Consider the following 72089-nt stretch of genomic DNA (forward strand, 5'->3'; position numbering starts at 1 on the left):
TTGTGTCCGACTCTTCGTGACCCCATGGACTAGAGCACGCCAGGCACTTCTGTCTTCCATTGCCATTTTCAGCTTTTCTTTGTTCCTTATTTTTCCATTCTTAAGTTGAGTCCTTCACATTTCCACATCAATTTGTGACTTATTTTTAAAAAAGGAAACAAGTCCTCAACCAGATTCAGCAACAGTTTCCTGACAGTTCCTCCATACATCGTCATTTGCCCAACATACACATTTTGAGTCAATTTCCCCTTATATTTTGCCTTTTGTGTGCTTTTTTCACTAATACCTGCATTTTGATGCATATTTGACCTTGGTATACATTTGTGAGCACATTATCTGCCACAGAACTGCATCGCAAAATTTGGAGAAGTGCAAATTTCAAAGGATGGCTGTGCTTCAGTTCACATATTTAGAAACTCTGAATTAGGTAGATTCACCTACAAATGTAGAGTGAATCGAATTTCTTTCCCATCCCTACATGTGTTAGCCATGAAACACATAAGCAACCCATTCATATGGGACCATCCATTCACTTCTGCAAACTGGAAAAAACACAACTTTGATCACTTGGTTCAGAGACCTTATCATTGTACTCGGCTTATTACATTCCACACTTATTTCTTGGCACAGCAATTTGAAGGATTATTCTCTTATTGAATAATTGCAAAAACCATGAAACCAAATGAACTTACTACACCTAACATTAAACCATGCAGTCATCTGGTTAATTCCAAATTGTGTTGCATATTTTCATGAGATTTCCCCATCAAAATAAAGCATATAGACACCATCTTTTGTAACAATATCCTGGTATAAACAGGATTGTAGTGGTTTAGAAATACATTTTTTTGGCCCGGTTTGCCTGGATTGTGCAGACTTCATTTAAATCAGCCATGACATTTTGATGTATTTTTTGGAATTGGATATAGAAAATTGGCAGAAATGTAGGCAGTGAGAATGGCAAAATGCTACCAACAAAGGCCTGCCAGGCTCCTTTGCATCTTTGTGACATATAAACAACAGCAGGCTTTAAATGTGAAATGTACTCTACAGACGCTTCACCTATGTGTTGCAGTCTTGGAATTTTAATATTAAGACTGGTGGGGGAAGGGGGGTGGGGATCCACCAGCATTTCTGATTTCACAAGGCAACAAGTATGTTTGAAAGCACATAGAACGTAGTGCATACCAGCCTGAATAAAGTTTTTGCATACTTGTGGGACTAAACCACTTAGAGGAATAATGCAACATTAGGTAACTTAATTCCGGCAAGGCAAAGAGAAAGCACGACAACATTGGCAGGGTAAGATGGCACCATAAATGTCTGAACTAGTAATGTGCTACATATGATCACACTTTAAATGCCATTGTGGGGCACTCAGCAAAGGCACACACACACACTGGTGCTTCATAGACCTCACACTGTGCATCACAGGAACATGCCATAAATTGGTTGGAGAATGAAAATTAGGGAAGATATGTTTATATTAAAAATATATATGTCCATAAACATACTTTTTAATACAACAAACATTGAGAACATGTTTTCTAAAACACACACACACACACAAAATGCAATTGGTCCAGTTGTTGGATATGTGTAGTGGCTGTTTCTCATTGATGTGATCAGCCTGAAACTGGATGTTTGGGAGAGGATAATAGTCATAGGAAAATGGCTTGCACTAGTTCTGATTATTTCTCCATTGACACCAGAATTTTCTACATTGATTGACAGAGGCTCTCCAAAGGTTCAAGAGGAGATGTTTCCTACCAGCTGCCATCTGACCCTGACTATGCCAAAACAAGTGTGTGATCTGAAATGTGGGGTTGGGTCTCTGGCTGCTGTAAGAGGAACCTGATTAGAACCATGGCACTAAGAAAACAGGCTAACCCATCCCCCTGTGCCATTTTCCCAGTGAAAGTTGCAGATTGTGCCTGTGCATATGGTAATCACAAAGCAAGCAGCAGCTTGAATGAGGGGGATGAGGAAAGAGATTGTTATGGGGAAAATAGCATGGAGGAAACAGCTAAACCTGCTTACCCCAGCACTGCAAAAGCAAGAGGTATGTGAAAAGCTTTCCCCCATTTTGGGGGACCAAAGTACACTTGACGCTCAATTGTTCCTAGTTTCCCCTCCAATGTTTCCAATAATTACAGGATTTTCAGACTTATAACAAAAAAACAAAAACCTGGAGGGACCATACTTTTAACAATCCCTTGCCATACATGTTGAATAATGTTCAACAAGAAATAGCTATTCTTTGGAGTCAAGCTTGCGCATTCAGGTTTTCTTCTCTACAAATCTGAGTAAGTGGTTGGAAACCTGCTTCTTTGACCTCTCTCTCCAGCTAATACATTTGGTTTTCTGTTGGGGGTGGTTCACTTTAATTGCTTGTGGGGGTTGATGGAGACTTTGGGGAGATGAGGTCAGGATATTCTGCCTGGGCTTGCTTAGGCTTTGGATATATAGGGACTGTTTTGTTCTGCAATGAATGAATATAACAGACACCCCAAAGACCCTCTTTTAAAGATAGCTTCCCCATTGAGAAATGGCAGATGTTCTTTGCGATTTATGTGTCAGATTAGAGGTGTCTTTAATATTGTGAAATGTATTTTAGAGCTGGCTCGGGCAGGTTATATAATCTTCTGCAAAAGAAACACTCATTGATTTCTCATATCCTTGCAAACACACCCAAAGCTGTGGAAAAAACCCCGCTGTTCTCAGCACTTGCTCTGCTGAAACATATCCAGACCTCACAAGCTCTTGGACTTTCTACAGTGCCCAGATTTAGGAAAATATGTGCTTCCACCCCCTCTGAATCACACACCTTACTAGAAGTGTTTACACTGGTGTGTGTGGGAAGAAATCCTAATAAGTATTGAAAATGGAAATCAACTACTCTCCCAAGCTGCAGTGGCTGGATCTGGCAATTGAAGCATCCTAGCATCTTTGGAACAGATCCAGGCAAATCGATGTAATTCAGAACATTTGGGCATCTCTCCACGGTTGTATACGCTTTGGCTAAACAAACATTTCTCTTCCTCCTCCCTACCCCACCTCAGACACTTCCTTTGTCTTCCTCTCCTTTGTGCCATAAAAAGACAAAAGCCAGAGATACAATCATATCTATTCCATCTGTCCTTCCAGTAAACATCCTGCTATAGGAACCTGCTCTTTTTGGTTATACGGCACAGAGGATAGCAAATCAGCTGTACAGTTGCATTATTATTTAGAGCAAGGCTAGACAAAAGCTTTGAAGACAATGCTGTACTATGGGAAGCAATTCTGTGCAGACAAAGGGGAATGTGAATGCACTATCCAAACTCATATTTTCCATCTAGAATTGCTTTTACCCCACACACAAAAAAGACTTATATTAAAAGCTTTTTTCAAAAAAGGCTAAACAACTACCCACCCACTAGACTAGGCTGATTTTATATTTCAGACTGAAACAACAAGCATTTATTGCTTTTTACAACTCGAGAATTACAAATGCTTCAGAAATAGGGCTTGGCTGGGATGACACCCCCCCCCCAAATAGTTCCACCTCTGAATGTGCCATATATCTTCATCCTAGAGCTGAATTTTAAAAATTTAGGATACTTTTTTCTAAGAATATCTCTGAGATTTTTCTTTGCAGAATTTTCTTTGAATATTGTGCACTATTTTGGGTCAGTTGCCACCCCCTACCTGCCCCTATGCACACATCGTGCCCCAGGTAAGGCATTGTGGAGGATGAAAAAATGGCAGCCAGACTGGAGGGCTTTAGTTCACTGGTGCAGCATCAGCTTTGCATGTGGAAGGTTCTCAGTTCAGTCTCCAGGCAGGGATGGGAATACCCCGGTCTGAAGCCTTGGGAAAGCCACTGCGAGTCAGTGTAGAGCAAAATGGACCAAGGGTATGAATTGATGTAAGGCAGCTTCCTAGTGTTATAGGTTTGGCGGGCTGGTTTGGACGATACCCATGGGTACCCTCCAAACCTGTGATACTGCGTAGGTAAGGGTTGCTACCTTTGTTCTGGCAAAATACAGGACAGGATGGCAAATTGCATCAGCTCCAGCCAACATGGCCAGTGGTCAAGGGTTATTGGAGTTGTAGTCAAGCAACAGGGACGCAGGTGGCGCTGTGGGTTAAACCACAGAGCCTAGGACTTGTCGGTGGTTGGCGGTTCAAATCCCCGCAATGGGGTGAGCTCCCATTGCTCGGTCCCTGCTCCTGCCAACCTAGCAGTTCGAAAGCACGTCAAAGTGCAAGTAGATAAATAGGTACCGCTCTGGTGGGAAGGTAAAGGGCGTTTCCGTGCGCTGCTCTGGTTCACCAGAAGCGGCTTAGTCATGCTGGCCACATGACCCGGAAGCTGTCTATGGACAAACACCGGCTCCCTTGGCCAATAAAGCAAGATGAGCGCTGCAACCCCAGAGTCGGTCACGACTGGACCTAATGGTCAGGGGTCCCTTTACCTTTATCTTTACTCAAGCAACATTGGAGGGACACAGGTTTCCCATTCCTGGTGTAGAGGATCATACTTCACAAAGCACTCGATTTGTTCCTGGAAAACGCCCAAGACTTAAATTTAAAGGTGTCTCAATAGCCCTGTCAGGCATTCAATCCCTCACACAATGAGGCAGAATGGGGATGAGTGCATTAACTCTGTCCCTTCCATGACACCATAATTTTCCCCTGAGTTGGAGGGATGACTGGTGGATCATGAGTCTTTTCTGCTTGTGAAGGCTCCCTGTGTGATTTAGAACCCTAAACAAAGCTGGCTCCCTGTTGCAGACATTTGCTTCCAACTCATTGAAGGGTGACAAGTAAAGCAGTGAGAGATGGGATTAGAATGCCCAAACAGGGAAAGTAGAGTTACCATATGCATGCAATGAACTCTGTTGAAACTTCAAAAGCAGCAGCTTCCACCCTCATATTATTATATACAAAATCTCCTATTCTGTGCATGTCCAGGCTGCCTGAAAGGTATTTTTAAAATACACATGCAGTCAACAGCCAACATCATATAACACAAAAGCTGCAGAAACACAACACAAATGAAAGTATAGCTCCCAGAAAATAATGGACAAGAGGCATGAGAGAACGGCACGTTATCGGAGAACTCATTCCTGCTTTTGCAACTTACATGTGTAAAAGCTATTCTACTTGCTAACAGGAACAGAAAGGGATTGGGGTAGATAAGGATCAATGAATAACATCCTGATACATGAGCACCTATGCAGGAAGGGAGGGAAATTCATGAATACACTTTGTGCAACCAAATCATCCATTCTGAAGGTAACTTGCTTCACATTAAAACTGAATCAGCAGCCAGGTTGAGTTTGCAAAAGAAAAAGAGGGAGATAAAATCCCATTTCTCTTGCAAATGCAATGTTATCTAAAGGTTGAGAATAATGATTCAGAAACATCTAGCCTGCCTGATCATCTGTCCACATTCAAAAACTGAAATCCTGGGTGGAACTAATGGCTCTAGTTATGCATACAGACATTTCCCCCAAGGGAATGAGGTGTGAACACAGTGATATTAAAAGTGTCCTTAGCAGAGCCTGATCTAATCCTGCAGCTGACATTGCTTAGGGTTACTGTTTTATGATGGGCGGCTGTTAGAGAAATGCTAGCGGAAGTGATCTATAGGAAAGAGGAGAGCAAACAGAAAGGAAAGACAAAGAACAGCCTCAGTGTGCCATAAACTTTTTTCCCCCCAAAACTAAACCTACTAAAACTTACTGTCTGCATGTCCTGTAGCACTAAATGTATCTTTGGGAAGTGGATAATCTTGTCTTGTAAAAGTATCAATGCACCTTTCAACAAACAATAAATAACACACTCACAAAACACACACAGCAACTTTGCACAAGTCTGGGTTTCTGGCTGAAAGGTGTAGGGATGGGATTTTCTGAACATCTTGGTGTTCAGCTAATTTGCACAGATTTCTTTTAATACCTGCCTGTTTCTTTAATTTTGACACAAATCTTTAATCTTGACACAAGGCAAGGTAGTTTTTTAAAAAAAAAAATCTGCCAAAAATATAAACAATTATCTCATATTAATTATATGCATTATTATATTATGATATTATACACATATTGTGTGTGTGTTTGTGTGTGTATACTTGTGTATTAATATTTTTAATTGTGCTTCAGAAATATAGTAGGGTATTGCTTGAGATGACTCCCTCTACATTATATGCATATGTTTCTATATATTTAATTGGGCTTTTTTAAAAAAACACAAGGCCCAGTCACTGATGCAGGCAAAGCTTGATTGAGTCAACACTACCAGATTCTGTGTTTAAACCTGTTTGAAATGGATTCCTCCTCCATCCTCAGAGAGAGAGAGATCATGATGGTTTCTGAATGGCCACAGCTCATTAATTTTCAGGAACTTCATCTTTGGGACTGTGAGGGTACTATAAGAAGTAAGCCAGGGCACAAATTAAAGTTTCTCTGGGAGACAAAACAAAGGAAAACCAGGTAATGAATTATTGTTATTTTTAACCTTTCACATCCCACTCCCGAAGTGCAAATAAAAAAGTCTGTTTACACTTAATGAAAACAAGTCCAGACATATTCTGATGCCATGGAAATCAACACTTTTATGAATCCTGGTTTTTCTTAGCACCTAACATGTTCCAGTGCTTGAAAATTGGAGTTAGATAACAACAACTTCTTTGTACAGTTTCTTACTAAGGTTGCCAATCAGCCCGGTGACCCTCGTTTTAATTGCATATGCTTTGTTTCAGCGTAATCTCAATTCACAGTACAAAAAGGTTCATATCAATTTACACCACTTTTCAGGCAGTCTGTAAAATATACAGACTAAGAGTTTTAAATGGCTTTAGCTTTGAAATTTTGATCCATCAAGACTAACCAATAGTGGTTCATAATATAAGTTAACTGAAGGAAGTTCAGAGAGGGAAGGTTTCCTGCCCCCTTCTAGAAACATTTGAACCTCCAACGCCCCAGATCCTCTGTTGATTCATATATGGAATCAAGTGGGCTGCATTGCAGGGTGATATCGGGGTGAGGGTGGGAGTGGAGAGACTTTCTTTCCATGATCTAACTCACCTAAGGATCCAGTCCCAATTATGGATGATTTCCCAACCACCCCTGGAGGACTTCTGTTACTCACACATATCCTCCAACATTTCTCTGATGGAAAAAGGGGCATTCTATTGCTGAAGAAGGTCCCATATTCCTCCAGAAAGACTTTGTGGGGGTCACAGGTGGCTGAAGTGGGATAGGAGAAGATGAGACACTTGCCTTCCATGAGCTTCTGTAACTTATCTTAGTCTCCAAGCCATTGACTTTGAAGTTCTTGAGTGAGGCAGTACAAAAGTGGTCACTTCTGTGCTACCTTTCACATTTTGATATTGTTTTATTGCTCTGGGTTAGGAGTTGTTATACACCCCCATTCTTGAGTTTTAAAAAAAATAGATTGTAGACTGTTTTTGTAATCTTGATAATGAGCCACCTTGGGGAAAGCTTTTTTTTTAAAGACACTGTACAAATCATTTCACTAATAATAAGAACATAAGGTGAGCTTTGTTGGAGCAAGTGAAAGGTCTTTCTTTCACCACCACTGCTTTGAGTTGCAAAGCTCCAGTAACTTCATGACGTTTCCAGCTTCCTCAGTTATTTAAGGATCAAAATCAGTTGGAGGATCAGGTAAATTTATTCACTGAATTTACTTAGTCCCACATTTTCCCTCCCCTTTCCCTGTTGTCTTTCTGCCCCATCTCCTCCGCTCCCTTCACCAAAATAAATATTTATGCAGGCAAAGGGAGCAGAACCAGTCCATCTGTTCAGGTATGTTTAGGTAACACTCATGCAGATGGCCGGGTCTTGGGAACCAGTCAAGCACAAGGAGGGTCCCCAGGCAAAGTGTGGACACCCTGAAACTGGTGCCAGAAGCATTCTGAATGTACTGCAGATTAGAGAGGCCTCTAAAGGAGGTTGCAACAGTCGAGACAAGCCAAAGTCTGCAGAGTAGGAAAGCAACTGCCCTATCTGGCAGAGTTTGACATGATACTCTGCCAAGAAAATTTTGTTTGTGTTTGGTCTGCGTGAAAGGTTGGTGCTGAGTCCCTCAGCATTCAGTAATAGCTTGCAAGCAGCATGGAGCTTGTCTTAAAAATGGGGTATCCAACAGCTCTGTGCATATGGACCTTTCCATGTGGTTAATATGCTGGAATATTGTGCTGTGTGTACACATGTGCATTATTAAAAATACATTGAATTTTCCATAAGGCTCACCATTGTTATCTAGTGTCAAATTATATATTGCACTAAAAACAGACTTAACACACACTTAAAATGTTTTATTTGCAGCTTTATAGCTGAGTCCATGATTAGAAACAGTTTATGAATTAAATATCTATCATCTATCTATCTATCTATCTATCTATCTATCTATCTATATCTATCTATCTACTATCCTCTACTCTTCCCCCAAGGGCAGACATTCATAAACTTCAAAATCAAAAGTAAAAATAAAAGTAAAAACCGCATGAAGCAACAAAAATATAAATTCAAAGCACATGTTTAAAGACAGTGGTGGTGGCTAAAACATGAATCCCCAATACACCTCATCGATTCCCCAGAGCCTAGGCAAAAGGTTCTGTCTGCAATGAAAACAATGTGGTGGTAAGATGCATCTGAGAAGGGAGGTCATTCCAAAGGCATGAAAGCCCATCCACTTTATTCTTTTTTCATATTTTAATTCGCTCCTGGACATATTACTCTTTAAGGCACCAGAACATATCACCCTTTAAAAGGATCAGATCTGGGTTCCAAGATGCCAGTCTCCAGTAACTTAATTCCTGCACCAGACTGGTAGATGGAGATCTGGGAATCAAGGCTGCCATGCAGGTTCCAGTAGCAGTCAGCTGACCCTTAAGGGCAGTGGTGGACCTACATTTTGGGGACCCTGAAGCTGGAACTCTCTTAGTCTCTTGCTGGTCTTCTGTTACTTTCTATCAGTTAGTAGCATGCTCACTAGATTCATTCCTATAAACAATAAAAAGACTACATCAACAGTGCTGTACATCAGCTGCTCAGATTACCAAGCCTGGGAAATTGTGAATGAATCTACAGAATGGAAAGTGAATACATGGAAGCAGTTGAAACTGCAGGCTGCAATTAAATGCCCCATTGTGAGTGTGCATACATTCCATTGATTTCAATAGGGCTGGAGCATCCTTAACTGCCCAGTGGACTATAGTACTTGAGCTACATAGGCCTAATGCTATCCATATGGGCAAAGGGAACAGATGCACTTACCTAATTAATATAGATTGGCTGCTGAGCAAAAACTCAACGAAAGTGCTGTTAGAGAAGCTAAGGAAATGCTCAGGTAGTATTCCCACAATTTCTTTGTCTCCCTTCCTTCTCCCACACACATCCTTTGTTTATTTTAAACAGTGAGTCTTTTTGACAAAGAATCATCTTTTTTTGTGCATATACAGAACCCACAGATCAAAGGTAGCTAAGATGGGGAAGATGCTCAAATCTTTCCTCTCTGGGTATCCCTTTCTTGCAGTGGGGATGCGGGGGAAAGGGTTAAGGCAAACCCCTCTCAAATATTTAAGGAATTGGTGTGTGATTGTGTTGCAGGGCTATGTAGGCCAGCCCTGCCCTAGTTGCCACATCCTCCACTATCCATGCATTCAATGTTTGAGAGAAGTGGCTTTATTTACCTAGTGGCATCAACAAGAGATCTTGCAGGCGTTCTCTATGCATGAATGTTGTAAGTGTTTAGAAGTCATTCTCATGCACACCAAATGAGGTGGAGGTAGAGCCATGCAGCTGGGACAGGACCAGCCCACATGGCCCTCACATATGCCTTTAATGTGTGGGAGACTCATTTGTTTCCTCCTGCCCTAAGCAAAAGCCAGAATCCAGAGTGACCAGCAGATAGCACTACCAATAGCTCACTTTGGAATTTGTTTTATTGACTGACAGTGACAAGCCAAATGCATCCTCCATGTCTCCAGGCTCAGAGGTCCCAGACCATGATAGGATGTGAGCCAGGAAAAGAGGATTACTTTTCACACACAAATACTTACAGGGAAATGATGTGCTTAGACCAGGAATAGGGAATCTTTTTCTTACTGAGGGCCATACTCCCATTGGGAAAACCTTCATCAGGGGGTGGGGCACATGCCAGTGGGTGGGACCAGATGTAAAAGAACAACACATGCAATTTTTACCTTTATAAAGTAAGTTGGTTTCTACACCCACCCATTCAGGCAGGCAAGCAAGAGTCACTATCAGAGTTTAAGGATACGTTCCACTCAGTGTATGAAGCAGGGGTATGCCCTGGGGAGAGAGGGGTGGCTGATCGAGGGTGGTCTAGGGTGAGGCCCAAAGGCTAAATAGAGAGCACAATTGACCTCTGAGCTTGAGGTTCTTCACCCTGTTTCAGAATGTGCTTTCCCTTATCTGGATCCTTGTACAGTGGTACCTCGGGTTACATACACTTCAGGTTACAGACTCCGCTAACCCAGAAATATTACCTCGGGTTAAGACCTTTGCTTCAGGATGAGAACAGAAATCGCGCGGCGGTGCAGCAGCAGCAGCAGCGGGAGGCCCCATTAGCTAAAGTGGTGCTTCAGGATAAGAACAGTTTCAGGTTAAGAACGGACCTCCGGAATGAATTAAGTATGTAACCAGAGGTACCACTGTAGTGACTTTTCACCTGTGCTTCTGGTAGTTTCTGTTGACGCAAGCTCCTCCACCTGATGCATGTACAGTTTCCTGGAAAATTCTTCTTTAAGCAGAACTCTAATTCTTTGCTTCCTTGTTCTTCCTTCGCAGAGTCTGAATTTCAGAACTAGGGCAGTCAAAGCAAAGCAAGTTCCCCATCTTGTTGCCTGCAACCCAACCCTCACATTATGTTGGGGCAGATTTTGGACGTGTGGATAATAAATTTGCCCTGCTTCTCTATCCAGGCTCACAGATGTCACCTGCATGTCTTTCAAGTCGCCAGGACTTGTTCGAAATCACAGATGAAATCAAAGGTGGCATCAACACACTACCAGTTCACATGTTTACATTGTTCTCATGAATAAAAGATGTGGGAACAGCAGCCATCTGAGCAAAACCTGCCCAAAGGTAACACGAGAACCCCGAAAACAGGAAGGTACGAGAAAATATGTGAAAAATGCTCATACCGGAATCTGTTTGTTTATGCTGGCGTGGGATTCTATGAATTCCCAAGGAACCACAGCCATTTACCCAAGTCCCTGCCTTGTCTGGTGATGTCTGACTCTGAAAAGGGAGTCGGACAAATGAAAGGAAGGAAATAGTTGAAATGTTCATTTTCCACTGGAACAAGGTTGAATAGCCTTGAGCTGACAGATGTAGAAATACAATTGTTTAACAACTTCCTCCCAGCCAAGAGGCAATATTACATACCTTTGTAAAATACAATACCATGCACATCGTACAATACAAGTACATTTTGTAAACTGGATACTTCACAATAGAAAACTTTAAAACTTGGCCAAAAATTTTTGGCTTTACCTTTCAAACAGAAAGGAAGTTATTATGTACACTGAGCTGGAGACCTTTGCTTCACATTACTCCCCCCCACCTTCATATTAGTTCTTGCTATGTCTCCAAGTAAGCCGAGTACTCTTAATGGTGTCACAGAATAGCTTTGCTTAATAATTAAAAACACACCAACCTGTTTATTTTTAATGCTAAAAGCCACTCCTGTCCCACTTAGAGCATCGGTTTTAAGATAACATATTTTATCAAGTAAAACAGAAAGCCATCCTCCAGAACAAAAATAAGCAGAAAAGTTTGTCAGTGTATTGCATGGAGGAGGTGCACCAGAGCATAGGACCCCTGCAATTTGTTAGCAAGTTTGTTTTAAATCTCTTTTTGTTGTAAGATGGCCTAGGGGTTCATTGAACGGATGGGCAGGATATTAGATCCCTCAAATATATACATAATTCTTTAAGATGAAAACATCACTCTCTATGAGTTCCAATACTATCTAGTTTATATAATCAAATGGACAGTCTTCTATATGGAATAATGAAAGTAAACCAAGGAACACTTTGTGCTTACTAAGGTAACAATTGCTATGCTGGATCTTTCCAACTTCCAAGTCTCCTTCTAGTAAGGATGGGAGAGAAAGTCAGTTTGGTTAACATTTTAATGTAAATTCAATTTAATTCACACAATACAAGACAGTATGTAAACCAAAACACAGCTATCTTTTGAAATTCACACTTCTCCAGAAAACTGTGATGTAGTTCCCCAACCAAACCAGGTGTACTTAATGCTGTAATTAAGGAACATTGCTGACAAAATGTGTATGTGTAGGTGAGACAAATCTACAAACAATATATATATTAGGAGATATTTGCACCAATGCTGACACATTTTCATGGGAACTTTTTTTAAAAAAAAAATCTAGCACAAATTTAGTGCTCATTTTGTAGAATGTTCTCCATAGGGAGGTTAGATTGATGCCTTCATTATGCACCTTTAGGTGCCAGGCAAAAACGTTTCTCTTCAATCAGACTTTTGGCTGATTGACATCCAATGCCTTTTTAGGTGTGCTGTGGGAGGAAGGATTATTGGGTGTTGTTACTATTACTGTTACATATTTTATGGTTTTTATATTGTAATTTTATGTTGTGAACCACCCTGAGTTCTACAAATGAAGGATACACAATGTAGTAGTAGTAGTAGTAGTAGTAGTAGTAGTAGTAGTAGTATAGTTTGGCATTTTGCATAGGCTTTTTGCACAGGCATATTATTGCATTTTGCATAGGCAACAGTTTTCTGATTCAGATGCATGAAACTCACACAGTGAATGGCTTTTTTTCTGGGGGGAAAAGAGTGTTACCTTTCTCAGTGGCTCTTCAGATAGGAAGACATGCACATAACCTTTCTCTCACAACTCAAATCAGACAGAGGCACACACATTATCCACACCTAGCAGGCAAAGGTTTGAGCTATGGTACCTGCAATAATGGGATGCTGGATGAGTGCAACCCAAACACCATTTTGTTTCCTATTTCCACACAATGAGCTTCTTCTGACCTCTCCTCTTTTGTCATTGGCTGTTATTCCAAGATGGAGACAGACTTAATTGTTTTGGGTTGAGTACATTTTACCAATCAGACACATACCCATGGGGGCTATATGCACCCATTGTTGGAAAAACATTAGTTTATGATCTTTTAGATGAAGAGCTCTCTGCTGAATATATGGAGCGTAACACATCAGCCTCCAGGGAAGCAAAAATAAAGAATGAAGAGATTTATGTGAAGATATTCACATTTGTAATTCATACTGCATTTATTATATATGATTCCACAACATTTAATGTAGGATTTCAGGAACAAAACAAATGAAGGGTACTGTGATAGAGATATTTCTACTCCCATTATCCAGAGCAAGAAGCAATACAACTAGGCCTTGGCCTTGGCTAGGCCTTCAGCCAAATTCTGCCTCATAGCTTGGGCATAAACACAACAGGCCAACATTATGGTTTTTCTGTTGAGGCAGAGCAGAGCAGAGAGGGAATATGGAAAATAAATGTTAATAATTGCCTAGCAATTGCTGCTCCTGGATCATCCATTATTTGTTTATATAAAGGTATCAACATCTTTGGTCTCTGATAGCTGTAGTCTCTAAATGTATTCACTATGACTTCCATCCCTTAAGCTATGTATTATCATGCCACTGCCACAGTTAATGAACCAATTTCCACAGCGAAGAGTTTGTAACCAGAGTTTTCCTGTCAGTAAACTCTGAAGAGATTAACACGACGACTGGCATACCCTCACCAACAGAAGCGAGTGCTGTAAAATGGCATCTCAGCCTCCCATATCCTATTCTTTAATGGCAAGCGGGCAGGGACTTTCTATGAGAGATAACCATAGGGAGCTGTTACTATAGTGTGTGCGCAAAAGGGATCTCTTGAGAGCAAAACAGTGGGGGACATTTGCCAGGCGATGTTAACTGCAAGTAGCACTGTAGTACCAAATTTGATTTGGTCTGAGAGGAGCTGTGGGCTCAGCTGCAATTTTAACAGATCCCAGTATTCTGTCCTCCATCTGTGGCGTCAGCTGGTGTGCAACTCCTCCAATTTGGCCCTTGCTTTTGGCACTTTTCTTCACTTAGGAGAGTAAACCTGGTCCAACAGTCTGATACACTCTTGGTACATTGTGCTAATAAACATAGTTCTTAAGCAACACTACTGGTCAGATTGTAGCTGATAATGCAACACACTACAAGAACACTGTGGTTTACATTGCCTCCCCCTTGCCAAAAGCTTTGTGGGGTTGCCAGACCTTAAGGTAGCTGGGCTTCCTGGGAATCCTGCCCCCTGATCCCTGCTGTATGGGAACTGGGTGTGGTTGGTCACTCTGTATTGTGAGAAGTCGCTTTAGATGCTGTTACGTATAGCCCAGCTCTGGGAGCAGAAATGGTGTTTCAGCACTTACACAGGTTTGGTCGCCTTTGAAATGAAGTCCCCAGAGGCTTGCTGGCATTTTTTTACATACAGGATCATCATAAGAAGAGATACAGCATTAGATATCGCAACAGATCCCCCCCGCAAAGTTCACTGCACCCAGATCAGGTCTTCAAGGGGAACCACCAACATATTCAAAGCACCAACAGTCCCAGATTTGTCCCCTTTTCAGCCTGCTATTTTTTAAAAACAACAACAACAACAACCACCTGCCAGTTTATTATCTTATTTCAACTCCAACTCCATACAGATGCAGTTATCTTTGCACTGTTACGTTGTCAGCATCCATCTGTCTTGGAAGACGACTGAAGAGTGCTCCTTTGGGGGTGAAGTCAAACTGTTGGAAGGTTGCAGTACCTGCTGTGGCTGAAGAGACCAATATGGGAGAGACGTGTTTTCTTGCAGCTGGAGCAAATGAAAGAGTCTGGTTGTACTGCTGCAGATGCACCATGGTGTTTCTTCTCTCTGTGCTCCTCCCAGCAGTCATTCTTCACATTTACACTTTGGTGGTCACAAAATGGCTGCTGTAGGGGTGTGGCATATCACAAAATGGCTGCTGCGGTGCATATCATAACATTAAATGGCTGCTGTGGCTTGACATAAAGGAACTGAACAGGAAGAGCAAGCATTGTGGATTTTTGAGGGGATATTTACAGAGTGTCATAGGAGGTACTGCTGGGCACATTGATGCCCATGGGCATCATGTTGGAAATGCCTGTGTTACTTCACTTGGAGGGGTGGTTTTTAAAAATCCAGATAAGGGTGGAAGTTGGCAGGCAGAGTTGAAGCTCTCTATGTGGTAGGAATATATCCTCTATTTCTCATAGCTCTTTCAGTATTTTCATTTCACATTTCTGCCCCAGCAAAAGGCTGAAGGACACACAAATTTATGCCAGCATTTTAAATCATCACAAAAGACTCTCCACTAATGTGTCGCTTGAAAAGTTTGAAAAAAGGACTCCAGGAAAGCAATTCCAGTTAACAAAATGCCTAGACAGGAAAATGTATGAGAAGGGTACAGAAAGAAATGAGTCTATTAAAGGGATGCTCTTAATGTGAATCACATTATTAAAAAGAAGCTCAAATGACATTTCCCCCCCATTTAGAGAGTTTAATCATCTTCTAGGATCTCAGCCGCCTAAACTGAGTATTAGACCCTGGCTATCTAGTTTCCGTACCCCTTACCTGTCTCTTTGTACTAGTTTATCTACTGCAGAGATGAAACAGAAGAGTTCTATTTGCCATTCACTTTAGATTAGCCTACAGCTTCCAGAGTCTGACAAAATAAGTTGAGGGGGGAGGAGAAGCATCCTGCATTTTATCTGGGATTGAGCTGTGATTGCCCCTTCCAGATGGGTTGCTTCCAGCAACTGATTCTCTTACTGACTCCTGTCTGTTCTTCAAACTGTCACTCCTTAGAAAATTATTTTGAAATGCCAGACTGGACCTGAGAATCCTACCAGCTCAGACTGGAATAACTGGAGCATCATGATTGCATTCTCTCCCAGGAGGCAGGGCTGGATGAGCTAAAAGATATCTGGTTGCACAACCAGAACTGATCCCGCTGCCCAGAATGGAGGAATGTTCTGCTCCTTTATGGTGTTCTCTGTGGCCATGTAGCTCTCCATTTCCTCCATCAAGCAAGGAGCCAGAAGAGGGGCAGAAGGTAGATCAGGATCTGCTGGCAGATCTCTGGGTGATTTGCAGTACATCAGCGAGAGTTTCCAAACCCCAACTGCTTTAACGATGGGAACAGCAAAACTAGGCTGCCAAAATGAAGAAAGTTACCAGGCGTGAGTTTGGGTGAAAATACAGTTAGCTCAGTTTAGCTCTGGTACTGGAAACAAATTCCTAAGCTCACCATGTGCTCAGAGGAACATGCTTGATACTGAACTGTATGGCTTTTGGACTGGACTCTCTTTGGTCTATCTGACAAGGCTGAAGATGATTTAGTTGTTACTTTTTCGCAGGCCCATCCAACCAAGTAAGACAATTAGATGTGATATGGAAGTGGACCTCCCTAGATTGTTAACAGAAGCCATAAAGTTGCCTGTATAGCTCACAGCAGATGACTCGAATATTAATGAGCAAAGGGAAAGGGTTTAAAATCCCTCCCCCTGTGAAGTGTTTCTATTCCAAATCAAGAAACCCAGAAGCTGCTAGTATTATCCTTTTTAAAAAAATTAAAAGTGGGCAGCCCCAGTCACAAATTCTATGCATCATGTCTGTTTTGCTCCTCATTCAGTCCCTGCCTAGCTCTGGGTTTTCAGATTTATTTATTTTTTAAGTTATTTTTATTAAAGCTTGGAAAAAAAAACAAAGAAAAATCAATACACAGAAGTCAACATCAAATATCAAGCAATTTTTAACATAAAAACTAAAAGAAAGAAAAGAAAGAAGAAAAGAAAAAGAAAAGACTTCTGATTCTCTGTCTATCAGCTTTAAAAAACCTATGCAAGACTCTTACTCCATAATAACACCTAACTCTTCTACTTTCCACAAACCAACCTTTTTTCCTGTATTCAAAACTTTGAGTTTTCAGATTTGGCAAGTTGTGCACATGTTACCAGCTTATGCAATACTGTATAGTTTCCTATGTATGCAGATATAGGAATGATTCCCCCCTCTTAAAAATAATATTTGAAAATTCCCTTGCAGTTTTTGTTGTTAAAAAATTCATTCATAATTGTAGCAACATTCACCATGTGTGTACATAGCTGTGTGCATAGGATTCTGAGTTCAGATGATACCACAGCATATACCCAATAATGACCAGTCTGAACCTTCTGTCAATCTAGATTTGAACTTCCAAGAAGTTGCCTGCAGCCTCTGTGCCAGTTCCATGCCCTAAAGGATCATGGTAAGTAAAAGCTTACTTGCATTTTATAAGTTGGTAAAGAATCACCTGAAATGAATACCTTATGATCATTCTTTTAGCATTTCCAGAGATCACAAATCACTTGAAGGAGGTTTCTTTCTGCACACCTGAGTCAGAACATCAGCACGAGTAGTCCTATGAATTGCTTGTGAACTTTCCCTTCAGAGTTATAAAGGGGGAAATCATGAAGCATAAAGGGTGTTCATTGCCATAATGCTGCTGTGAGAGTCTCTAGGGAATTGGTTACTCATCTCCATTATTCAGCGCAGAGACTGTGTGTGGAAAGAGGTGTATGAGGGGAATATCTCATGATAGTGCCATCTATACACTAAATTTGAACTGCACTGACAAAATCTGATGTGATGATTTATCTGAGAGAAAAGTAATCTAGTCACAGATATAGAAGTCAACCTCATTAAGATGTAGATGCATATGATGTCCTTGAGGCAGGCAAATACAGAATTTAAAATGGATCTAGCAGAACGAACGTCAAGCCATGTATGAAGGGAGCCAAAAGAAGAGGCTATTGAAAAGCACTTTGGCGGAATAGAAAAACTCAATATCATGACCCTTGAGGATGAGGGGTATTAAAATATCGTTTCCCTGTGATAGCATACCCCAAGGGCTTAAATCAATTCACTAGAGAGGCTGAGCAGTGCATTCATTCCATGGAGATTTGTGGGGATTTTTGAAGCTGCATTAGGCTGCCTACATTTGTTGGCATTCCAAGCAAATAGATTCTGAGCTCAATTCCAGGTGCTTGCATTGGTGTTTAAGGCCCTAAATGACTTACCGTAAGGCCCAAATATATGAAGAATCACCTCCTTCCCCATAGACCCTCTTGGTAATTCTGATGGCCTCCAAAGCATGAGGGATGATAGCCCAGGAGAAAAGGGCATTCTCTGTAGCAACCCCCAAAATATGAGATGCAACAAGCAGCTTCATTTCAAAGTCTCTGTTGTCTCTCAAAATGCGCCCCTTTTTCCTGGCCTTCAGCAACTAAGGTTTTCTGATGCAAATTCTTTGCTTTGATAAATTGCATTGTTGAATTTTAATATTGAATGATTATATGGTTGTAAACCCACCCTGGGGCCTTGTGGTGAAAGGCAGGTAAGAAATAGCCAATAACTAACTAACCAACTTAATAGCTAAATGGCTGATATTGGGAAAGGGGAGACAGAGACCTACGGGTATAGGACGGCATACAAATCAAATCAAATCAATACATACATACATATGTACATACGTACATACATACATACATAATTGTCCAGTAGCACCTTAGAGACCAGCTAAGTTTGTTCTGGGTATAAGCTTTCGTGTGCATGCACACTAAGAAGTATCTGAAGAAGTGTGCATGCACACGAAAGCTTATACCCAGAACAAACTTAGTTGGTTTCGGACAATTTTTTAATTTTTTAATTTTGACTATGTCAGACCAACATAGCTATCTACCTGAATCTAGATACATACATACATACATACATACATACATACATACATACATACATACAACCACCCACTCTGAGTCTTTATAATGAAGTCACTCCATCCCTATTGATGCTGTAGCTTTGGTTTCTGAATCTGCATCCCTATAATTCTTTACGGGGCAAACTCAATATTTTGTAAATGTAACAGTTTGAGTGGACTATTGGGGGTCATTTTTAAAATGCAAGCCAGCAAAAGTCTGAGCAATTTATTCATATCTGTAAATGGTGGTGGTTTAAAAATGGCCATCAAATGTATCCTTTGGTCTTAAAAAACATTCCCCACCCCTAGTGTAGTACCATGTAATACCAAGGTCAGGCACAGACAAAAACGATGTCAGTTTATGCTCATTGTATTGTAAAGTTATTCTGTGCAACCTTATTAGAATGAGAGCAGCCAAGTGCTTTCAGTACCCGCTAAGGAAGGAAGTTGCTGGGCTCCCCTGCCTGACATTTTAAAAATACATTTTAAAAGCTGTCCAGCACAGAAACCATGACATTTTTGTCTGTACTTTGCCACAGTTTATCCACTGGTGGAGGTGGGGGAGGGGCTATGCCTGCAAATTTCACCCAATTCTCTCCAACAGAGAAAAAAGTTGTAGCCACTTTTAAATTTTCATCTTAATAGGGAAGCTACAAAGCTTCATTTTCCCAAATCATATGGATTCAGAACTAAATCAGGTAGCCTTTAAAGTGTTTAAGATCAAAGTGCTGAATTGGGGTTAGAACTGGATCTTGTGGTCAGAATTTTGTATACGGAAGATCCCAGGTTCAATTCCTGGCAACCCAGTTTAAAAAGTATCTGGTAGGAGATTGTACAAAATAAATCTCCCTGGGACCAGGAGAGCTGTCATCAGTGGGAATAGATAGCATTAGAGTAGATGGGGAAATGGTTTGGCTTGGTATACGGCACCCTTCTAGGAAATCTTTGGATGGGGCAATTTGCCTTTAATGATAAATTATTTGTCCGTGTTATATAATCAAGACAAAAAGCTCTCGATCAATACATGCTGCAATCAAGAGGAACTATCAAGCTGTCATTTGTGTAGGCATCAAGTGGTATTTATTTTAATGGGTTAAATTAATCAACCAACCCATTAAAATCCAGTTGCTTGAGAGATTAAACAAAAGAAACCCCTTTATAAGTGGACTTAGTAAGAGCCCATCAGGGGTTAAAATATTAGAACAATAGTTGATTAAATTGAGCCCTGCCAAGTCGCTGGCAAACAGAAAATGAATGATGGGCACTGACCTTTTGATATTTGTCTGATTTGATGTTGTTTGCTGTTACTTATTATTTAGTACGTATTGATTAGAAGACGAAGAAATGGTTGGTTGCTATTCAAAATGAGCAGACAATCATAGGCTTGACTTGGTTGGAAGTTAGCTGGAGATTAGAGCAAATGTTAGGCAAACATTACTTGATTTTCATGTCAGAGTCTTTCTGGAAATGGCACAACTTAAAATGGAACAGATAGCGTATTGTTTAAGAAATAAATTTCCTGTTTTTGAAGCGCGGTCACTACTACAGGATGTTTGCTATTGGGGGTGGGAATCTTTGGGGATCCAAATCATGCTGGATGCAGAACAGACTGTGACAGCTATAATAAAGTGAACAATACAACAGCTCAGGGAGGGTGGTGGAGGAAATGCTATGGAGAGAAAACTTCCAGCACTGGATATTCTTTGCATGGATTCACATTGAAATATGACCTTGAATAATTATAAGAGCTTGAAGTCCCCCCCCCACCTCATTTCCATACGTTTCCCCTCGTCTTCCTAAATCAAAAGGCACAAAGGCATTCGTTTTTTAATTCATTGCACTTTATTTATTTATTTTCCAATATGCATAATACTGAAAAAGTTATATATTAACTATTGCCAGAAAGTCAAACAATGGAAATATGAGAGGATATGGCAGAACATAAACTATTTGTGGCACTGTGTATTATTAATGGACTCTTGCTACAAACACCCTGAAAACTTATTAAATCAAAGGGGTGGTGGTATTTAAATGGTTTTATGAAATAACTAAACTATAAGCACCCTGGGTGCGACTGGGCAGACTTGCGCTAGACCCAGCTCAATCCACACACTTGAATTGAGCTCAGCCTTTGCTGAACCACTATGAAGCAGAGGCTGCCCTCTTGAAAACAGTCACGAAGGTGATAAGTGGATCGTGTTAGGAAGAGAGCTTCAGGCAGTCTAGAACAGGTTTAGTCAATGTGGTGACCTCCAGATGTTCTTGGACTACAACTTCCATCATCCGAGGCCATGCTAACTTGGGCTGATGGGACTTGGAGCCCAGCAACATGTGGAGTGCAGCCATGCTAACTATTCCTTGTCTAGAGCCACGCATCACCCTTTGTATCTTCAGACATACGGTTTACTATAGCTGAGCTATTGCCACTGAATTTGCTGAGGAAAGAGCCCCGGACCCTTTTGTCTTTCTCAGCTCCCACAGGTCAGAACAAATCACCATGGATACCTTCAATGGAGATCCAGTATGGTTTGATATTTGACACATGAGGAGAACCTCTGACATAGTGTTCCATGCGTTATGAGCATTTGTTAACCTCCCTGGTGCCCTGCACAAATCTTTAGAGTATACAGTGGTGCCTCGCGAGACGAAAAACTCGCAAGATGAAAGGTTTTTTCGTTTTCGAGTTGCTTCGCAAGACGAATTTCCCTATGGGCTTGCTTCGCAAAACGAAGTTTGCCTTCGCACCCCGGACCTCTTTTGAACCAAGGGGCGGCAACGGGGAGAAGCGATTCTCCCCACTGCCCCTTCCCTTGCTTTAAAACAGGTCCAGGGACACATTGATTGATTTTCAATGCATTCCTATGGGAAACCGTGCTACGCAAGAAGAAAAAACTTGCAAGAAGAAAAAACTTGCGGAACGAATTAATTTCATCTTGCGAGGCACCACTGTACATTATACAGTGGTACCTCGGATTAAGAACTTAATTCGTTCTGCAGGTCCTTTCTTAACCTGAAACTGTTCTTAACCTGAGCTACCACCTGAGCTAATGGGGCCTCCCACTGCTGCCGTGCCGCCGGCGCGCAATTTCTGTTCTTAACCTGAAGCAAAGTTCTTAACCCGAGGAACTATTTCTTGGTTAGCGGAGTCTGTAACCTGAAGTGTCTGTAACCCGAGGCACCACTGTACTACTTTAACAGTCATCACTTCCCCCAAAGGATCCTGGGAAATGTAGTTCCATTAAGAATTCTGAGAGTTGTTAGGAGGCCACTATTCCCTTCCCAAACTATAGTTCCCAGGATTCTATGGGAGGAACCATGGTTTTTAAAGTGGTATGTTAGTGTTTTAAATACATAATCCTGAAGTGACCCAAGTAGGCATTTATTTTTTCACTCCCAGAAACCAGCCTAAGTGGCAACTCCCTGCATCAGAAATAATGAAAAGCTGTCTTGACTTCGTCCTCACAGATTGCCACCTGTTCCCACTCAGGCTTCGCAGATATTTGCACCCATATGTGAACTGGGAATTAAATGTTTCTCCCACTTAAAGTAGGGGGGGTGGAGAACCCATTTGGCTACTGCATGGCTGACAGCCATTGCACCTGTGAGCTCCTCTTGTAGGTCAAAAGCAGCTGGTCCGCCTCCAACCAGCAAAATACAGAATAACGTTCAAGGGGAGAGTGGAACACAAAAGAATCTGAACCATTTAATTTTCATTTTGAAAAATAAAACACTATTTATTTTGCTTCAATTATAGAGCAATCATGCTCCTCTGAATGGGCCTCACAGACATTCACTACAACTTTTCCTCTTAATTAGATGTTTGTGAATTTAAAGGTTCCTACCGTGACTTGGGGAGCAAACAAAAACACCATTTCTATGTTAATTGAATTCTCTTATTTCCACCCATTTCTCACAATCAAGGCCCCTTGATATATTTAATTCTTTTGCAATGGTTCCCATGGCAACTCTTCTAGGTTATGGTGTAGCCAAAGACTACAATGATCATGCAGCCCAGCCTTGCCAAGAGATACATTTTTCTCCTTCTCTCGCTCGCTTGCTCTCTGTCACACACATATATGCTTCCCCCACCTTCCTTTTTCACTGGGGGAATTGTCCCTCATAACAGCCCCCAAACACTCCTTGCTCCTTGGGGTCCTGTGTGACGAGAGGAAGGGTTCGGTTAAATGTTACATGTGCATTACAACATTCCTGTTCACTGTAAAACAGTGTCTGAAAGGAATGAGTTGGAGCAGAGAAGTGTTGAGAAGTTGTTACACTTCCTGCTCTCTGCTCTTTCCCTTCTTCATCCTGCCCCACACCAAAAAGAAACCTGATCCCCCCCCCCCCGTTCTGTGGAGTTCCAGGATAATTTTTCCAAGGTAAGCAAGCAGCTGGTACCCTCTCAGTGAGAGCCCAAAGGCTCTTCCTACACCACATTCCCTTAGCATACAGATTCATAGCATTACTTACGATATTTTCTAAACCTCCAATCTGGAACGATATAAAATAAACTGCACTGTACCTAGGAGTGGAGAGATCAGTTATTTCCTGTTCTGTGTCAGTTTCGTTCCACCCCATTTCCACACTAATCTGCAAGTTATTTATTTTTCTTTAAAAAAATGTAAAAGTCCATATGAAAATTCACATTTAAATACATTTTTTTTAAAAAAAATTCAGTGTATGTATTTCTAAATGTATGTTATCCAAAAATACAGCTTTTTATACAATTTGGTACTTTTTCTTCTTCTTGGCAATCCTATCGCAAAATTCAAAGATGTGCAAAATCTGAAGGTTAGCTATATTTTTATCAGTGTATTTATTTGAAAGGCGCAAATTAGGTCAGTTTGCTTAAAAATGTGGGGCAAACTAAATTCTTCAAACTGAACTGAGCTGTTAAGTTTGTTATACACTTCGCCAGTATGATGTAGGGCTTAGAGTGTAAGGCAAGGGCAGAGGAGACCCAGGCTTAAATCTTCACCCAGTCATGAAGCTTACTGGCTAACATCGACCCAATCATCATCTCCCTACCTGGAGTTGCCAAGGATTGTACTTGGGACCATCTGCATGCAATGGGATTTGTTCTCCAGCCTTCCTCAATCTGGTGCCTTCCATAGATTTTGGACTTCAGCTCCCATCAGTGCTAGCCAGCACTGACCAAAGGGTTACCGTTAGCAATAGGATGGTAGAGGTGGAAGTTGCATAGCCTTCAAAATCTGGAGAGCAGCAGGTTGGGGAAAGCTGCCTTTACCTAACTTGCCCCACAGGATAGCTATGGTAATATATACAAAGGAATTACAAACAACAGTTAGAGTAGCAAGCTAAGAATACAGTTTTTCTAGTCTAACCCGTGATGATCCGTTTGGATTCCAACTCCCATTATCCCCAGGCAGCTTTGCCAATGATCACAAGAGCCAGTGTGGTGTAGTGGTTAAGAGCGGTCGACTCGTAATCTGGTGAACCGGGTTCGTGTCTCTGCTCCTCCACATGCAGCTGCTGGGTGACCTTGGGCTAGTCACACTTCTCTGAAGTCTCTCAGCCTCACTCACCTATTGTGAGGGAGGAAGGGAAAGGAGAATGTTAGCCGCTTTGAGACTCCTTCGGGTAGTGATAAAGCGGGATATCAAATACAAACTCTTCTTCTTCTTCTTCATGGATTATAGGCAAACAATGTATGAAGGGCCTGTGGTTAGACACCTCTGCTCTAGTCTAGTCTTTAGTTTAAATGCTGAATGTGCTTCTTTGGAGGACTAGAATATCTTCTTCACTGTCTTTCGATGGCTAGTAGAGGTAGGAATTGGGGCACATCCCACCTACTTGAGTAGGGGTTGGAGAAGGGAGTTCCAGACTTGGAATATACTCAACTCAGAAGCCATTTTTGCTGCTGTCTGGGGGACTTGAAGGAGATGCTATTTGTTTTGGATCAGTGAGGATAGAATAGATGCTGTTTGAAATACATGCATTGCTGGTGTGCTTTTAGTGTGGCTGCCCCTCTTCTGTGGAATAGCATTCCTATTGAGATATGACAGATACCCACTGTTTGCACTTTCTGCATATAGTTGAAGATATTTTTATTCCCACAGGCTTTCCCAGCTGGTCTTTACCTCAAGGGTCCACTTGTTAGGGTTTCAGTTTTGTTTTAAGTGTACTTAATTTTTGTGTGTGTGTTTAGTGTTGCCTTATGCGTAAATCACCTTGAGGGGGGCAGTTTAGAAGGCAATTAATAAATTAATTGTAAAAGTCATGCTCGGCTTAAATATTCAGAAACAAACAGGCATCAACACACACACGCCATAAGACTACCATATTCTCTCACAAGGAAAATATAGTCTCCGGAATTTCTTATTGTTTTGAGTGGTGTGGAATATTAAGCTTTAGCTTTTCGAAATGCTATTGAAACAATAAATAGTATTTACTGTTGCATTCCATTGTAATGTAAGCCACAGAAATTGCCGCATGACCATTTTCTTTCCCTTGCTCTCTTCCCAAAACCAGGGCTGCTGGCAATTGAGATGAGCCCAGAATTCTATTCACATACAGCTGCCTATCACAAAGGCCATCACAGCAAATATATTTTTCCCCCACTGCAGCAATCTCAGATAGTTCCATCCCCAAATCCCTGTGGACTTACCACTTCAGCGTCTCTCTTCTGGGAGTGAGCCTAGCCTATTAACTAATTTATCAACATTTACATTACAAACATTAACTAATTAAGCAACATTGCTTCTTCATAGGTTCCATGTGCTTCGTTAGGAAAACTTTTGAATGGGGGGGGGCGTGTAGAAATCTCAAGGGTACAAAGACAGCTAGCCTCTCAGTCAATCATTTCAACTGTGCATACATTTGTCTCTCGCTGCCCTACAAATGCATCAAAAATTATAAGTGGCAACTCAGTGTGTTTGGCAATTGATTCTGTAATCCCCTCAAGCTTTGGATGCTTATTGCAGCACTTATAAGATAGTTACTATCTAAATGTTGCTAATGAATTTCCACCTTGTGCCTCTTCTAACATTGCCCTCCTTCCATTCTTTCTCCCATCTTAATTTGCAGACATGCTCATTTCCTAGGATTTGACTGTAGCTGATGTGGTAATATAATGCAACTCACACGGGGTTAATAAATACTAGATGATTAGTATGCTGGGGAGAAACAACAGGGGAGGCCAGTTGCCTTCAAATCCTACTTGTAAGCTCCCTGAAAGCATCTTGCCGCTCACTGTTGCAAATAGAACAGAGAGACCTTTTGTCTGTAATACTTGCAAAAGCTTGACCCATTTTGGGGTGAGCAGTGGGATGCTTGTACATCCCTACTGGGAATGTTCTTATACTGGGATTACCAAGGAAGAGGCTTTAAGAAATGAGTACTTTGTAATAATTCCCCCCGCCCCCCAAAAACTATATTTGAAAAAGAAAAAAATGTGACTTTGGACAATCCTAGTTTTTGAACCTATTTCTTCTTTGGCCCATCTATGTATCTATGTAAGAAACCTCTTAAAACAGCATGGCATTACCTCCTAAAACAGCATTGGGAAGGCTTTTTCAACCCAAGGGCCATGTTCCCTTCTGCACAACCTTCTGAGGGCCACATGCCAATGGTGAGTGGAACCAGCGGCAATAGTGGGTGGAGCAAGAAATGCCTTTTTCCACCTTTGTACAACTGTCTGGCTTCTGCACACACTGACACACCCCTCACTATCCTCTATCCAGATAAGGGCCAGTGAGGGAGTAGGGCCAAAGAAATGAGACCTTTCTAAATCCTGGATCCTGGGATTCCCAACTGAGTAAGAAAGTGTCTTCTTCACATATTTTTAACTAACACGTCCATAAGTAGACCCAGTTCTGATACTTTTCTGATTGTTGTGATCTCCCACATAATTCCCAACTCTTAAAATTATCTGCTACTTGGGTATGTCCCAGAACAAACCATGGGGAGAAGCTCAGGACACAACACCTTGTGGTTTCTAGTAGATTTGAAGTCAGGGGCAAATGCAAAAACTGTCTGTTCACATTAGGTGTACTGTATGTATGGCTAAAAGAAAATCAAACAAACCCCAAGTTCTGAGGGATAAAACAAGCAAACCTCTTGCTTTTCTGGAGATTGGTCCCAAAAAAAACAAAACAAAAAAAACCTGGTAATGCTGGCTTAGTTTGTTGGCAATTCTACCTACATAAAACACACAAAAAGAGATCAGGTAAGAAAAATAAAAGCGTCTAGCTAGCCTTCTAGCTTTTTCAGTCAAAGATCACAGAAAATAATGATTTATTTTTTAAAAAAAAGAAATAAAACCCAGTCTGGCAAATTGACGTTATTACTAGATTAATTAGAGTTTCAATATTGTACCTACTGCTGAGCTGTTGACAGAATGGGATTTAGCCGAAATCAGCGGATCCAATTAGACCCAGGGGTCCGTAAGTCAAGCACTTCCAGAGTACAAATTATTGGTGACGTTTCTAAACAGTGATTGACAGGGGGAAGCCACACACACACACACACACACACACACACACACACACATGTTTTCCATACTACAAGCATTTCAAGGAAACCAACTTGGAGGTGGTAGATGAGGAACTTTTAGTTTAAGCTTCATTTTGCCACTCTGGCTTTACTTGATCTGCTTACATGAAGCATTTCTTCTTCCACTCAGTTTGTAGAGCACAGGGTGGATCAGTCATAAGCAGAGCTTAAGGCAGGGGTGGGGAACCTTTTTTCACCCTGAGAGCTCCATCTGGACCATATCTCAGCAGCGTAGGATCGACATTTTTTTGTTGCAGGGAGCAAAAGTCTATATTGCTGCTCCTCTCTCCTGTAGCTTCATGTTCACTTGTCTACTCTCCTACCACCACTGAGAGAAGGAAGTCTGCTCTGGTGGCAGGGTGAATGTGGACACAAAAGGGAGAAAACCTTGCTTCCCTTTGTGTCCCATGCAGGCTTCCTTCTCTTGATGGCAGCAGCCATGAGACAATGATAATGGGGAGCTTTGTTCCCTTTCGTCCCCTCCCATCACTGCCAAGAGAAGGCAGCCTGTAGGTTTGTGTCCCATCCCACCACTGCTGTTTCTCGCCTTCCTTTTTGGGGCAGGGGGCGGGATTAAAATTACTGATCATTCAAGAACTCCAAAGGGGGTCACAGCTCACACTCAGGAACTCACCAAACCTGTAGATGGGGAAGGGAGATTAACAGGACATCAACTGGACGGATAAGGCACAATCAACACACAAGGTGGTTAAATGCTAATTGGGCATTTTAATTACTAGCTGGAAAGATAACGAACAGATCTTGAACACACCTGTAATGTGTATGGGTTGCTCGTGCGTAAGTTGCCGCCTCTCCAGGCTTTGTTGCCTTGCTAAACCTATCAGTCTGGGCAGCCCTTCACTTCGTGGCTGCCTCAGTCGCTAGCAGAATCTGTCAGTGGGCGTTTCTTAAATCTTTTCCAACATAAAAGTTGTTTGACACCCAGTCTCCTCCTACCCTCTCTGCGCGGAAGTCTTCTGCGCAGGGTGGGCGTGGGTAGCGGAGGACCCGTGCTCTTCCCGCTGGTGTCCGGTGAAGAGTCCTGGAGCCCTCTCGCCAATTCCCCCATCAGCCCCTCTATATCCCTGGTGTTGCGCCGATTTGCTTCCCCATCTGCGGAGTTGCCTCTCCCCCTGCTGGGCCCTTCTCCAGCATCATTTGAGAGCCTTCCCTCTGCCTCTAGCTCCGATGTCAGTTCCCTGACAATACCCTTTCAAGAGCAAGAACATTTTGCCTTTATAGGGTCTTCAGTAAAGCAGAAAGGATGACTCCCATGCCCTTGGTGTTACCAAAAAGGCAAGGAGCTCAGCAGAAGGTTTTTATCACTATATCCTGTTCTTGGTGACTTTTCCTAACCACAGGGCCACGTTGAAACTGGCTGACATCTCCTTTTTAGCTATAGAACGTTCTCTCCCTTTTTGTTCCTATTTTCTGTTCCAGCAACCTGACAGTTACAGTTAAAATGCTTCTAAAAGCTTCTCACTTATATCAAGCATCTTGAACCAGAGTTATAATCATCATATATGACAACACAAGCTTATTGCTAATATGTGTGTATACATGTCAAACCTCTATCATGTAGCCACAAAATTAATACAGTGGTGCCCCGCAAGACGAATGCCTCACAAGACGAAAAACTCGCTAGACGAAAGGGTTTTGTGGTTTTTGAGCTGCTTCGCAAGACGAATTTCCCTATGGGCTTGCTTCGCAAGACGAAAACGTCTTGCAAGTTTGTTTCCTTTTTCTTAACACCATTAATACAGTTGCGACTTGACTTCGAGGAGCAACTCATAGAATTCGGTGTGGTAGCCTTTTTTGAGGTTTTTTGGTGATTTTTGAAGCTTTTCCAAAACTTTTCCGACACCATGCTTCGCAAGACGAAAAATTCGCTAGACGAAAAAACTCACGGAACAAATTAATTTCATCTTGCGAGGCACCACTGTAAATTGAACCCCCTAATACTCTTCTTTGGCTAGGCAAGAAGGCAGGCCTTTCTATGGTCGCCCACCTCTTCTAATAAGTGGAATCTCACTGGAACATAAGGTTAGCTACCCTGCCAACCTACCAACTGGGGCAATTCTGTCTCTTGCCCCCTCCTTCGATCCAGGCCGGCATGTCAATAATGAGCAGGGCCAGAGGCAAAATGGGGTGAAGCAATCACTGTAAATTTTACCTTTGCACAATAAGTTAGTTTTTGCCAACCTCCCCCACCCCCCACATCCTTTATCCTTCACCCAAGGGAGTAATAGCATTATCAGAGTTCAATGACATCTTCCAAGTAGGAAAAGAAAAAAAAGATAAAAAGGCGAGATGGGTTTGGGAAGAAGGTAGGAAGAGTGGAAGTCTTTTGTATAGCATCATCTTTCATAAACCTCATATAGCATCACTAGGCACTGTACAAACAAATATAAGAACAATAACCAAGAGAAAATATCAGTAAAACCTGAAACATGATGTCATAGAGCCATCTCCTAAATATTTTGGGCTTATTTAAAAGCCTAGACAGCTCTACAGAATGACATATTCTATCCATGGCTATTAGCCATGACACAACAACAACAACAACAACAACAACAACAACAACAACAACATAAAAAAATTCCTTCCAGTAGCACCTTAGAGACCAACTAAGTTTGTTACTGGTATGAGCTTTTGTGTGCATGCACACTTCTTCAAATACACTGAAACAACAGCAACAACTGGAACCCTGATAAATAAAGAAACAAATGATTCTTTCCCATCCTGCTAATGAGCTTCTTGCCATCATTCTCTCTAACCGTTGTTGGAAACTGTATTCTGGGCTCGATGAACTCTTGGTTTGATCAACATGCTCTTATACTCTTAACAGTGTGGTGGTTATACTGGCTATACTGGTAGAGCTGCAGCTCCCCAAGAGCAACTCCCATTATTGTGCTGGTTGGAAATTATGCTGCCACAATCGCAAAAGTTGCTGATGGGAATTTGCAGCAATATTTGCACTGCTTCCCCCATGGGAAAGCATTCCATGGGGCCATCAGAATGCATCATGGTACGGCTATTTCTTGGACTTCACCTTTCTTGCTTCCTTTTCTACAAAGGTTGCATAGGAACTGAGGGTGTTCCCTTAAACTGAGTCAGTCCATTTGGTCCATATGGCTTAGCATCATCTACACTGAGAGAAGATTTCATGCAGGGGTCTCTCCCAACCCTATGCCAGGGACTGAAGCTGGGACCTTCTGCATGCAAAGCACTGAGCTACAGCCCTTCCAGTTCATGGATGTCAGGGCAGAGAAAGGAGGAGGCAGCAGAAATAGCTTGCAGAACCAAGACAAGCCCAGTCCTGCTCACAGCAGGATCAGAATTAATTTCCAAGGTAGTCTCATGGCAGGAATGTCTGGCCACTTAACAGAGATATCTATTATGCATTGAAGCCAATTATCTCTAAATAATTAGCTTGATCAGTCATTTCATCAGCAAAACTCTCTCATCAACATCAAAGGATGTTTCACATGTGCTGTGACTGCAAGGACAGGGACCTTGCCATATTAAATATTTTAAATGTATCATTCCCTCCCCCACTTTTAATGACTAAGGAAATGAAGCACAGCAATGTGCTCTTGCAAAAAAATCAATCCCCTCCTCTCTTTCTGACCTCCGCCAATGAATGCTTGACAATTCTGGCAGTCCTCTGACATGAAAGAATGCCCCAGGAAATAAGGCCTGATTAGCCCACAGCGTTGCCATGAATAACAATTCCTCATAACACACATACAGAATAAAGGTTTGCATTATCTGATCAGTTATACTTTTCCAGTTCCTTGCGCTTGTTAATAATTTTGATGGCTGCGCCAGTGCACCACCAACTGTTATCCTTTCCTAGAAATCTCACAAAGCCATTCTCCTAAGAGTCATGGGCTGAGCATATCTTGGTTATTCATTTATAAATAATGTATCTCTTCTATCATAACACTAAATATAGCATAAGCCCATTTATCCTAACACCTCTGGGAATAACAAACCACGCTCACAATCATGACAGAGATGTCATATTCTTTTTGCAATGTTACCCCATTACAACTTAATCGGCTGTTTAGGACTACACAGCTGATTAAGCAAATGGAAGACTGGACATTTGGTAGCAATTTCAGAAAGCAACATGGCATCATTTCCATGGGTGTTCTAGGAAACACGGCAGGGTCAGGAGGCTATGGAGAAATGCATAGCTTTTTTTTTAAGAGCATAAACAAGGACAGTATGTACTCAGATATTGCTGCCCATGGAAGATACTGTCTAACCTTCTTCTTCCATCACTTCTGCTTATGGATGAGCAATCAGTCTTTAATTAGTATTCAACCAAACAACTCTTAAATTAACAATTGAATGCTAGATCTGTAACTCTTATTGTGAGGGACACACGGAGAGAACTTTGGGAAATCTCAGCAAATGTGGAAAGTCAAAAATGCAAAACTTGCAAATTGCAAGTATAATTCAGCAGAACATTCAGATAACGAATGCACTCAGATTAATTCTGGCTGATTCTTTGCACCTGATGAATGCTTTAGAATGATGCCATTTGGAACTATTAAAGTGAACACAATTTTTAAAAATGGGGAGCTGGAGAACACCCTAAATCATTAATAACAGTAAGAACAAACAGCTTTGTAAAATGAAGCAAAAACTACACACACTGCTTTAAATATGCATTAAAAATTCTGTAGTAAAATAACGTTTAAGCTGACTCAAGTTTATTTAGTTGTGAAACTCTTTTTGTTTATTTTAAACACAACCGTCGACAAGATAATGAGACTTTCAGCACTGTTTCCTCCAAAAACTCCCATCTATATTTGTAAGCAGAACAGAAAAATGTTTGAGAAATTTTAATTAAAAAAGCTCTCTCTGAAATACACCTTTTACAGCATTTATAATTACTCAATACAGAGGAGAGCAAACTGAAATGCATTAAAGTTTCACCAATCAACACTAGCTAAAAACAGCTTTTATCCCTGGACATCAAGGGCTATGCAAATAAATATACAGGAAAGAAAGTGAAAGATAATGTTACAAAAGTTGGGCACTACTCCCACTCTTTGCCGAGCAGCAGCAAGATTCCAGGGGGTTCCAGGCACTTACCCAGGGATTGTGCTCCTTTGGAGAATTGAAGACGTGGTGGAAACTGTCGTATCTTTAAGAAATATGATTTATTCACATATTTATGCCTTCAGTCTGCATGGAGGAAGTCCAGATCTTACAGCATGGTTATTTCAGAAGGGGCTTGTTCCCCACAGCAGTACAGCCCTGGAGTCCAAGGCATCTCTTCTAGCATGCCTGCAGCCAGCCTGCCCAAGATGGATCTCAATCTTTGTTCTCTCCCTTCTTCTTCCCAGCATGCCTTGCTCTAAAGACTCTCTTTTCCCGAGACCTCAGACACATACCCATCAGAATGGCAACCTCTGTCTGCCCAGGCCCAATATTCCTCTTAGATGGGCCATCAATACCTTTTGTCATGTTGATGCCTCTATCCCAGGGGAGGCCCTGGCTTCAGGGGCGTACGAAGTGGTGGCGATTCACCCCGGGTGCCACTCAGGTGTGTGTGTGTGACAAGATGGCCCCTGCCTCCCCTCAGCTGTAGAGCGTCCAAGGGCGCGCGCAGTCCATACGGGCACCGCTCACACAGCGACCGTACGGGCTGCCACTCTCACTCGCCATCCATACGGGCGTCTGTACAGGCTGTCATGCGTGCACATGCTATATAGGATGCCCCGCCCCAGTTGCTGGAGAGGGTTCCTCTGCCACTGCCTGGCTTGGAAGGAAGTTTAGCCTACTGTATACTTTTCCACTGGCCTCCAATCTTCCCTTCAATATTCCACCCAAATAATCAAAATCCTACCCCCCAAATCTATAACAATAATATAAGGCAGAGGTTATTGGGAGGATGGCATTTTCAGACCCTCCAAGTGTCCCTGTTTTCCAGGGACAGTCCCATTTTTACAGAAGCCATCCCAGTTTCTTATTTGATCCCAGAATGTACTGCTTTTCCTTCGGACATCCCTATTTTCATTGGAGAAATGTTGGAGGGTATGGAGTTATGCAACCTCTGAGCCAAGAAGATAAGTAACTACAGTATACCACCTTAAGAATACATCTGAAGGCAGCCCTTCATAGGGAAGTTGTTCAATGTTTTATTATGTTTTTATATATGTTGGAAGCAACCCAGAGTGGCTAGTGCAACCCAGTCAGATGGGTAGGGTACTACTAATACTACTACTACTAATAATAAGAGAACATGCCTATTTTCATGAGAGAAATATTGGAGGTTATGCATTTTGAGGCATTTGCCAAGTTCTAGTGCCTTTGTTTCCTATGCTGTTTGACAATTCAGAGTGTAGACTTGCAACAACTCTGCCAAACGTTTCATCTGCATTGCATAAATTATATCCCCAAATCCCATTCCAGCTGTTTGGTCTCAACAGAGGCCTAGTTCACACATAAAGCTAAGCCAAAGTTTGCCTTAAAGTCTACAGGCAAGCAGTTAGAAAGTTGTGGCTACTTCACTTCCACCGCCAGGCTGTTCAGAGCTAAACCCTGGTTTGGTTTTATCAGTAGTGGCTGGCAGGTGTAGGGGTGTGTGTGTGTGTGTGTGTGTGTGTGTGCTTATCTGGCTTCCCAATGCCAGGTTTGCTGTCAGTTACTGAGAGGGAGAGGGTTATAGCATGGTAAGATTACAAACAGAAGATGCCACCTCTCACTATTTATGCAAACTTTGTTATTCCCAGAGGTGTCAGGATAAATGAGCTTGTGCTATATGTTCCTGTGAACTTTTAGAATATCTTTTGCTAGCACCAGTTCTTTGAAGATGGATGCTTCATTCAACAAAGATGCATGAAATTTGTTCTATTTTATTTTTTAGAAATATAGTGTCCATCTGGACTGTATCCAGAAGGGAGGAAGGGAGTGGATTCAATCCTCCAGTAGATAAATAGCATTGTCAAAAGTTGACCATGCTGACCATCTGCCTGGCAAGCAATATGCTTGCACACAGTCCATTGTTTTGCCCCAGAATCTCTGGATTGGGACCAAAGCAATTAACATGGTTTTATAGATCGCAGTATATTCTGTTTTAACACATATATGAAGGTTGAACTAGGGAAGATTGTGATCAATACACGCAATATTGACAGCCAATAACTCATCATCAAGGCAGATGTGTAATGGCTATTAGAGAAAACCTGGGAAGATGTCAAACTCTCTTCCTTTGCTTTTGTCAGAGAGGGAGGGGAGGAAGCTTTGTTCCAGTTCCTCTGAAAATAAAAGATAAATTGTGCAAGCAGAAGAAAAATAAATACACACTTCAGAAAAGGGTTGATTAAAGATTCTGAGATATTCTTCAGTCTAGAGCTGTTCCGGCTACATCCGAAATGAAAACATCATTCATCCTTCTTCCTTGCTGTCTTAGATTTATTTTTTTGTTATGACTTTAACAGAGCTTAAAAGCAATGATACATGGAATCGGAGGGTGACATCAAACTCATTGCTAGACTTAATGTGGGATGTTCCATGCTACTGCCAGTTCAATTAAACTCATAAGACTATTTGCATACAGGTTTAGACTGGATCAGATCTGAACCAAAATATCATGGCTTCAATCCAAGATTTCCCTGCTTCCTAGGGCATAGTGTACAATGAACTTTTAAATATCTGCCCTGGGGACAATGCTATCAGTGTACTCACAAGGATCCCCAGAAAAAGGAGCTGGTCTTGAATCTGACTCTGCAAATTTAGGGAATTTGTACCTCACCACTGGCTATGGCTTCTTGCTCCCCTTGCCCTGGCTCAGTACATGGTTTCTTCCTGATCTTGGCCACTAAAAGGATGTTAGCTGGGATGGTGCTACCATTCAGTAACACAGCAGGGATGACCAGGGCAGGAAATCTCACTACCTTAGCATCTATTCTGGATCATATAATGCTCTGTGAACAATGCCATTCACTGACATAAGTAATGCATAAAGAGGGATTTGTGTTCCCCCAAATGCCCTGGAACAAAGCATTCAGAGTGGGTGGAGGAAATGCTAGCCCCTTACCATTTCCCACCATCTCCCCACCCACCCCAAAAATGCTACTCAGAATGATACTATGTCATGACACAGCATTGTTCTGGGTCGCTGGGTGGGTAGTGAATGGCATCCATGATCATCAGGGAAGCTGCAGAAGCAGGGGTAATTTTCACCCCACACCTGAAATCCACACAAGCTCCCCTGCCCAACAGCTGCAAAGCCACCACCACTTTCATGGCCTCTGAAATGATGTAAAAGCAGAATAGCCATCTGGGTCTAGCTCCTATTTACAGAGATCTTGTAGCATCATTTTTGTAAGGCTAGAAACAGCCTGCCTTTTTCAAGAGAACTGAAAATGGGTTTTGTAAAGGCATCGCTTCCTGCAGTGCACACACTTAACACCTTTGTCTCATGGTCACTTCAGATCGAACCAGTTTGTCTGATTTTTGAAACACAAGGCCCTGCCAAAACCATTTTTCTCGAGGTGAAGTAGATAAATGTATGAGCAGCGATCCTTCCTTCCAACTGCCTTTAGTTCTACGGGAAAAACCTGAAACTTCAAAGGCAGCAAGAAACTAGTCAGGGGCTTTGTGGGTTTCCCATCCCACTGGTGCAGCCTTGCAGGCTGTGTACATTTGAAAGTGGGGGTGGGTGGGTAGAATACTCAGTTGGGAATAACACTGGAATTGGCGTTATGTGTTTAGGCCACCCTGCCCCGGTCAACAATCTGGCCACTGAATTATGCACACATGCACATTTTCATACACATCGTTTTGATGTGATCTTGGCTGCGAGTCATGGAAGATCTGATCCCTGCCTTGCAGGTCTTTTCCACCAGGCCTGACTGACTCCAGCTATGAAAACTGAGTCTGCTGAACAGACTCTTGGGCTTTGGAGTTATTGGGGGGTTTGTTGGGGGTTGCTGCTGTTTTTGCTGTTAGTTTTTTGTATCTTTATCTTAGAGCATGTGATTTGTTTGGTTTGGTTGCAGTTTTTTAATAGTTTATTTATTGTTTATTATTTCATTATGTTGCAATTACATATTTTTTCTATGTTATAAGCTGCCTTTAGCATGGTTTGAATTGTGGGAAGGTGGCATACAAATAAAAGTATCGTGTATGTCTTATGTATGATGGGGAATCACAAGGCAAACTGCAGAGAAGTGCAAATAAAGCAGGTTCTCATTAAAAGGCGAATGACACAAATCTCTCCCACAACCCTCAGCAGTGAACCACTTCTGCTTATCTAACACCCAGCATTTCTTTATTGCCAAGCATTTTACCACCCCCTACATAATGTTATAGCAATTTCTTAATTCCAAGTAATGCTGGCACTTGAGATTTTGAAGGCAAAAAATATAAGAAACAAAACCTGAAACAAACAGATGGCTCTAGATATATAATTAGAGGCAAAATGTGAGAATAGTGGTGTTTCCACTATTACTTGAAAAACAGCCTAGTGAAAAGATGGCCAGTTTAGAGGGAGGGGAGTTGGTGCAATTTGGGGACATTTCCAAACCTATTTTCCAACTTGCCACCATGCAACTTAGGAGTGGAACAGTGCTTTATATCTACAGTTGCTTTTGTTTCCTATGCATGCATCTGCTCATGTAACATGACTGTAGGGGCAGGCAGGAGATGCTTGCAGGGTAGGGCAGGTTCTTCTCTCCCCCCCTCCCCCCGCCATCCCACCCCTGAGGACATTTTTCCATGAAGCTTCTTCTCATCTCAGAGAATGGCTTTAGGGTGCCCGTGTGGCACGGTTAACAAAATGCAAGAAGAAGAAGAAGAAGAAGAAGAAGAAGAAGAAGAAGAAGAAGAATTATTTATTATTTATACCCCGCCCATCTGGCTGAGTTTCCCCAGCCACTCTGGGCGGCTTCCAATCAAGTGTTAAAAACAATACAGCATCAAGTATTAAAAACTTCCCTAAACAGGGCTGCCTTCAGATGTCTTTTAAAGATAGGATAGCTGCTTATTTCCTTCACATCTGAAGGGAGGGTGTTCCACAGGGCAGGCGCCACTACCGAGAAGGCCCTCTGTCTGGTTCCCTGTAACCTCACTTCTTGCAATAAGGGAACTGCCAGAAGGCCCTCAGCGCTGGATCTCAGTGTCCGGGCTGAATGATGGGGGTGGAGACACTTCTTCAGGTATACTGGACCGAGGCGAAGAAGCGAAGAACTGGCAGGTGCAAAAAACTTTAAGCACACCTGCTATCTGCCAGTTCTCCCCTGAAAATGGTCCCCTTTTCCTTTCATTACTGTTATGAGAGAAATACAGGATTGGGTTCCAAAGTGATACCCTGCTGTTACAATATTTTCAGTGCCAGGTTAAGGGTTTCCTGTTTGCCCAGAGAGAATTTTTGTCAGAACTCTTTTTCTTGTTTATTTTCTGGTTTTTAGCTTGCTCCTTTTTTTTGTTCTTTGTTGTATTGTGTTTGTTTAAACATATCACATTTACAAGTTGTGTGAATTGTTTTCACACTATTGTATGCCACCCCAGAATCTTCTGATGAAGGGGAGTCAATAGTATTGTTTTAATAAATTAAATTAGATTTTTAAAAAATTGTTCCATTGTAATGTCTGGTTCAGCTCTGAAAATTAATACTAATGCACACACATACAGCCACTTCAAAAGTCAAGAATCCAGTGATTTCCCCCCTCACTTCATATGTTTTAGTTTTTAACCATCAAACACACACACATGTTATTTCTGACATTGCACCCGACTCTTAAAAATCCCCAAACATACACAGATTTGCCCTGCCTTTGTGGAGAAAGTGCAAACAAAGGCACAAGCCTCAGAGCTCCTGGCTAGCATTTTATTTCTCCTCATAAAGTGCCTTGCAGAGAAGAAATTTCCACAGACTGATTTTGTTACTCACATGTGGTACATATTGTAACAGTAAAGTCCAGGCTGAAACGTTTATTTTATAGTAGATTTCCCTCCTCTGCCCAATAGATATGTATTTGATTTTTATATGTGTAAAAGGTGTTATAGACAAGGGTGCCATTTTTGTGGGACAATTTTATTTGCTCACAATGCATTAGAGTCGCCGCCCGGCCCGTGATCCTTACTCTCCACAAGGAAGGGTGCTTTCCATTTACGTGAGTTTACCCTCAGTACTAGCCCACAGATACTCTGAACTTCTGGCACAATTAAATGAAGCTATGTGCACCCGATCTTACAGAAGTGAGGCCCTACAAAGTGCACATATCTAAACTGAGCTAATTAATGTGGAACTCAAAACACAATTTAGCACTGCATGGAGGAAGATTGCAGCTACTGAATACCAGCACCCTTAGAATAACAGTTCAACAGTTTGGCACAAGGGGGGAAAGAGCAAAACAACATATGCCTAAATTAAACTGCATGAGGTAAGGAAATGCAGGCGCCTCCATTGAAATTTGATCAAAGTAACCCAGCCAGAGAACCTAATTGTTTGTGAAAATGAAATGACTTTTGTGGCTGCCTGTGGTAAGCATCTAATTTTCAGAAAATGGGCCTTGTTCAGATTGAAAGGTCACCACATACATTACCAGAAACAGGAAGTTTCCCCTCTCCATCAAAAGAGAATGGGAAGTACCGTAATAGGTCCTGTAAAAGCACTTTTGGCCTGGCTAAGCAGAAAAGACAGTAGAAAAGGGGAGAAGGAATGGGGTGGAGGTGGGGAACACGGTAACTTCGGTTCTCCAAGCTGTGAGAAGCTTCATTGGCGCAGTGCTTGATCAGTTTCCTGTGGAAATGCGGGCACTGCAGGTTTACTGGCATTTTACATTTATTTACAAATATGCAGGTTGAGTGTTGACAGAGACACAGCATTGCACACTGTGACAGACGACCAGAGTTCGGGCCTTCCCACACCATTTTTAGGGGAGCAGCCAGCATCCTAGGATATTTCCAGAGCTATCTCTCTGTTCCTGGTCTGCTACTTGCCATACTGCATGTCCTTCACAGGCACACAGCTTGATGACACCATCCCCAGAGAAGGGAAAGAGAAGGTGGGGAAAGGTACACAGCCTCTGAAGAAGAAGAAGAAGAGTTTGGATTTGATACCCCGCCTTTCACTCCCTTTAAGGAGTCTCAAAGCGGCTAACATTCTCCTTTCCCTTCCTCCCCCACAACAAACACTCTGTGAGGTGAGTGGGGCTGAGAGACTTCAGAGAAGCGTGACTGGCCCCAGGTCACCCAGCAGCTGCATGTGGAGGAGCAGAGACGCGAACCCAGTTCACCAGATTACGAGACTACCGCTCTTAACCGCTACACCACACTGGCTCTCTGGACATTTCATCAACCCTTGTTAAGGCCTGATAATGAAATCCATCTCCCTAACACAAGCAAGGCACTGGATAATTTCCCCATGATTATTAACCAGTCCAATAAGTTAGAAATTGTCCCCAAATATCCCAAACACCAAACCTAAATGATGTATATAAGAATGTATTGGTTTGGACTCAATCACTGCTAGCTGGCACTCCAGATGTGGGTATCCTAACTCTTCCCCCTCTCCATAAGTTGGAGGACGACAACTGAAGCAGGAACAGTGATGAGAAATTAAAACTTAGCATGCCTGGCCAAACACTCATTATAGTGGTACCTCGGGTTACATACGCTTCAGGTTACATACGCTTCAGGTTACACACTCCGCTAACCCAGAAATAGTACCTCGGGTTAAGAACTTTGCTTCAGGATGAGAACAGAAATCGTGCTCCGGCTGCATGGCAGCAGCAGGAGGCTCCATTAGCTAAAGTGGTGCTTCAGGTTAAGAATAGTTTCAGGTTAAGAATGGACCTCCGGTACGAATTAAGTACTTAACCTGAGGTACCACTGTAGTTTATTTTGATCCAAAATCGGAACGCTTGATAAGTGCTGGAGTTTGGCCTTACTTGGACGCTAAGTACGCATTCAGCCCTAATTTGGTGAGAAGAAGGAACTGAGCATCCTTGGCTGAGGGAAATGAAGCTGTCATGGACTGGCTGGAAGCAGAGGAGTGGCAGGAGGCACCAGCTGAGGAACCCACAAGGGAATATCCAGGGCCAGGGGACTGGTGGTGGGAAGACGATGAGTGGTCAGAGAAAGAAGAGAGGGCAGACTGGGAGAAGGAGGGGTGGAAAGCTGAAGAGGCAACAGGGTTTACTGAGCAGGAAGAGGCTGTGGCAGAGAGCAGTCCAGACTCAGAGTCAGGAGAGGAGGAAGGCAGGCTGCAGAAGAATCCAGGGAGTCTCCCTCTCCAGCAACCTTCCCGACTGGACTCCCAGAACATGCAAAGAAATGAAGGGGACGGAGCTAAGACAGATAAGACGACAGAGCCTTAGGCTGCTGGGGAAGGAACCAGGGGAGGAGGAACCTTAAAGTGTGGTGGGAAGGCAGGGACCTTCAGTCCTCGCAACTGCTTCATTGGAGCAAGACTTACTGGGAAGAGTTGCTACAGTCCAGCTGCCACTGTATTGCCTACTGCATTTAGTAGTAGTACCCCATCCATCCAACAGGGTTGCCGCTGACACAATAAAACACTAAATTTTAAAAACTTTCCTATACAGGGCTGCCTTTAGATGTCTTCTAAAGCTTGTATAGTTACTTATCTCCTTCACATCTGATGGGAGGGCGAATAATTGCCTATTTAGAGATGTCAAGGATTGAACCTGAAACCTTTTGCATCCATAGCCTGTGTTCTACCACAGAGTGATGTTCCCTGCCTCCTCTGAGGCTGAACCAAGAGAAGTGAGCTGGGGTTGACTTGCAGACATTGTGCATGCGTGTTTTTCAGGGGTGGGAACCCTCCCAATTATCCCGAAGCGACAAGCAAAACCACACTCTGATCATCCACTACAGCTTAGGCACTGCTCATTTATTAACATTCACTTTGCCTCTATCTGTTCAAGGTTTTTATAACTTCTCCAAGTGAGGGGTGAATAGTTCCAACATGACAGTATCTCCTTCTTTAAATTCTGTTCCTCTGCTTGATATCCCTCACTCTCCTTGTCAGCTCTTAAATGTCACCAGCATGCACTATTCATGGGCTTCAGGATTCATATAAATCGCTTTGCCTGGCGTTTCAAACACTGACGGCTTCCAGACTTTCTGTGTATATACTGACACTGCCACACGCCTCATTAAGGGCACACACCTGCTCCTGTTGAAATCAGTGGCAGGATTCCCACCCCGTTCAAAGAGAGAAGGTTTGAGCCCAATATACAGCACAAATGCCAACTGATAAATTAACTTTCAGAGAAAACGAAAAGAGGCAGGAAATTTTCCAGGCATATGCGCTGCCATTTGCGCCAAAGGATGACTTTTGCTAATTCAAGGCTGCAGAGACGTCTGTGTATATTAGAGCTGGAGCTGTTTGCTATATCTGCTACCCATACTTGAAAAACCGTAACATGCTCACTTTGGAACTGAAACACTGTTCCATCAAGAAGTTGATCCAGTGAATGTTGTCCCCACTGCTCAAACAGAGAAAAAGCCTTTCTGGGGTGCAGGTGGGTTCTTCTTCTTCCTTTCCTTAGGAGGGTTTAATCTGAGAGCTGGAGGCACGAAGTGAAAACAGCCAGAAGCAGAATTGGTTGGCTTTTAGACATTGATCTTCAACTAATGGGTTATGACCAAATCCAAGATGGAACTACAGCAGTACCAATGAAGGCTGGTGCCTTCATTATACACCAGGCAAAAACATTCTTCTTTGGCAAATTCAGTCAATTCATGCCTTGTTGGTAAATTCCAAGGAAAGTAGCTCAAAGGCAAAGTCTTATTCATCTTGTGCGACTATTTGACTGATTATTTGATTGTTGTTAGCCGCCCTGAGCCTGGCTTCGGCTGGGGAGGGCGGGATATAAATAAAATTTATTATTATTATCTGAGATAGCCATCAAGAGCTGTTTCAGCACCACTCAGGTGGGAGCCATTGCCATTACAAGAGAACAACAGAGGTGTTCATGGTGAATTCTAGCACCTCTTTTGCTAGAAAAAAAAAAGCACTGTGGATACTTATTGTACAAAATACAATAAGAAATGCACGTACAACAGTCCAGAATCCTCCTAGCCTGTTTGATACAAAAATTCCCAGAATTCTACATTCCTTCAAGGACAGGGACATGCCTTATACCAGGCCAATCTAGTTATCCAGACCAGGGCCAGCCCTACCATTAGACAGAGTGCAGTGGTTGCCTCAGGCAGTGAAGAGTGTGGGGCAGCCCACGTTCTCCGAACCTCTTAACTAATCAACACTGTGCTATCTATGCTAGCAGCATCTTGTCCTTTGCCTCAGGAGGCAAAAATGCCTTGGCACAGCCTTGGTCCATCTTTTGGGTGTTAGGTGGCAGATGATAGCCACCAGGGACCACCTACTGCAGATTCCAGGGATAGAACTGGATTCCTCCTGAGGGCAGAGTTCTGTCCTGTTGAATGTACAACCCATCATGGATGGAGGCTGCCAGGTTCTCTTTCTCTGAGCCCCTGGGCTTCCCAAAAAGCCAGCTGCTTTCTATTCCTCTATGCCCTTGGTTTGTGACATGTGACACCCAGCTTATTCCAGCCACCAAGTGAAAGCATGGCAGCAGAGACAGCTGGCAACTAAACAATACAGGAAAGGCTGGATGATATGCCACAGTAGTTAGGCCCACAGAAGGCTGAAGAGGCTCACTTGGCTGAAAAGCCTGTAGGGTTGCTTGTAGGGAAGCCTAGTCATCATCTGGGGTTTTTTGCACCTTTATTTGGCTGCTTCTCATTTTGGATGTGTAGGCCTGTGTCTGGGGAGACCAGAAAAGAATTCAGAAAGAAGGCACATGAGGAAGAAGTAGAGAAGCAGTGTGACAAGGTGTGTGTGATGCCTTTCTTATGTTTCAATTTCACACTTAAGACCATAGTGTTTAGAAGGAACAGAAGAAGATTCCCTCACTGCTGAGTGCATTGCTGTATGTTAATTACTGCTGGGTTACAGTAGTTGTTTCGTTAAGTTGCCAGCTTTTCAGACAGCATGTTAATTTCTTTTTCGACTTCGCCAGTTTCATCCCCTCCAGCAATTTTACTTCAACCACATCTGGTCTTGATTATACCTATTTAGAGAGATGTGGCTAATACCTCTAATGGATTCTAGGGTTGGAGTTTATTTGAAGGGGTTATGAAATGGGTGGGGCACTTTAAGCTTGAAAGCGCAATACTGAAAAAATCATGAATTTATTTCCTATGAAAAGATATCCGAGAACCAATTTACATATTCCCACAGCCCGCCCCCAACCCCCAAATCACATTATGTAGACCTCCTGAGAATATACCATTTCAGAATACAGATTAGGGTTCCCCCCCAAAAAAAGACTCTTTTTCTTCAGGCAATAATTTGCTTTGAGAAAAATTCAATAGATCATTGAGCCTCAAACCTATTTTGTTGGCATCCATCCCCTAACACAGCATATTCCCGGCATGTTATATTGTTAGCTTTCATGGACTAAGAACTCTGGATCTTGCTTCAGCTTCTGATTTGCTTATATGTTCAAGCAAATATTGAATTTCATGAATCAAAGGTTTAATTTAGTAGAAACATTGAAGGAACAAGCCTGAGCAAGATCAGAGATTTTTGGCTCAACGTAATCCTTGTTGGGTAGAGTTTACAGTTCCATAAGAAACCTAAGCTATTTTCATGCACACACCTCAGAGAATACACTAAACATGAGCATGCACAGAGGAGGTTATTGAGACTTCTGAATTACCCACCATTGCCAGTCCAGCAGGGGAAATGAAATCCACTGAAATTCCTACTTTCAGTGGCAGGCTTAGTCCGCAATCCTTATTTCATTTACCTAGGAGTGCACCCCATTGAATTCGCAAGTAGCTTGTTAACCTTGAAAGCAATCTCTTTCTGTTCTACCCAACACAACGTGCTCTGACCACTCTTCCAGAATTCACTTTGGCTCAGCTCAGTATCATCTACACCTACTGCCAGTGGCTCTCTAGAGCTTCAAACAGAAGTCCTTCCCAGCTGCCAGGGATCAAACCTGGCTTCTTTTGCATACAAAGCCTGTGTTCTGTGAGCTACAACTCTGTTCCTGACACTCACTTCTCAATAGGTTCAGCCACTCTGCTACTCACACATATGCATAGTTGTTTAGCAGTGGCTCAACTGCTTGCCTGTGTCGCTGCTGAAAACTCACCTAATAGCTTCCCACTGGGAGACAGGCATCCCACTCTGAGAAACTGTGTGGTAGACAGACTAAATGGCCACATTTTTTCTTTTCTTCTCTCAACATTATAAAGCCTTATATTCCCTAGGCCCCCATGCTGCCAAGAAACTGGGGTTTCACTCTTCTCCTTCCTCTTTTTTTACCTTTCTGAAAGACTTTAGCACAACTTCAATTATAAGGATTGTTTCGCAAAACACCGTTCTAGTTGAGATTCCACCGAGTAGCACTTATTACGAAGCGGTCTTCATTGTGCTCGGTCGGGAAGTCAGAATCTTAACCTTTGTGATGGGAATGATAATTACCATGGAGAGCAAGAAGTAGGAAATGGTGCTCTCTGCCAGTCACATACCTTGCTAATGATCTGATCTGCACTTTGGGAAAGAGGGAGAAAGAGACGGAGGGGGGGGGAGCAGACACCTGTACAATATAGCAGGGTTTTATTATTATTATTATGGCTCCTAACAAAAGTAACTGAAATATCTTCCACTTTGCTAACAAATACCCCGGAGACTTCTTTTCTGAAGAAGGCACGATGTGAAAGTACAGTGAACAGCTTCTGTCATGCTTTCCGCTATATGATGATCTTTTCACACAGGGCTATTGTAGTTTGACTATCGGCTATACTGATCTTGCACAGTTACGGAGTCGGTTTTAATGCACACTTTGCCACAATGCACCCATACTTCTCTGGATCTGAGAGCAGAAGCTAATTGAGAGGGTGTGCGGCATCACAAAGAGTGATTCATCACAGAGAAGTTTGCCATTGAGCCTATTAATTGCACATTGCCACACCATGTTTGCTCCTCGTGATGCTGTTGCAAAGCTTTCTATGGCTACTTAACCGAAATTGCAGAAATGCCCAAGTCAGGAGTCTTAAAGGGGGGGGGGAGAGAAGGGGAGGAAGAGAAGGGATTCATTTGGATTGCCTCTATGCTAAACAAACTTCCTGTTTCAGTCTGGTCAGATTCTTTGTTGTAAGGACATGCGAGTCCAGTAATGTGTCACAGGAATGCCGACCAACCACACTTAAACAGGAGAAAAGAGAATGCAGTGATGGAAGGGTGTTGCGACCCACAAACCTGGGGGCAATGCATTGTGCAAGGGAGGATTCTGCCTTTGTGGTAAGAAGTGCCAGGATCTTCTTCAGGACCCAGAGGACACCACCCTGCTACCTTCATCTGATTCAGAGGAGCAGTCTGACACAGGACCCTTTAGTCCCCTGCTCCATAGGAGCCAAAGACTGCAAAATAAGGTGAGGATCCCTTAACAGCTAGTCAGCTCCTCTGGGGGAGTGGGGCCGACTACACCACAGGGCCAGTCAACATATACAGTGGTATCTTGGTTCTCGAATGGCTTAGTTGTCGAACAAATCAGCTCCCGAATGGCACAAACCCAGAAGTAAGTGTTCCGGTTTGTGAACGTTTTTTCGGAAGCCAGACGTCCAACGCGGCTTCCAATTGAGTGCAGGAAGCTCCTGCAGCCAATTGGAAGCCGCACCTTGGTTTTTGGGTGGTTTCAGGAGCCAAATCCAGAAGCAGATTAAGTTCAAGAACCAAGGTACCACTGTACATAAGGCTTCAGCTGGATCTATTTGCTTATAGATCAACAGTTTTTATAGCATAGCTGCCTTCTCAGGATCCTGGGAGTTCTCCAAGGTCCTGAGGGTACTCTGGGTGCCTTGGATTCTTGCTCTGAATTATTGCCTTAACTCAGGCTACTGATTCAGTCTCTTGACATGACACTTCTGGGCTTCCCCACTCGTTTGAGCACTCCTAGAACAGGATAAAGAGTGCGGAAATAACTAGGTGTCACTGACGTCATGTGATGCTGGATTAATGTTCCTTATTGTATGGTTGCTTATTGCAGAACCCAGTGGCAAAGCATATACAGGTTTAGTTCCTAGTATTCCTAGTTAAAATAGAATGATCTTACTGTTGTTGTTTTTAGGGGGAGCAGCAGTAGCACATCTATTTCATTTCCCCCCTGTACAATTCCATAGTTTTAGTGTTGGTCTGGAGCACTGAAGGTGGGCGACCCCCCCCCCAAAAAAAAACTGATGGTGGTGGTAATTTGAAGGAGATTCTACAAAGCGTCTTCTCTTTTGGGGGTATAGGGTTGGGTTACAAAATGAAAATCTCATTGGTCAAATCCTCAGAAAAATGTCTCCTGAGAAATTTTGGCTCAGGTCTAGTTTTATTCATGTAGGAAATGGCAGCATATAGAAGAGCCTACTGGCCTCAGTTAATTCATAGTCTCCAATTCCACATTGGTGATGGAAAGCCCCATAGCCATTCCTGAGCACAACAGTACTCTTTCCACTTACAATTCCCAGCAACTAGGTATCTACATCTGACAGTAGAGGTAAGCCATGGCCCTCATCATTAGTAGCCACTGAGAGATAGCTTTACCTTCCATGAAGGATAAGAAGAGCAGGTGACATTATCAAATTCCGTAACGATATAGATCTTGAATATGCATCTTAGTGCTCCTTGGTACCACTTGTGATCACGTCATTACACCTGCCTCCTCCCACCCTTGTTGTGCAAGGCTGTTCCACCCCTTCTGCCTACTCAAACGTAGTGAAAAGATGGGCAGAAATCACCTGTGAAAGGTAATGTGTATGCCCTATCCAATTAATCTAAGAATATATGGAGCAACGATTTTCAGAAGATTAGTGGGTGCATATTGAAGGGTCAAATAATAACTCAAAATAGGGGGGATGCCAATAAGAATGCAATAAAAAAGGCAAATAGAATAATCTCACTAATCTTACTTACCTACAGAATAATCTAATATGAGTCCTTATTGGCCTAGCCTCTGCGGTGCTTTCCATCAGCTGAAGAAAAGAAGCAGAGAAGTAGATGGATTTAAAGATTTCTTGACCCTAAGCCTCACAGACATGGTTTCGATTAAATTTAATTACTGCCTCCTGCCGCTTTAAATTGAAGGCTGTTTCAAAACACATGTAGTTGCTATTTGCAAGGCAGCTTGCAGGCTTGAAGTACCTGGAAACATGTAACGACAAAACAAGGGAAGATTCCATTTGGCTGATCCTGCTGGTATAATGGAAATAACACTTTCCTTATGCATTGATCTAATTTGTGAGAATAGCAAGAGATGGCACAGGTTTGCCTGAAAGATCTATAATCATGGGCCTATCTTTTTCTTTTTTAAAAATAAAGGAAGCAGAGATTGCTACATCAGACTTATTTTTACCAAGATAACAATCTCTGACTACATACACAAGGAATTCTAGCATGCTCCAGGAACACCTCCTTAATGGCTTTCTTGGGTCATGCAGAGTGCATTGGTTAAGCCCCTTGATTAAGAACCTGTGGTACTCAGGTACCGGTAGATATCCTTGATCATTTGCCATGCTGGTTGGAGCTGATGGGAGTACAGCAACATCTGGAAGGTCCCTGTTAAAGGAAACACCTTATACTAACTAAAACCAACTACAGTGGTACCTCGGTTTAAGAACAGTCCAGTTTAAGAACGATTCGGTTTACGAACTCCACAAAACCGGAAATAGTGTCCCGGTTTGAGAACTTTACCTCGGTCTAAGAAAGGAATCTAAACAGTGGAAGGGCACCAGTGGTGGGAGGCCTCATTAGGGAAAGCGCGCCTCGGTTTAAGAACAGTTTTGGGAAGATTGGGAACCGTTTTCGGCTTATTTACAGAAGCAATGCAAAGAACTGGACTCACTAGCAGGTTATGACTAAACACTTACAAGTAACAAAATTTCTATAAATAAGATTAGATGTACAAAAAATGAAGGTAAAGAAAATATGCAGGAATTGATAGTATGTTAAAATAAACCAGAGAAGGAGGTTGAGGGAAGTCAGGGGGAGGGGATAATTTGAGATTTGAGAATTGTGATTTTTGTTATAATGTAACATTGGAAAAATGGAAAATTTAAATAATATTTTTTTTTTTAAAAAAAGGAATGGATTAAGTTCGTAAACCAAGGTACCACTGTATTTGCTTATCTAACCCAATATTGTCAACTTCAGCTGGCAGCAGCGCTCCCAGGTCTTAACAGAGGTCTTTTATATTATCAGCTCCCTGATCTGGAGATGCCAGGAATTGAACCCTAAGACATTCCGCATGATAATTTGTGCACTGCCACTGAGTTGCAGCCCTTCCTCTGTAACTGTGGGGATTCTACCTAGAAAGAATAAGAACATGATGTAGGAGTGGTGAACCTGTGGACTATGTCCACTGCCTAACAGCATCTGAAGAGAAACAGGTTTTCGACTCCTGACTGTGACCCCATATCATACCACTTTAAACAGTCATGGCTTCCCTATTCACCTCCTGGGAGAAATACTCTCGGAATGGGCCCTCTTCTATGTCAGCGTAGGCAGAGGAGGCTGACAGGGCTCCAACCAAGGAGATGGACAGCTGGCCTAGCCAGTCTTTTAATTTCCCACGATGCCTCACATCTATGTTCACAGTCATTGTGGGATGTCAAAAGGCTGACTGGAGTTTAGGTACCCATCATCAGTGGCCTCTGGCAGCTGCCCAAGGATATTAAGTGCTGGTTCCAGCTGTGACTCACAGGACAACACAGGTAGGTCTCTGCTCCGAAGGAGCTTACAACTGAAAGTAGAAAGTGAGGGGAAACAGTTAATGAACGCTAAGGATATCTGAATGAGATTATATATTAGGCCAAAAATACTCATAGAAATACTTAGAAATAAGTTAGCTTTGATGTTCTGTTGCTCCAGACCTTGCATGTACTTAAGATGGGTGAATATATATATATATATTTTTTAAATGTAATTCCAGCCTTTATGAGACTGTTTGTTATTTTTCTACAGATGCGGAAAATGAAATGTTATGTACTTACCCATTAAAAGAAAGAAAGAAATTGTGGCCCAATAACTAGGCTCCACATGCAGCATCATTTTAAATGTTCTGCTTCTCAGGCAATGAACAAATGTTTTTAGAATTAGTTATTGCCAAGCACATGGACCTATTCCAAGAGAAAAATTAAACAGGAAAAATAAGGATTGACTGCTAACAGCAGCCATATTCTCTGACAGCAACCACATGGCGTGTCCCTGTGTCATGCTGGCCAGCTTCTTCAAACTTTTTGTTGTTGTTGTTTAGTCGTGTCCGACTCTTCGTGACCCCATGGACCACAGCACGCCAGGCACTCCTGTCTTCCATTGCCTTCCGGAGTTTAGTCAAACTCATACAGTGGTACCTCGGGTTACATACGCTTCAGGTTACACACTCCGCTAATAAAGAAATAGTGCTTCAGGTTAAGAACTTTGCTTCAGGATAAGAACAGAAATCGTGCTCCGGCGGTGTGGCAGCAGCAGGAGGCCCCTTTAGCTAAAGTGGTGCTTCAGGTTAAGAACAGTTTCAGGTTAAGAACGGACCTCCAGAACGAATTAAGTACTTAAGCTGAGGTACCACTGTATTAGTAGCTTTGAGAACACTGTCCAACCATCTCGTCCTCTGTCATCCCCTTCTCCTTGTGCCCAAAGTAACTTTTTAGCCCAAAGTAACTTTGGAAGCGTAACCCATGTGTGTGCTTCGCAACAGCCAGTGTAGTGTAGTGTAGTGTAGTGTAGTGTAGTGTAGTGTAGTGTAGTGGTTACAGTGTTGGACTAGGACTTGTGGTTCTGAACCTTTTCCAGCTCTATAATATCCTTTTTGAGTCAAGGTGACCAGTACTGTACAGTTCCCAAAGAGGTTGTACCAAAGATTTGCATAGTGGTGTTTTGATATGCAATATTTATTGACAATGTCTTCTAACGATCACTAACATGGGATGTGCCTCTTTCACATCTACTACACACCGGATCAACATCTTCATTGATCTATCTGCTGCAACCCCAAGGTCTGGTTCCTAGTCAACTACCACCAGTACAGACCCTTTAAACATATATGTGAAAATGATTTATTTCCCCCTTTTTTTGCTCCGGTGTGCCTCACTTTACATTTGGTTTCATGGAATTGCATTTGCCATTTTACTGCCTATTGGCTTGGAGAGAACCTGTGTGAAGCTCTTCACAGTCTTTTTGTTTTAACTGCCCAGAACAATTTGTATCATTAGCAAACTTGGCTACCCAAATCTTTTAGGAACAAGTTAAAAAACATAGGGCTCAGCACCAATCCTTGGGGATTTCTCCTTTCCACATACCTCCATTGGGAGAACTGTCCATTATTTAAGCTCTTTGCTTCCTTTTTCTTAACCAGGTACTGATCCACAAGAGGACCTCTCCTTTTAGAGTGTCAGACTCTTCCCAGTATACCACAGTGACCTTCTAACATCTCTCCAGATGAGAGTTTCAGAACTACTGTCCAATACAAATGATGGCTGAGAAGATTTCTTTCATTATGTTTTATTGGCATATTTTCCACCCTTAGCTATCAGCATAGGAGTTCTCTCCTTCATCCATTGATTTGTCTGAGCAAAACTGTACCCGCCCAGAAGGGATTTTAGGGAAGAATCTAAATGAGATAACCTTTATTTAAGCAGAACCATCATTGTGTTCATTTAGCATGACATTCATACAACACCAGCTGTATTTCTCATCATACTGTTTGGTCGTCGGACAAGATTTCTCTCCAAAGCCACAACAAAGAATGCTTCAGGGATCTGCTCTGGGGAAGATTCATAGTAAAGCAGCCAAAATCTGGTTTGCAGCCAGTTCTCCAAAGTACTTTACTGTATCTTCATATCCATTCTTTGTTTCTTGTCATCCAGAAGTGTCAGGATTTGATACAAACGTAGAAGTTTGTTTTTTCCTTTGTTGTGGAACTTTAAAATTTGAAATCACAAATCGGAGAACCACATTCTCAGAGCAGATGTTTTAAAAACATAGCTTTCCAGCTTTCCTTATATCCTTGTTGCAAAGCAACCGGCCTCCAATTCTCTGCATGCTTCCCTGGGAGTAAGCTCTACTCATAAATGGTACTGAGCAGCCTCAGAAATATGCATTTGAGAACCAGCATGTGAGGGTTGCCACAATTTTAATAGACACTGCTCCTGTGCCTTAACAGCGTCTTGATCAGCATGTATTTGCATCTGATAATGCTGATCACAAAGGCACAAGAGATTGCTTCTCTTCTGAGCAGTTGGCAACCCATCCTTTGCTTATTCCCTTTGGCAATGACTTTTAAGATGTCATACATGCAGTGGCCCCAAACCACTAAAATTAAAGGCATTTATATAAGCAATGGGTGACACCTCCCTGTTGACATTAGAAACATTATTTTCTTTTGCTGGGCATTGCCTTTAAGAAGTTGCAAAATGTTGAAAGCTTTTGCTTGTATTCCAAAGAAGACAAAAAATTTCAAATCATTCATTCCCTGCTTTGATGTGCAGATTGTGAGGAAATAATTATTGGGGGGGGGAGAAGTTCACCCCTAACAGAAGACCCTGTGCTGCTGCTGTTGTTGTTTATTAAATTTGTCTACCACACTTCATCCGTAGATCTCAGGTGGTTCACAGCATAAAAATACAAGACAGAAACACAAAATACATAATAAAAGCAAGAACAAAGGCAAAACAAACCAATAACTCTTCCCCACCCCATCCATGGACAGAAGACAGAAATGCCCTGTAGACATTTGGGCTGTTCCACCAATTTCCAACTTGCACCAATTTGCAAAGGAATCTGTGCCCCACCCAGATGTTATTTGTCCCTCCGCTTCCGCCTGGGAAACCAGCTGTTTTGGAAAAATGTCAGTCAGGTTCACTGCAGAACATTGGTTCCGATTCAGTGGCAAACCGTGGGTTTTCCCCAAGGACAGTAGTGGGGCAAACGAAAAACCTCTCGGCCCTGTGCTTAGAAAACATGGGACAACCAGAGGTGCATATGAGCCCATTGTCAGTCTCCAACTCCTATCATCACCAGCCAATATGATAGGAGCTGTAGTCCAGCAACATCTGGAAGACCACAGGCTCCTCATTCTTGTCCTACACTGACAGAAAATGGTTCACAGCAAGTGAGCTAGCCTGAATCTTTTATGGCAAGGAGGATGTTTACTAGAAAAACAACCACCTCAAATAAGTCTGAGGAAGGGATTTGCATTGGAGATATTTTAAAAGTATCATAGTGCATCCCATTGCAGACAGATGAGCTCCTGCAAAATCAGACCCCCTTCTGTCACCTTTCTGTTATGAAAGCCTGCTGTTTGTTGCCTGTCGAGAGCTAACACTCTTTCTGCTGCTTTCCCTTTGAGGACAAAAATATGACAGCTGTAGCTTGCAAAGGAATTGCCATCTGCATGCATTAGACTAAGCCAATTTAATTCAGGATAATGGGACTTTCCAAGCCTTCAAAGCTGAAGGCAAAAAAGGAAAAATGAATATATTCCACTTTGGTTCTACAGATCCTATCCTGAGCAAGGTCCCCTTTCCCCTCTCCTGCCCCTCTGTCTCCTGAAAATTATTGCAGCAATAAGCAAGTATCAATATTAGTATGTCAGTCTTAGGAAAACATGTCCTGAAATTGAGTTTGAATACAAATCCTGGAAAGGAAATAGCAAAAGGCAGGTAAAAGTCATCTGTCATTGCTGGAGCACTTTGAAAATCTATAGCTTTCAGTATGGCAGTTGTATTTAAAGATATGAGCGAGGAAATAAATGATAGAGGCACAGAAATTGGGGCAGGAACTATTTTGAGCTTCAGATTAAAAGGGGGGAATCTGATTTCCTCAAATGAGCCCCTCTGTATTTGTTTTTCAGAATATAAATTGTCAATAACTGAATCACTATATGGATTCTCTTGTTAACAGGACCAGAACTCCAGAGGAAATGAAAGCAGTGGTGGGGAGGTGGCCCAAGGATGGCGTAGGAATTCATTTCAGATCACATTTTAATGCAAATCTACTTAATATTCACTTCCTGAAACAATACCTGAACTGAAACACAGCTATCCTTTGAAACTGACACTTCTCTGAACATTGCAGTATTTCTCTAGCAAAACAAACAAAACAATGTGTATATTGGAGCAAAGTGTGCAAAAATGCATTTATTTATTATTACTATTATTATTATTATTATTATTATTATTATTATTATTATTATTATATCCACCACTATATCATGTGTTTACAGCCCTAAACAGCTTAAACCCCAGATATCTGAGAGACCGCCTCATTCCCTACATACCTTCTCAGGTGTTATGATCAGCAGAGGGGGCCCTTTAAGTTGTTGCACCTCCCTCAGAAGTTGGGGGGAGATAACTTCAGGGACGGCTTCTCTGTGGCAGCCCCTAAGTAGTGGAACTCCCTCCCTTCAGTGGCACGTCAGGCACCTTCACAGCTTTTGGTGAGGGCTTGCCCTGGTTTAACTGTTTTTAAAAATGATTTTGGTAAGGGTTGAGGCTGGTTTCACAATTTTTAATAGTAGTTTTTTTAATTCTTGCAACCCACCCTGGGCCCTGCTGTAAGGGGAGGGCAATAAATGTAATACTAATAACTAGTGATATTTTTCTAGAAAAAGAGGTGCCGGAACTCACCATGAACGCCTGCCTCATTCTCTTAGAATGGCAACGGCGTCCATCTGAGAGATGCTGGAACTCAGCCCCAGCAAGTTCCGGCTGAAAAAAAAGAAGCCCTGCTAATAACAGTAACAACAAAAACAGTGGACTTCAGATTGGAGGTGGGGGAGAGATGAGAAACTGAGATAAATTGAAATTGACTGGTTTATCCATCCCTGGGGATACCAATAGTTTGCTATTCATGGCTTGAGAATTTCAGCTCTTGGTTTAAAATAGACGTTCCCAACCGTCACAGTTTTGGAGAAAATAGGAGGAAGGCTGGCTGAAGGTCTCACCATGCCTGAGCTAATCGAAGAAATTTTGTCACACCAAAGAGATGCATTATACCATTCCAAAACTGTGACCTAGGATCCTTTTCGAAATGTCACATACATTGCTGGGGCACAACTTTTAAATTGTACACAGCTGTGTGCAATCTGATTCTTTAGGGAAATGTACAGGCTTTATGGAACCACAGAATCCAGCACATAAGCAGGTAGGCCTGGTCCTCAGAGAAGCATATGCACTTTGAAATCGGCACCCAGCCATATGCAAAAATGCTGCTGTTCAGCTTCTTGGCGCACAGATTCCCAAGCTGCCCTTGACTAGTCAGTAGGTCCAGCCCTACCATGAGACAGAGTGAGGCAGCTCCTTCAAGCAGCAGATGCCGAGGGCTGGCCAGAAACTCCCACTATTCCCACTGAAACTTCTAATTTGTCTACCCTAAGCTTGCCCACTGTTCCCAGGTGTGGCAAAGGATGCTGTCCTGCTGCCAGTGCTGAAGTAAGACTCACTTGCTAATCTAGCTGGATACTACATAAGGCTATAGGAACATAGAAAGAGCCCTGCTGGATCAAGGATGAAGAGCCATCTGGACCAGCATTCTGATCTCACAGTGACCAACCAGGCTGAAAGCAGGACCTCACAGTGCAACTGCATATGAAATGGAAGGGCGCCACCTTTTCCTTTGTGTCAAGTAGCAAGGCCTCTTGGGTCAACCCGGCTAATCAGTTTCAGTCCCCCCAGAGATAGGTGCAAAGATCATTCCAGGTGCTTCAGAGAAAGAGCAACTAAGTAGTCCATTCACATGTTGTTCCTCAACAATGATCAGCCTTTACTAAAGCTCCAAAGGCTGCATCCCACTTTTCCAAGGTGGCATTGGTGCTGATCAAGTTGTCTGCTTCTGTATAATACAAAAAGATTCTGAAGAATCACCTTAGCCCCCAATTACCAGAGAAGTTTCAGAATGGAGATGAGTAAAAATTCTCATAAAGAATTCAGAGGATGTGGCTTTCAGTGACTTGAGCAGAATAATTTTTGGGAGGGATGGAATGCTCATTGCATTCTGCTTGTGGTGCTCTGCGCAGGGAGTTATCCTTATCTTTAAATGAACAAATGCTGTGAATCTTCCTCCCCACCAGCCTGTCTCAGCAGAGCAGGGCGGACGTGTCATTTTTGTCAACTGAATGCACAGTTAACACTCTTTGCCCTGTGTGTGTGAGAGTGTGTGTGTGCGATTGGTGTTTTTATTTTTTTAAAGCCACATATGTGGGCTGAATTCTCATCTCTGTTTTTATTGATTCATTCCAGTTTGATATTCTAACTGGCTTTTGCAGATGGTAAAATGAAAATGTATTTTACGGATATTCATAGACCACTTTTATGAAGCTCAAATCAGGCTTTTAATATACATACACACTAGCTTTCAAATTCTGAAAGTTGTGCCGTATTTAGCACAGCACAAAAGCTTGTCTTATATGACTGCAGTTTTAAAGACACACAATTCAAATCTTATTCTGAGGAGGCAGGGAGCCTTTCTGGTTGCAATATATAAATGATCTTTAGACATGTGAATTTATGGTATAATCAGTGAAGTAAATCTAGATGTAGGACCACAGATGCAATGGTGGACCATCAACCAGCATCTCCTATAGCAAACAGCATCCACTTAAAGAATGCCACAACTCCTGCTTCCAGGTAACTGCAGCTTTCACTGGTTACACTGCAATTCTCCCAAATTTCCCTCACACACACACACTGCAGGACACTGTTCTCAGCCCCAGCCCAGTTGACGAAACATCCACCACCAGCTATCAGGATCCATTGAAGAAACATTAATTGACCACTACTTAGCATTAGCAAGCAATAGAGTCTACAAAAGATGGTCACCTAACAGCTGTTGCAGTAACATACAGACTCCAGCAAATCCCTTCTTTAATGTTATGTCCTAATATTTGCACTTCTGGAGGCAAACACCCTGTGAAAGTGCTGAGGCAAAAAAGAAAGTCATAGCTGTCAAGTGTCCCTTATTTGAAGGGACAGTCCCTTATTCCAGCGCCATGTCCCGCTGCTGTCCCTTATTGATGGATGTCCCTTAAATGATGTCCCTTAAATTTCAAAGGAAGCAGCTCCTCTCCCTCCCTCCCTGCTGGCCAGGGAGGAGGGAGGCTCCAGCAGTGTTGCTTGGCTGTGTTGCTCACCCAATAAGAAGTCTAAGAACGACTGGGGGGTGGAGCTTGCATGCCTTGTGTGTGGCTAGTTAATGCAAGCTGAGGAGTTTTTTGAATGCTGGACGCCATTTTGTTGCACGTGCTGCTGCAAACTTTGCAGTGCAAAGCCAGGCCGGGGAGCCATCTTAAGTTGAGGCTGCATAGGTCTTGTGGTGCATGTGATTCAGATTCTATTCAGTTGAACCTCTGGTTACAAAGTTGGTTGGACAGTGTTCTCGAAGCTACCAGCATGAGTTTGACCAGACTGCAGGAGGACAGGAAGACTGGAGTGCCTGGAACAGGTGAGGCTGCAGGTCCCTTATTTTGGCTGCTGGTCCCTTATTTTCAAGGCTGCTTGTCCCTTATTTTCAAATCTGTAAGTTGACAGCTATGGAAAGTGCTCAGACGTGGAGCTTTAAAGTGCAGACCTGTGCCTAGAAATGTGATACACGAAAGGAAATCTGGATAAGCCCATATTCTGCAGGTATAGGGTCCCCTCCAGAATGAATTAAAATTGGCCAAATTGCAGGTCCCGGGACAATTGCGGGGGGAAGTAAAAGGGAATCACTTTCTTCCCAAATCCATATTGATTTCATATTTTCAAGGGACGGAGATTGTCTCTTGCACTTTCTTACCTGAAAAAAGAAGTTGCCAAGTAATGTATATTCTTACCTGTACATTTTTTATATTAGCACTAGCAACTTCACACCAACCAGCTTAGTTCATTTTTGTTGGAAGGGGGTGCCCTTCAATAGTTATTACAATAGTTATTACAAGGTGATATTCCTAATATTGCTCACTCCAGAGAATTCCTCCCACCTCCAAGCAGAACAGCTGACAATTTCTTTACAAAGTTGAAAGAAGCTTTTCTTTCTTTCTGTCTCTTTTAATTGCTACTTTCCTTTAACCAACCCAGAGCTTTTCTGTGCTTTGCAGGCGGCATTTAGACAGCCTCACTTCCTGCAAAGCCCATGGACCTAGAGTAGGGAAACACAGAGACATAGAAAAGTATAGAGATATAATGGACAGATAAATATAAAGGGCAGAAAAAAACAGTGTGACAGAGCAATGTGAGGCTTGGTGGGGAGCTGATCTGACTCAGAGTATTTTATTGACTTTGTGGCTTGACTCAGGGAAGGGTAAAATCATTCCCAATCCCCCCAATTAGCCTCATTATTCAGCCCCAGCACAGAGCAGTTGTACAGGCTGCTTTTGTTCCCCTGTTCGGCATTGGCATACGTCTACTTCAACCTTTAAGAGTCACATAGTGTCTGTTAACAAAATCTTCTCAGTGACAAATGCTGACATTCATCGTATATCGGATAGCCTGCAGACATTTTCACGAAGCGAACGTATCAAAAGCCACCTCATTTTTTACAGGCTAATTAAAGGGACACTTTCAAGGTTGTGAGGCATTAAAATTACCATAAATTGGCAGCCGTTCTCTTTCAAAGCACCAACTTTAAAGGAGTATTGTTAAATTTAAACATACACTTCTACCATCTTTTTATTTATTTATTTAAAAAGGCCACTCTTTTTACATAAGCTTGGCTTTAGATCACTACCACCAAAAGAAATTATTGAACATGTGCAGCCTGCCCCTAATTTGGAGCACATGGCATTTTAAAACTTGCTATCCTAAAACTACTTTTGAAGGAGCTTTGCTATAGAGTTTACCAACAGTATCAGGTTTGAGGGAAGGCAGGGAAAAACCCACTATATGTCTCAAGGGACCCTATGCCAAAACTTGTTCAAGGACTTAACATATATGAACCTTATAAGCCACACTTTCTTATCTACTAGCATCCTCTGAAAAGTAAGGACATTGTAGACTTGGAAGGGACCCTGAGGGTCATCTAGTCATCTAATTCAACCCCCTTGAATTCAGGAATCTCAACTAAAGTGAAGATGGCTATCATATCTCCTCTCAGGTTGGATCTAGACACATCAAAGAAGCGTTTCAGCTAAACGTGTTGTAAACTCACAGGGAAATCCGGTTGGGAAAGACAGAAATCCACAGCGCCATCTGGTGTCACCGTGTTATATCGCATATACAACATATATAAAATGTTTCTTCTTTACCAATCTAGCTGAGTCCTCAGTCTCCTCTTACCCAGGCTAAACATATCCAACTCCTTCAACTGTTCCTCATAAGACTTGGTTTCCAGACCCTTGATCATCTTGGTCGCCCTACTCTGCACACGTTCCAGCTTGTCAATATCCTTCTTGAATTGCAGTGTCCTGAACTGGCCACAGTACTCTAGGATGCTGGATTCAATGAGCTGTTGGCTTGATCCAGCAGGTCTTGTCTTCTGTTCTTTTTCAAGAGATGTGAAACAAGGCCAGCAGTGGAATTAGCCAGCCAAGTGAGCAAGCACAGACTTGGAAGACCTCCACCATGCAGCCTCCAGTCTGTATGGTCTGTACTGATGCAGTGCAGAAAACTAAGAGGAAAGGATAGAAGGTGTCACTACCAGAAGAAGAAGAAAGGAGAGATGGAGTCTTAAAGGTGGCCCCACATCACAGAATGAACATGCAAGTCAAGGCCAGAGCTTTATTAAAACCAAGGACTTATAAGAAAACAATGCAGTCAGCCTAACATAGTGATGGTGGAAGGCAAGTCTCCTTCACCCTTTCCCCAGGAAACAGCACCCTAACCTGGGCCACAGATCAGACTGTTTGCTGAGTAGGGGCTTTAGTTACCTGCTTGCTTGAAATGCAACCTCTACATACCACCCTCCCACTGTCCCTCCCATTCGTAGGGATGCTATGGCCAAGGTCTGCCTCATATCCTACCCACCCTCAAACTGACTGGCAGTAAGCTTGGTTGAAGATACTGTCACTGACTTGGTACCCTTGGGTGAGGGCTAAGCTAAACCTCTTTGCTGCCTGTTCAGTTTTGACAAGAAGTGACGATTGGCAGGGGACCCAGCCAGTATGGAGCTGGTGAAAAGAAAATGTGGTCAGCATGCTGGGAAACCACCTCAAAAATCCCCATACAGCACCAAAAGGCAACTGGCTAAACCACGGAAGGGATGAGAGGGCAAGGTGTAACATCAGCTGCAAAGAGGAAGAGGTAGCAGTGGGGGACAGCTTATAAGGCCAGCTGCACATCCCCATGTAACATGCTAGCAATGCTCTGGTGGGACCAGCCAGCCTCTGTGCAGATGAGTGAGAGTCACAAAATTAAAGATTTAATGACTCAGTGCATTTCAAATACCCTCTCCTAGAGACTAATTCTTTTCATATATACCTTAATAGCACTTCTATTCCCTGAATATCCAGTGATAGTTTGCATTTGTTGCACCCATGGGGAAGAATATCTGTAAAATGCATTGGACCATTAGTTCTTTAATATTTTGGACCTTTGGGTCTTTCTTTCTTCTTACACTGCAGACTAATGCAGACTAAGCCATGGGTCCCTAACAAAGGAAATTAAAAGATATAGCCAAGGATCCCTGAAGTTCCTCCCAGGTGGGTTAAATACGCAACATAGGACCAGCTTATTCAAGATCTTTACCTCCTCATTACCCTGCCAAAAGTAATGTGTTGCACACATGATGTCAGGACATTGAGAGGAACCGGGGGTAGAGAAAATCCTGGCAGCATGCAGCTTCAATGGCCAGTGTCTCCTCTTCTGCCTCCTCCTGGCACTACCACTCTGAGGAAAGGCTGTGGAAAAATCAAGAATATATTGGCCGGGCACTTGATTAGTTTCCTCCCAACAATTGAAATTGAGACTATTTTGATCAGGGCCAAAATGATCAAGCAGGCTAATGAAATCCTGGTTTAGGGCTTGACCCTTTCATAACATGCCCGTGGTGCAATCTAATAATTTCCCCCTAGATATTTACCAGTTAAAGGGGCCCTTTTCAACGGCCTGCCCTACAGCCTGTGTTTTTCATAATATGGAAGTGGTTTCAATGATAATAATGCTGCTGAAGAAAAAAGCTTTATTAAGCCTGAAATATCTCTCTCTCTCTCTCTCTCTCTCTCTCTCTCTCTCTCTCTCTCTCTGTGTGTGTGTGTGTGTGTGTGTGTGTAATTAAAACTGGAGGCAAATGCTTCAAATGCAGTTGTGTTCCTCCATCCTTTTAAATATATTTTTTCAACTAATTACCTTGCATTGAGAACAATGGGAAGAAAACCAGAGGGAGCAACTCCTGGTCTTGTCAAAATGTCTCCCTGGTTTGAGGGGTGTCAACTGGCTGAGTTTTGGATCTAAGCTATTTCTCAGTCTGCTCCTGACATGCCTGCCCACCCCAATACCTCCTTTTTGGTCCTACCAATGTTGGTGCTCCAACCCATGTCAGAGTGTCCCTTCGACAGCCTCTTAGGAGCCATACATGTGCAGCCTAAGTGATCCACCAAGATCCAAAGCAGACCTGAGAGCTGATGCTGAAGAACAAATAGAAGTAGTCTGCCCATCTCACGGTTCTATAATTACATTGCAGGAAGAGATAGCCAAAGGTCACTTTGTAATGCTCACTTCTGTTTTAAAAATTGCAGACTACAGGATGGGGGTGAGGGGTGGGAAAACACAATGACCAACAGTTGTCTTTGTCCTGGTTCCCATGAAGCAACCAGCAACAGCTGAAGAGCTTTTTTAAGGAGATGTGTTTCCCTTATTTCACTTGGGCAGGAACCAAACAGGAAAAGCCCTGAATGCGGTTAACAACACAGGTTGAATCAGTTCCTCCCTTTTCATTGAGCAGCATCTTCAAAAGGAACACTTTTAATAACTCAGGCAGACCGCAGTGCCTCTGATTTAAGTAGCAAGTATTGATTGACCAGTTAGAACTTCCGTGCTTTATGAATTGTTCTTGAGAGGTGAGGAAATGGGGAAATCAATGCTCCTGCTTGCATTTATGCTCATGCCTATGGAACAAGTCAAGAGTTTCTAATGCCGTCCCAAAAGGGGAAGGGGATTTCTTCAAAACACAACAAAGCTTTGTGCGTGCCAGAAAGATCAACATGGCACATACTTCCCCCTTTACAACTAAAACACTGTAATTAGGCGATTAACAAGCAAATGAAGCAAACAAAAGTATGTGTCCCACTCCATAAAGGAAGCTGATGCCTTGGTGTGTAAGAAAAGTATATTACCCTGAAGTTTCAAATTGTTCTGAAGCGTCAAACCAATCAAATATGTGACCTAGATAAACTGGCAAGTTGTCTTTTCTGTAATACAAATGCACAGTGTCTATTGCAGGCCTGTGTGGTTTGTGAGCCATCTAGCTGAATATAGCCCACGAGTCAAATATGATGCTCCATTAAAAAAGCTTGATAAACTGCTTTTGGGGGCTGCTTGTCTGCAGAAATTGTGTGTGCATACACACACACTTTTCTTGATATGCAACACAAACTTATGCATGTTTGGTCAGAAGCAGGTCCTGTGTTCAATAGGGCTTGCTCTCTAGTAAACACGTTCAGGATTACTGCATAGAATAGGAAAATCCAGTAGTACAATTCTGGTACCCATTGCACAAAGACAGCAGCTCATAGGATTGGGCTTACCCATCCTATTATAGGTGCTAATTCCTTGTGCAGGTGCAGTAATGTAGACTGAGTCCAGGTACAAGCACAGCACAACTGATGGCTGAAATAATCATTCCTTCTGTGTCAGCACATCTTCCCTCCCTTGTTCGCTGTGTCATCTATCAAACTAAGATCAAATCGGCTCGTCCTCACACTGTGCTTTCCTGTTATCAGTGAGAATTTATGGTAAGTGGGGCAGAGGCTCTATTTGCTGAATGATAGATACCACTTTGCAAACTATTGTCTGTGCTGGAGCATCTAATCCAATATGCTGGGCTGCCTAGACCATTCCTGATAAAACTGGCCCTCAGGAGTGACATTTGAATGAAGACCTGTTGACCATGACTGCTCCCAGGGAATGGCCCTAAATCACATTATGCAACACCTTGCTGAAGCTAAAAAGGTTGAGTGGTAGTCAGCACCTGGATGGGAAACCACTAGGAATGGCTTTTCCAATCTTAAATTCTGTTCTCTACCTTTTCATATTGGCTTCTGCATGTTAAAAAAATAGCTCCTTGTGAAAATTTATCAGCATTTTAGTGCAAACATTCTCTTAATACACACGTTCCTGTATGCAATTTGGCGTAATATACACGTTTTGCAAAGTAATTTTAAAAATACAGCGCATTGTTATATGCTGTTTTCACTAATGTGTGCATTCTTATGCATACTTTGCCCTAGTTAATGTATTTTTGTAAACATTACTTGGCTGGAGAACTGCATGGCGAGATTTGGAGAAGTGCAAACTTCAAGGGATGGCTGCGTTTCAGTTCATGCATTGTTTTGCAAAGTGCAAAATAGGCATTTGCCTTTAAATGCAAAGTGAATTGAACTTTGTCCCCATCTCTGGAGATCACATCTATGTGCCTAGAGACAATAGCTGATAGGTTTGGGTCTACCCATCCTAATATAGGTGCCAGTTCCTTGTGCAGGTGCAGAAATGTAAACTGAGCCAAGGTGCTGCCCAGGTGTGCTCCGAGTGCGAGTGGCTGAACTAATCATTTCAGCTGCCTCAAACCCTACAGGTGCACAAGGAACCGAACTGAAGAAAAGCAGAATACAAATGTAAGGAATAAAATAATGAAGGACAAGTTTCTCAAGCAGCTTTCTTGGCTTGAACATACCTAGATGGATGAGAACTGCATGGGGCAGGGGTTGAGAAAACCATAGGAAATGATGCATGGGCCCATTTTTAGTATAACAAATGCATTCAGCGTGCCACCGATTTGCCAGGTTAGCTCAGAGAATTCTGTCTCTCTTGCAGAAACCGCAAGTGGTGCCTGAAACTACTTACATCCCCAAAGGGTGGAAAGGTTTGTTCTTTTCTTTTCTTTTCTTTTTTTGCCATATCGATTCCCACTCGCATCGTGGCTGGTCGCATAACGGCTTTACATTTGTCTTACCTCACTAATGCAGAATCAAAAGGGTCAATACAACAAGGCCAGATAGTCATTCACAGATCGTTTGATGTGCTCCAGGTTAATGCCTGCTTCTCTCCGCCGCCACCCCCACGGCCTCCTCCAAGCATCATTATGTGCAGCAGTTTTGTGGAATGGTTCTGCTTAGTACCACTCTCAAATCAAGAGAGATTAATTGCCTCCTCTGAAACCTGAACAAGGAACCACAGCCTTTGTTACAGAAATGATATTGCTACTGTTACAGCTCGTCTTAAGAAGCTGCCTCTTTCTCTCCCCCCCAGCCCCATTTTCCCTCCTCATTTTATTTTATTTTATTTTATTTAAGTGGCAATAAGATTTCAGTTTTTCTCTCTCCTCCTGGTCATCTCTACAACCACCATTGCTTCAAATCAACAAGGGAGGGATCGCCGAATAAAACTATGCTATCTTCTAGCATATGACTAGAGTCCGGAGGCAATAATCATTTCAAACTAGCTAAGAAAAAAGAAGAAGAAAAAGCCCACTATAATAATGTTAGTCAGGTAGCTGTTTCTAGCTTATCAGCACCTGCAGATGCAAACATGCACTGACAAATACTACACCAGAGGGTAGGATAAAAGTGGAATTAGAAAATATTAGCTTCAGGAGATACTGGGCTTCCAAGTGTGATACGCAGTCCTAATGTAGATAGCATGGAAAACTCAGACAATAAGTACAGCTTTGAATTCAGACATGACCTTCAAAGATATTTTTTTTCCAAAACACAGAGTAAGAGCCCTAAACCTTTCAAAGAGCACAACCAAACAATAAGCCCCCAACTCTACAAACACCACAGAGGATTCATGCTCAATAATGCCCTGGCAGAAGTCTTTCATTTCTGGAGGTTCTTTAAAAAAACGTCTTTATTTATCATGTTTGAAAGATATCTTTTCTTTCCTTGGTTTTTATCGCATTCTCTAGGCATCTTATCAACATTTGCTCCAGCGATCGTGAGAATATTTCTAAAATAGCAGGACAGTGAGCCCAGTGATAAAGCAGGATGTTAGCGGCAGTGCAGCTCAAGGTGTGAGATAAAAGAACAAGGACTTCCACAAGACGGGGCTTTGGGCGAGATGCCAAGAGGCCATTTTGGAAGAAAGAGGTCAATTCAAACCATCACTGCAAATAGCAGAAGGGCCCATGGCTCCTTATGTAAAGATTATGTTTCTTGGATTCCATAGAATGGCAGTTTCAAGTCTGATGGAGCCTCTTTTTCATATGGTCATTGCTGGTTTGAAAATTTGCCCTGGGGAAACTTGCAACCCTAGTCAAAAGTCACCACCTCAAAGAGGAAGCTGGGGAAATTTCATTTTCTCCCTCTCTGCACTCTGAGACAGAATGGTTCAGTGTTGTGTGCAGTTTGTACGGAAGGGTCCTTCCAGAAAAAGTAATCATCATATGAAAACTATATTTGCACAGCATTCGTCGCACGTGCAGTTCCCTATCCATCTTCTCTCTGCACATTGTCTATAGTTGGATGAGGGTAATGTCTCTCTAATTTGGCTGAATCGGGGTACAGGGAAGGAGTAGGGAACTTTTTTTTCAACCCAAGGTTCTCATTGTCAGAACCATTGTCATTCTCAGAGAGGAATTGTAAGATTCCAAGCATTCATTCCAGCTGTGCAAAAACACAAGATGAGGGGGTGAAGTGACTGGTGAGGGGTGTGGCCTAGAGAGACTCTCACGGGCCAGATAGACAGGCTTTGAGGGCCACATATGTCATCCAGGCCTGAGGTTCCCCACTCCAATATATAGAGTATGATCTTAGTTTTCCTGTTTTTGTATCTTACAGAAAGGCCAAATCACAGTGATCTATCATGAGTCCTATTGAGGTACCATGTCAAACAATCTGCTATGTTTGCATGTATTTTGGTGGGGTTACTGATGCAGGATTGGTGGTCCACTCCAATGCTCAACCATCTCAGTACCTTTGGGGTGGTTGCATTGGGAGATTTCAACACCCAGGTCAGGCCCCCATCATCTGGAGCAGTGCAAGACTTCATCAATTCCATAATCATGGACCTGACTAAGATGGTATCTTGCCCTACATATATTGCAAGGCACACTTGCTCTGGTACTTGAAAATGTGGCCTGTAAATAAGAGAGTTTGAAAGAACCCCAAGCATAGTTCACTACCAGATTAGGTTTTTTATTTGCTAGGACTCCTAACATCTTCAGGGGTGTGACTATTGAAAGGCTCTGCCTTTGGAGGCTTCTAGATTCAGAGAGATTCCTGAATATTCTGTGGAATTTTCCAACCATTAGAGCTGGGGATCCTTTCAAAGCATGGTTGATTAATGGAATGGAACGATGACCTAGGTAGTTGACACAGTCGCTCTTAAATGCCCTCTTGACTTCCTTGGTTTTCTGAGGGCCTTGCAGCAATGGAACACTTGGGTACATGCCTAGCGTGATAGTGGAGAAAGAGCACATTTTAGGGTGTACCGTATTTTTCGCTCTATTAGACGCACCAGATCATAGGACGCACCTAGTTTTTAGGGGAGGAAAACAAGAAATAAGAAAGCAACGCTAAGAGGGAGCTAAGAGAATGCTCCTCCATCTTCGCTCAGGAGGCTTTGCGGGGCTATCCCTGAAGCCAGGAGAGCAAGCAGGATCGATCTGCACCGATCCCTCTTGCCCTCCTGGCTTCAGCGAAAGCAAGCCTACTGGCTTTCTCCCCACCTCCTGCAAGAGCCACGCGCTCTGTCCCTTCCCCCATCTCCCACAAAAGCCCAGGATAGCTGTGCGAAGCCTCCGCAGGGCAGTGGGATGAAGGCTCCCTGCTGCCGTGTGGAGGCTGCGTGCGGCTAAGCCAGAAGCCAGGACAGCCAGCAGGATCGCTGTGGTCCCGCTGGCTGTCCTGGCTTCTTGCTTGGCCACGTGCAGCCTCTCCCGGGCAAGGAGAGCCTTCATCCCCTGCCCGCGAGAGGCCGCACATGGCTAAGGCTTCCCCAAGAGCCACGCTCCCTTTAAAGAGTGTGCGGAGTGTGTGTGTGGCTCTCGGGGGCTTTTCCCGAGGAGGGAGAAGGGCAGCCCTTCTTCCTCCTCGGGAAAAGCCCCCAAGAGCCACACACACGCTCCACGTGGCTCTTTTAAGGGAGCGCTGAGCAGAGCCTCCCGCCTGCATTCACTCCATAAGACGCATACACATTTCCCCTTACTTTTTAGGAGGGGGAAAGTGCGTCTTATAGATTGAAAAATACAGTATTTCATGGCAGCAGCAGAAAAGAAATCTGCCACCATTGTGTCAGTACAGTGTTGACCAGCAGGATTGTTTCTGATAGTGAATGAAATGTTGCATTCAAGACTCCAGAGAATCAATAAGATGACCACTCTTATCAATAAGGTGATGGCTTCCTCTTTGAGTTAGGCCATGCCTGAAGAGCAAGATCTTTGTTCCTCTGGTGGGATGCTGTGTGTTCTTCAGCTTGTTCTTCTACTCAACTTGGACATCACCCTAGGGCTCAGCCCTGACAAACTGAGCCTTATTGCACAAATTGCATTGTAATCCTTATCTCAGTTTATCTTATATCTGTGAGAGTAAAGGCATTGTTATTTCCAACTGCACAGAATCCACTGGATAGTAATAGTGACTTACCCAAAGCCCAGAGATGCTAGAGCTGGCTAAATTCTGGATTAAAGTCTCCCGGGCTGAATCCAATCATTTCTATCCATTTGCTCATGCTTTGAGTCACTGAGACTATAAACCCAATATTGCATACATGCGTACATACATATATATGTGCAAAACTCATGAAAGATTTAAGAATTTTACGAGCAATATGGGCTTTATTAATAAATGATGGCTATTTAAGTACCTTTCCTTACAAAGTACTTAAGAGAGCTTCACCGAGTTCCAACACTGGGATAAAATATCAATAACATTTTGCAAATATAACTTGAGACTGGAAACTGAACAGTTGGATTTGGAAGTGTTGATAGATAATGACCTCCCAGCACTAAGGGTATGCTGTGTGCAAATGGATATAATCCACAAAATGCAGGCTGTGCTCTGCATAGGCGTACAGATGAAAGGCATCTGGAAAGTTGAACAAAAGAAACAACCAGTGAACAAGAGACCAAAATATCGTGCAGGGGACAGATAAACTAGATAAAACCCTCCAAAGGCAAAGGACTCTTGGCACTGACCTGCTGATTTAATTCTGAAACCAGTAAATACGGAGACAGGATCCCATGCTGCCCACAGGTGAAAATTTTGTTTCACTAATAAGCATTAATTCATATTCTACAATATGGACAGTTTGCTTGCCTGCTTAAAGGGAAAGGATGAAAGGGGGCTCTGATATGAAGCCAAGATTGCCTTTTGTTCTCCAGGTATTGGATCCTGCAGCAAAGCCTGTCATAATGAGCATAAACAGAGGCATGCTATGATTCCATATAATAACAAGGGAGGGATATTTGTTTTTGTTCCATCTCATAATGAATCACCATGTGTTTATAGACGATTGAGCGTGCCTATTATGTTAGAATATGGGTAAAAAAAGGAGGAAAGTCTTGTTTTGGGTGTCCGTTAGACTTTGCCATTGAAATGGCATCCCCACTATGTTTCCCACGTTATTGTATCTGATTTCATTCAACGGTGCCAACAACTTAAGTCTTTTAGAGAGTTTTACAGTGGTACCTCAGGTTACAAACACCTTGGGTTACAAATACAGCACATTGTTATATTCTGTTTTCACTAATACAGTGATACCTCGGGTTACAAACACTTCGGGTTACAGACTCTGCTAACCCGGAAGTAGTAACTCGGGTTAAGAAATTTACCTCAGGATGAGAACAGAAATCGTGATGCTGCAGTGGGAGGCCCCATTAGCTAAAGTGGTACCTCAGGTTAAGAACAGTTTCAGGTTAAGACTGGACCTTCGGAACAAATTAACTTTGTAACCAGAGGTACCACTGTATTGTGATTAAACCAGCGAGAACTTGTCTGTACTGTACCTACTACTTAAGAACTGGCCCCTGTCCTAACTAATACATTTTAATTGACTTTTAAGTTCACCTGCTAGGACAATTTAATCATGAATTAGTTCAGCTGATTTCGGCCGGCATCGGGGGTAGGCATTGGAAGGCCCCTGCCAAGACCCATCACACACATTTGTGGGGGGGAGGGGGAGATGTCACTTCTGGTGTTTGGATGATGATGATGATGATTTAATGTACTGTATATACTACTCTATACCCAAAGGTCTCAGGGTGGCTCTGCTGTCCTTCCTCCATCCCCTCTCTGCCTGTTCAGCTGCTCTCTCTAAACCTGCAGGAAGTGACAAGAGTGAGGAGGAGACAAAGCGTTTCCCCCCACTTGTTTTGCACTCTTCCTCTGAGAAGTTGTGTGGATTGGGCCCAGAGCAAACGGGCCTGTGAATGGGCAGTAGTGAGGAGAAAGACCACTCAGATGGGAAGTGGGAGTTGACTGAGGGCATATTGCCCAAAGGGCTCCCACTGCACTGGATTGACCATGGAGCAAGACCTTTTTCTTGGTGGCAGCCGCTGAACTCCTTCCCCACAGAGGTGTTTCGAACACCAGCATTATTCATCTTCAGCCATTTGTGGAAGAACCAACTCATTACATTGGCCTTTGATGTTTCATTTTCTGGGACCAACCTTTTCCATTTTGTCTAACCATACAGTGCTGTTTTCCTTTAGAATTGTTTTACTTGCTTGTATAATTATATAGGTTTTTTTCCTGTTTGTAATTGTATGAGTCTATTTTTGCAACCCACTCTGGGTAAGATAAAGATAAAGGACAAGGAGGACCCCTGGATGGCTTGGTCCAGTAGAATTTGACTATGGGAGAAATTAGGGTGAAGGGCAGGTAAGAAATCTAATAAAATTAAGCAAACAAATATATTTATGGAGCAGTCTGCCAAGTCTATGTATTTGTGTTCAAATTACTCCACAGGCTATAAAGAGCTATTGCCTTTCTGTTCACAGAGAATGAGGCCACATCCACACTGTGCATTTAAAGCACTATTATTCCACTTCGACATGACATGGGATGGGGGTGGCGCTGTAGGTTAAACCACAGAGCCTAGGGCTTGCCGATCAGCAGGTCGGCGGTTTGAATCCCCACGATGGGGTGAGCTCCCATTGCTTGGTCCCTGCTCCTGCCAACCTAGCAGTTCAAAAGCACGTCAAAGTGCAAGTAGATAAATAGGTACTGCTCCAGCGGGAAGGTAAATGGCGTTTCCGTGCGCTGGTCTGGTTCGCCAGAAGCGGCTTAGTCATGCTGGTCACATGGCCGGGAAGCTGTACGCCGAGATGAGCACTGCAACCCCAGAGTAGTCCGCAACTGGATCTAATGGTCAGGAATCCCTTTACCTTTATTCCACTTTGACATTCATGGCTCCCCACCAAAGAATCCTGGGAGCTGTTGCTTAAGGCTGCTGGAGACCACCTCAGAGTTTACAATTTTCAGAGTCAATTCCTCCTCCCAGGGAATTCTTAGAATTGTAGCTCTGTGAGGGCAAGAGGGGTCTCAGCAGTGGCAGACTTTGGGATTTCAAATTTCAGCAGCACCCTGTACCAATGCCCAAGATCTGCACCCACCCACCTACTGTCTTCCATTCTACATTATTGCTGCAGCGCTCCCTGTGGCACCCTCTCAATTCAGCACCCAGTATTGGCAAACTGTTTGCACTCCCCTAAATCTGCCTCTGGTCTCAGCCTCCAATTATATGCGTCAAGCCATTGCTGCTCAAAGTGGTATAATAGTGCCTAACCAAGAAAACTGTGTAACTTGAATATTTCCATCATCATCACCATCATCATCAAGATCACCACACATATTTCTTTTCATAGTAATAGTTGGCTCTTGAGGAGCAGTTACACTAGTTGAAGTGTCACCTGATATTAGCAAGCTTCTCAAAGCAGCTGAATTCATTTGTTCCGATCATGTTTAACATATAACTCACCTTCTCAAGCTCAAGAAAAACATCACAAGGGGAATTTGCTGTAGGATGACTGGCCAATCATGGCAGGGGGTGCGGGGGGGGCAGAGGTGGTGGTTTAAAAATCAATTCATGTCATCAGTCTGAGGAAAGTAATCAAGTGTTGCATCTACATTCCCTCAAACAAGTTCTAATCTACCAGTGGCTTATCGCTTAGTTGATTTAATGAGGCTACTTTAAGAACTGCAAGGTACCTTATGGGAAAACAGCGGATGCCAGGACTGAGACTTGGGATTTGATAGCCGAGGATGAGAAATCCTTTTTAATCATGTGTGCCTCAAAGTCAATAATTAAAATCTCACGTTTCCCTGCCCCCCTCCTCTAAAGGAGTTCTACTCTCTGCGGGGTGACAAATAAAACTCGCTGACAATCAAATTGCATGACTTTCATGTTAGAGGTTTAAGGCACTGGGACAATAGTTAGGTAGTTTTTATTCAAGAGCCTGCCAAATTAATTAGTGGGGCTACAAGAAAGAGGCCGTGCGGTGCTGCACGAATCCACTCTGGGCAGCTGCACAACTCCCTGCAGAATTAGAAAGGCTGCCTTTGCTTTCCCAGAACAAAAAGAGTTTTTTGTAGATAAGCACTATATCATGAGCTGCAAAGCAGGTGTTGACGTTCCAGCCTACATCAAGAGTGCCTCTGTGGAAGGCTGGGGTAAGATGAAGGACTTGCCAGGCAGGTTATTGAATCTCATGCAGCATACTGGCTTTCTCTAGTCGCCAGGGGGCTTATATCCATCAAGTCATACTCAGAGAGGAACCACTGATATCAGTGCATTTCAGTTCATCATTGCTAACTAAGGTCCATCTATTTCAAGAGGTCTGCTCTAAGTATGGCTTCGTTACATAAAACCCAGCATAAAAAGGGGACAGGTGTCAATAGATCCAGATTTAAAGCAGACCCATTGGATTCAGTGGGTCTATTCAAAGCATGGCAATGATAAACCTAGACAGCATCTTAAAAAGCAGAGACATCACCTTGCCGACAAAAGTCTGTATAGTTAAAGCTATGGTTTTCCTAGTACTGATGTATGGAAGTGAGAGCTGGACCATAAAGGCTGATCGCCGAAGAATTGATGCTTTTGAATTATGGTGCTGGAGGAGACTCTTGAGAGTCCCATGGAGTGCAAGAAGATCAAACCTATCCATTCTTAAGGAAATCAGCCCTGAGTGCTCACTGGAAGGACAGATCCTGAAGCTGAGGCTCCAATACTTTAGCCACCTCATGAGAAGAGAAGATTCCCTGGAAAGGACCCTGATGTTGGGAAAGACTGAGGGCACAAGGAGAAGGGGACGACAGAGGACAAGATGGTTGGACATAGTTCTTGAAGGTACTAACATGAGTTTGACAAAACTGCGGGAGGCAGTGGAAGACAGGAGTGCCTGGCGTGCTCTGGTCCATGGGGTCACAAAGAGTCGGACACAACTAAACGACTAAACAACAACAAATTCTAAGCATGACTAAGTCTGACTCCATTCAGGGTAGCCAAATCTAAAGCCAAATTTGACCAGAAATAACAGACTTGAAGAGAACTTGAAAAAGTGTACATATATTGAAAGGTGGGTGTGAGACACTGT

Source organism: Podarcis vaucheri (assembly GCF_965113315.1).
Source record: "Podarcis vaucheri genome assembly, chromosome: 12".
Taxonomy (NCBI): domain Eukaryota; kingdom Metazoa; phylum Chordata; class Lepidosauria; order Squamata; family Lacertidae; genus Podarcis; species Podarcis vaucheri.